The sequence below is a fragment of the Rhipicephalus microplus genome, chromosome 8 (assembly GCF_043290135.1).
Source record: "Rhipicephalus microplus isolate Deutch F79 chromosome 8, USDA_Rmic, whole genome shotgun sequence".
Classification (NCBI taxonomy): domain Eukaryota; kingdom Metazoa; phylum Arthropoda; class Arachnida; order Ixodida; family Ixodidae; genus Rhipicephalus; species Rhipicephalus microplus.
In genome coordinates, this window is record NC_134707.1 from 101,498,482 (window position 1) to 101,570,570 (window position 72,089).

Sequence of the window (72,089 nt, forward strand, 5' to 3'; positions counted from 1 at the left end):
ATCGAGGCACGTGAGACATGAGCGCTATCTTCTAGTTATCTTCGAAAACGAAAGATGGCATGCGTCCTGGTCTCTGAGGCGATAAGGTGTAGAACGCCAAGCGACGGTTAGGTGCCACGCCCGCGTCGCCTTAGAAAAGCGTTGGAAACACTTGCCTTTTTGTGCATAGCGTTGCATTGTCAGCGCAGCGTGATAAACGCTACAGTCCTTAGAATTATTTCAGTACGCCTTCTCTATCATGAAAGGACACACCAAAAAATAGTGACGTGTTGTTAATGTGCCTCAGATATGCGTAATATTTCTTTTTTAACTTACGATTGCACAGATATGAACGCTGAAACTTGAGCAATATTAGTGGGTTCCACAGATGGAGGGAAATTTTGGCTGTTTAGAGAAATGTTTTAGTGGACAAACAGATAAGTGGACAGACAGACAGACCAAAAGTTTTATGTTGACGTACCCCGCGAAAGACTAAAGTCCTTAAAATACATGATTTATTTGTGCGGCCGTAGAGGGGCTCGTCATGATTTCAAAAGTCGCCAGTATATCAGAAACGTGTATTTATAGTATGTGTGAGCGTGTATGGGGGCGGAATTAATACAGTCGTGCAGAGAAATATCCTGGGAGTTTCGTCAACAATTGCGGGGAAAAATCCCCAAAATAAGGAATTTGCATGTCTTTGAATGGGAACTCAGGTGTAGTACGGAACATCACTGCTGCTAGCCAAAGCTCACTCTCCTTCACTCTGCGCTAGGCATTCCTTCCAACTGCGTTTACCCAAGCACCGACATGTGCATCGCCTCGCTCTATCGCGCTTCCCAACGCCGGCCCTGGTGGCGTCTCTAGCCTGTTCCTTAATTGAAGAAAACTGACTGCTCGTGCTGCACAGTCATTCACTGGCAACAAAATGGGCACTGGATCTTGACATCCATGGCACTGCCGGTTAAAATCTTCTCCTGTGTGTTGTTGAACAATTAAAATTCACAGCTTGCACAATAAAGAAAAGCAGACTGCGAGTTCTTGTGTTCAATAGGAGTTTTCCGTCGCCTATTGCTCATTAGCAGCGATCGCCACGTTCTCGTTGAAACCACTGGTCCATCACTGCGTGATTTGAGCCTCTAAAAGTTGCTATACTGCACAACGCCGCCGCCAGTCTAGCGTTAGCACCCACTGCTTCGCATCTACACATGGTTCATTTTACCGGAATATGGTGTAACAAGGTTTTTCTTTTGGCTTATCTGTCCCGGACTCGTCATTAAAAAGAACACTGTTGTTTCGGCTCTTCAGCAGTGGTGTGCTCAACTGTACACAGCTTTAGAGACACGTCACTCGGCTTGTGTTTTTTTTAAACCGGCTTGAGAACTGAAGGGCATAGTTGCTCAGGCTCGAAATTAAACTACTGGCAGTCTTTTGAATTTATTTGAATTTATTGTGCTGCGTATTTTAGCAGGTCGTCACTTTGCTGAAGACGCAATCGTGTTCGATGACTGCCGGCAGTATACGTTGCACCAACCAACGTCAACGCTTTTTTTTGTTTTGTTCGTAACAAAAACGACAAGAAACAAACGGTGCTTTATAGTCTGCGAATATTACTTGATTTTCTACACAAGAATGTAAGCTTACTTATTGCAAAATACTTCAATATTTTCTTCCACGCCGAATGACATTTATAGAAACTCACGATTAACAACGAACTTCATTTATGAAATGTAATATTGAGTTCCTTGGCAACTTGCCACGATAACCTGACGCATTAGCAGACAGTGGATATTTCGCTGCTTAAGGGGTTGACAGTTATAACAAGTGATACAAATTCACCATACACAATCGCGAAAGTGTAAAAAAAAGGCAACGTTCATCGTCTTCACCCTGAACCACAGGTAGCTTGCGTCTCTGGGAGAGCTCGATGACCTCAAATGGCTTAGTACTTCTTGTACGCTTTCAGCCCTGATTTTATTTTCAGCAGATATTGTTGTTTATCGTTGATTCAGAGTTACCACAACCACAAGAACATGAAAATAATTTTTGAGCATCTCATCAGCATGCAAGAAAAATGGCTCCATTTTCTAAATATAGGACACCAGGGCTCACTGGTTTTAGGGTGAATTATGGGGAATTTCGATACATCTACTTTTTAATCCTGTTATTGCAAGTTATTGTTGTGAAACTAACATACAGAAACCACGTATTAGTTACAGCGCCTAAACTGTCCAATAGCAAGTCTTTGCGCTCGCGATACACAGCTCCTCTTTGCATTTGAATGGCCACCGTCTACCTATTGAACACTTTGAAAGATCCAGCATAAAGAAAAAAAATGCCCGATCCTGCTTTGTAGCGCCAGAATTATTTCCGTCCGAATTTGTTAAGGCAAGCTGATGGAACTACACTTCATCATCATCTCCTTTTAGGTTCATCAAGCACCATTATTATATTTTATAACGCAAATGACAAATAATTACGTACTATATCGCTGACAGACAGTCAATACATATTATTTAAGTAGGGCCGGCAGCTTTCTCGACTGGAATAACAAGAAACCAGGAGCTTTTACAAGAGCTAGACATCTGGATTAGCCTGATTGCATTCAGAGGTCTGACAGCTACCGAGCATTCGTGTCCTATAGTAAGGACATGGAGATTGTGCACTGCTGTTGGCAGTACGTAAGTGTTAGGGAATACCCAATTTCTAAATAACAAGTTATACGTCTTAGAAACAACATGAAAAATACTATAGCTACTGACCTAATACTTGACCAGTAAGGTGTCATTTTTATTTGGTTGTGGCGAGTGTCATAGTTATCGAATTCTTTCATTTTGTTTTCGACTTTGCAGCGCTGCAAAAAAGACGACGACAAAAGTTACTACCCACGGTTGCGCAGGTGTATTGACAATTGTTCGGACATCATGCTGAACTGGTACATTCATTTGGCCCATTTGGCAGCAGAATTCTTTCCTACCTTTTTTACAGGACACCAGTGCCCAGACAGTCAAGTGGTAAGTTCAAAAACAACTCCGATCGCTTCTGGTGAGATCATTGAAAAAGTGTATATTACTTTCGACTTCTGTTTTAATTCGCTCTCTCTCATTCATATCCGTGCTTTTAAAGTACACTAAAAAAGTTCAAGCCCATCCCACGTGAAAGCCTCTCTAAAAATTCTCTGGCACGGGCGTCAACTCATGTCCGATTTGTTGCAAATTTCGCAATTGCAAAACCACGATACTTATGTTTTAACGGCGGAATTTTTCAGTATGTTTCTCGTTTTGCAACATTGTAGATTGCCATGAATGGCATTAGTCTGCAAAGCAAATTTCACCACGTTGAAAGAGGCAAGATTAGACGAAAAATTCAATACGATGCGAGGAAGTTACCTGGAATGCCTTTTTGTATGTTTAGTGAGATACTGCAGCTGATTTTGCGAGAATAAAAAAACATAGGGAATGACGTCTTTGCAGTTGTTTCGTGAATGCTTCTGCTAGCTGCATCTAACTGGTGAACTGAGTACTGTGTCGATAAACAAGCTGCCACAGATACTTAAGTATTTGCTGCCTTTTTGTGTCTTATATGCACATGAATTTTTATTTATATGCTCAGTAGTTCACAATGCTGAGGAAATTTTATTTGTACCAGTCAAGTTGAATTTCGATAAATGTGCGCATCCCTTTGCTTTACTATACTAGATGTTTCTTTCTACGCTTTACCCTCACCACCCGGATTCCCACCTGTAACAATCATACATCATGCCTCCTTACCTTCAATTTCATTCCTCATCCCCTTGCTTACGCTGCACCGCACACGGCTATGCTACCATTTTCCTTCCCCCTCGTTTCGCTGCTCCCACTCGGATATCACTCCGCATCTTAGTTTCTTTTTTCCCTAGATATACTACTCTCCCTAAGCATATGTTACGCCATACCCTCTCCCATCCTTCTTTTTCTGCTACCCGCCTTTGCTTCGCTTTCCCATGCTCGATTATGAACTACACGTGACTGCATGTTGGATCTAAATGTAGAGTATGCACAACATTGAATCGTGCTGGATCGAAACGCAAGGAAGACGCCCTGGAAGAAAGGGCTGGCATTTTGTGTTAACTTTCGTCTGTGCTCTTAATAATGAAGCTAAATAACAACGGGTAAACCAAAGTGAGGTGCTTGGACACGAGGAGCGACCAGGATACAAATAGAAAGTACATAAGATCTCCACAGAGGGCTTTCAAGCTTCACTTTGATGTCACAAAAATCTCTTGTTCATCGAAGATCAACTTGCATTAGAAGAGTCACACTATGTTTCCGTCCACAATTCCTTCTTCCTATTTACATTGAAACTAGCTTTGTTAAGATGTTTATCGGCGGCCACTCGGTGACAATGCACGACAGCGACATTCAAGGCGAGTATTGACTCTCTGCACGAGCGGCTCTTCTTCCAAGAGGGTGGCCCAACAGTAGGCGCTCTAGGGGATGATCGGCTGTAGAGTTTCAGGCTTCGCTACAAATACCCCGGGTATGAAGAAGGAGCCGCTCCGCGACGTCACAGCTGGTAACTATGAGCGGGTCACGGTAAACCTCGACACGCTCCACACATTCACAATTTTGCGTCTTCGATGGCGCATATCCGAAGGTGGTTCGATGCGTACCATCGGGTAGAGAAGTGCGTTCGACGATATCGTAGGGGCCGTCGTGTTTTGGCAGCAGCTTTGAAGAGAGGTCAGTTGTAGTAGCAGGAGTCGAGAGCCAGAGGAGCGCTTCAGGAAAAAACGTGAGCGCAGAAGTACTGGTATCAGTGGGAATGCTCTTCAGCCGCTCTTGATCTTATCATCTGTAGTAAGGGTCCTTGCAAGCTCTCGCCACTCTTCACAAAGCCTGGCTGTGTCAGAAGTAGGCGCATATACGAATAGACGCGGCCTGTATTGGAGCGTAGTGTCGATGGTGGGTGGCGGGTGCCTTTCATATAAAGATTAGGAAAGTAAGAAACCACAAATGCCCGGGGGGTAGCATTATAGGCGTAGGTGACGAACAGCATATAGGCGTCCCAATTAGTGTGACCGGCAGCGTCGTATATAGAGAGCCTATCACCGAGCGTATGATTCACACGTTCGGTGAGATCATTCGTGTGCGAGTGAGTGGTAAGCAGCAGCTTTGCAGTGAACAACATTGTACTCTTTCAGAATGGCTTCCAGGACTTCGGACAGGAAGACACGACCTCTATCATTGGTAGCTCCTGGGTTTATTCGAGATGCAGTATGAATTGTTTGAGGACAAAGGAGGTCTAATCGCACGCAGTTGCTGTGGGGAGGGCGGTGGTTTCGGCGCATCGCGTACGCCGATGATTCAGTGGTTATCAGCCGACGTTAGTAGAAGGGGCCTATACAAATCAATACGAAGGGCAAAGCAGAGGTTGAAGACCTGCCAGCGACTGCTTCGTTGATGTTTTGCGGCGCTGACAATCTCTGAAGTAGCGAACAAATGTCGGCACGTAGCGGTAAATCCCTCACTAAAAGTAGTGTTCGTGAATACAGTGGTATGTCTTCAATACCACAGAAAGCACACATTGTGCACCACAATAGAACATTTCGCATAACTCAGAGCGCAGAGAGAGGGGTATGACTAGTAGCCACTGGCAGCTGTCACCGTTTTATTTGCGTTGGTAGAGGACATTGTCGTCAGTGGCGAAATGGTTTTATTGGCAGCGAAACTGCTAGTAGGCGGTCTTGCCGATGAATCAGGAAGCAACTTTATCACTATGTCAATTCATTGATCCTTGTGCTCTTTGGTAGCGATGGTACGAATGTCCATGGAAGAAACGGCAAGGGGAGACGCTGGTGTGTGGGTATTGTCGCTAGGCAAGGGAGAGCGTGACATGGCGTCGGCGTCAGCATGCTGGCGCCCGTCACGGTACACCTCACGGCTGTCGTAGTCTTGAAGGGGAATGTGCACAATCGGCAAGAACGCCTGGAGGGTCCTTCAATGACGACAACCAGCAGAGTACGTGATGGTCGCCCTATTGAGAAAACGTCCACCATAGGAATGGTAATTTCCACCATCCACCCCTTTGGTGGTTTATGGCGGCGGAAATGGTGGCACATGGTGTATGGTGGCTATGGTGGAGCGGATGGCAGATGGCGCGCTCCAGCCGGCAATGCTGGAGCACGAAGCAGCCGCTAAAAAAATAATAAAAATAATTGTATATAAATGAATGTAGCAAGGACCCGTAATAAAACGCGCGCCAGCGTGGAATCGAACGTGGCACCTCCGAATTTTGTGCTAAGTACACCAATCACTACGCCACATTGACAGATGGGGGAACGGGTGTTGAAGAAGTAGTCTACCCCCAAAGTCACTGTTTAACTTCAGTTTTGTTTGTCGTTTACTTAGGTGGGACGGGATCTGCACCTGCTACTAAGATTTGCACATTTGATAAACACGAACAACTGCTCCCTGTAACGATTGACACTGCGATAACGGCAACAGCGCTATGTTTTTGTTACAATATACAACCGCAAGGAAAAAAACAGCTCAATGGACTTAGGAGCAGGTAGAGCTTATCGGCAGTTACTTCCAAGTTTATTATCCGTTTCTCGCTTCTTTCAAAGGACGATATCAGTTCAGGCTTTATGACGCTTCTATGCTCATTTGATAGATAAGCCCACACAATTGATTTTGATGTGTTTCACGCAACGCACACCGCAGTCACGCCAGCGCACTGCTGTTGCTCTACATAACAGCTACATAACGGCTTGTCCAAAACGAATGCAGTGCGCCAGAAACATTACGCTATCATATTGGTTCAGTGAGCATACTAATTTACGTGTATATGTTCTCGCATAAGAGCCAGCAAAGCGCCGGCGAGTGCGACGGCGGCTGTCTCTGAGGCGAGGAGTACCTTTGGTGGAAGTGCTGCAAGCGTGTCGCATCAATGTTTGTCGCTTCTTGCGCGGACATCGTACACAGTAAAAAAAGCTTTATTTAGGGTAAATGATGCCACAGATGTGCTGTATTGACATTTTTACTTGTCTAAATTGTGTATTCTGAAACCCAGAAGCGCCAATAACACTTGTACGGGCTCGGTCGGTATGACTAACTTTTAGTGGAAATCATGGTGGTATAACACAAGGGTGAAAGTCAAATTCGCTGGGGCTCATCTCAACGAATGCCGAAAGTGAAAGTTTATATGCACATTCGCACGCACTTTGTTAACCTAAAACTACGGCTGAAACAATAGAGTGTGCAAAAATGGCCAGACCTGCGTTTCTAGCGGGGCGACATCAAGTGACCGCTGTGTTCTGCTCTAACAATGAAAGGGGCAATTGCTAGCTGGAGCCCATTTATTTGTCGACAACTGCTCGCCGATGTAAAATATTTATTGTCATGTTCACAGTGACAACTCTAGTCTTCGAAACATCACAACAAAGAAACACATCGCGGATGTCAAACTGATGTAAGTACGTGCGCGAATTGTAAATATATTCCCGGCCGCATATTCTATGTTCCACAAAAATTGAAGCGTTGTTGATACCACAGGAATAAAAAAAACGTACTAGAAAGCATAATGAGCAGCGTTGGTTGCTTTTGACTGTAAACGTATATCTCTGCGCATTAAGGAACGAAACACTACAAATAAGTGATTTCACGTGTATACTCTCATGTGCTTTTCACGATGCCATCGTCATCCACCCTGCTCACCAAGCCTTTCATCGAACAAGTTATGCCTCGTCACCATGAGCCGGCATTTTCCACCGTCACCACCATTGCCTCGCCACCACCACCACCATCTGCCATCATTTTTTCCACTCTCGCCGCCATCAGCCATTATTGATTGATTGATTGATTGATCGATTGATTGATATGTAGGGTTTCAGGCCCCAAAACCACCATACGATTATGAGAGACGTCGTAGTGGAGGGCTCCGGAAATGTCGACCACCTGTGGTTTTTTAGCGTGCACCCAAATCTGAGCCCACGGGCCTACAGCATTTCTGCCTCCATCAGAATTGCAGCCGCCGCAGCCGGGATATGAATTCGCGACCTGCGGGTCAGCAGCTGAGTACCTTAGCCACTACAGCACCGCGGCGAGGCGCCATCAGCCATTATGCCCACTACAGTTTCCGCCATATTAACTAATATTTCCACCATATCCCCTATTCTTTCCACCATATCCACCAACGGTTCCAGCATCCACCAACCCAGGATTTTCAATAGGGTGTTGATCACATGAAATGAGTGACCATACGAATGAGGTCGCAACTTCGTAAGGACCACATGACTGCCAGGCACTCTCTCTCCGTGACAGTGTAACTGGTCTCGGCTTTTGCGAACGTGCCGCTTGGATACGCCACGACATATTCTAGGAACCCTTGTTTGTGACGACCTACCCAACTATTCTCATCTGCTGTGTTGCTAATTGGCACTTCTTTAGATTCAGTGAAATACAGGCATCTCTCAAACGCATCGAAACATGCCACAGGCGTTAAAGATGCATGGAGAGGTCAAAAGCGAAAACGAGGACGTCGTCGAGGTAGCCCAGGTACGTGTGCTAGTTTAGGTTGCGCAAAATGGTATCGATCATGCGGTCAGAGTTGGCGGGAGCATTGCACAGCCCGAACGAAATTACGTTGAATTCATACAAGCTGTCACGTGTGAAAAAGGAGGAATTCAGTCGAGCGTCTTCAGTCAAGCTTACTTGCCAGTACGCTGACCATAAATCGAGAGATGAAAGGAATTCTGCTCTTTGCAGGCCGTCTAGCGCATGTTCTTTTAGCTGCAGTTTATACACGTTATGGTAAAACATTGTCCTGGTAACTGTGTGTCAGCCGATTGTCTATTTGTTATTTATGTGCTGACCAATCTTTTGTTTGTTATCGGTATGCGAAGCCGATTTGAAGTGCGCTGGAGACATCATGATGACGATCATGAACTGAAGAAGTGCGGCAATATGCGCGTGTTCAGGTTTTACAAATAAAGACGCCTAACTGTAATTATACACCCTACAGCATAGCCGTCCACCGGCACCAGCTGCATTCGCCAAAGTTAGGGCTATAAATACTCCTGGAACTACTTAGGAACAGTACTTCTTGCGTGGACTTGTGGATGTGGGCTGGTATCCTTTATGACATTCTTTGCGTAATCTTGAGGACGACGACGAAGTGTATTCCTGCCGAACGCTGCCTATTTAGTTTGGTGTTTTTTTGTGTGCATTTACGATTTATCCGACGATCATCGCTCTCCTGCGGGCAGCGATGGATCCAGACCCCACCGTACGCTATCCGGACTTGGCGTCACCTTTGACGTCAACCTCAAGGAAGCGCAACAGCCGGGAGGACGACAGCACCAGTGACAGCACTGAACTGTACACGGCGAGTAGTCAAGACAGCGACGACAATTTCATCCCTGCAGTGAAGCGTAAAGCTAAAAGGAGAATTGTCGGCGCGTCTTCGCCAGCTAGCGTCTCTGCCGTGAAGGCGGCATGCAGTTCTGAACGCTATACCATACTTTTTGTTCCTGTCGACTCTTCGATCGACCTGAAGAACATGAACAGGCAAGCGATAACAGCGCGTCTAGAAGCTATCGTGCCTAATGAGATAAAGGATATTAGACTCAACCCACGGAAAGATATCTTGGCCATAGACGTTGAGCACCCGGCTGCGCTACACACCCTGCGAACTGCCACAGAGCTTGGAGGCATCTATCTTAGAACTTACATTCCGCAGGATAGTGAGACGAGGACGGGCGTCATTTATGACGTTAATGTTTCCATACCGAACGCAGACCTTCCTGTTCTGAAAAAGCCAGCTACTGAGGCAACGGACATATTGCAAGTTTGCCGGCTTGGCAAATCCCGTTGCATCAAGGTGACCTTCAGAGGTGATTGCATCCCATCACATGTAAAGGTTGGTCATTTTCGTCACGTTGTCCGACCATACATCCGAAGACCACTACAGTGCCACAACTGTCTAAAACTGGGCCATGTTAGTGCTGTGTGCAACAACAAGCAAGCATGCCCACGTTGTGCCGGACCCCACAAGGCAGAGGCTTGTCAAGGAACTCTCCTAAAATGCAGCAACTAGAACGGGAACCATGAGACCTCGTCCAAAGAGTGCTTAGTACTGAAGAAAGAGAGGAGCATTCTGAGACAAATGGTTAAAGATGGATCCTCACGAAAGGAAGCGGTAACGTTTGTTCAACGACGGCGTTCCCGTCGACGGTGGGGCTCGAAGAAAAGAAAAAGCAGTCCTGTGCCAAAGGTGCCTTTACTTACGCCGCCACCGCCACCACCACCGACGCCACGACCACAGAGACCTCCCCCGCTCCCGCCACCAGGTGGGGTACGTCCACAGGTGCCGGAAGACACTGTGGCGCAACAGAGAACATCCGGCTCTGACTGGCCCGCTTTACCGCGGGTACACTTGTCTACAGAACCACAATATTGACAGTCAACAACGGATATGCCCCCAGCAGGCAGTCTGTCCGCCCAAGAGGTACAAGTTTTTTCTCTATTGAGGTTGTTCATTAGTGTTATTCGCACTCTATTGGATAGTCTACAGATCCCTGCCACTAAATGCGCGCTGCAAATCTTGGACACACTAGAACCAGTTCTTGCCGGACTTCAGTAACAAGATGGCACACTTCGGCCACATCGGCCTTTCCGAGAAAAAGTCAAGCGTGCTTCCATAATTCAGTGGAACGCAAGAGGTCTACAGTCAAGAATGCCTGAGTTCAGACAATTCATTTTCGAAAATAAGTTGCCCATCATCATGATTTGTGAACCGCATTTCTCAAAAATACCTCGACTGGCGGGCTATGAATCGTTTGTTTCTTCATCGTGCATTGAGCGAGGTCAAGTTGTTGTGTACAACCGTAAAGAACTCACTTACGTTCTCCAAAGAGTAGAGAATGCACGAAATCTATCTCTGACCTGAGAGAATCCAGACGCATTCAGGAAAAAATCCAGCGTCGAATGCACAAACTTCATGAACAACGGGGGAAGAATTTTTGTGACTCGCTAGAACCTCGAAAGCGCTTGTCTCCCGTCTGGAGGACTCTTCGAGGTATTCACTCGCATCCACAGCAGCTTCATCCCTTCGCCGCTCTGGCGCTACATCAACGTCACACACAGCTTGATGTTTCTGGTGAATTTTGTGCAAAGACTGCCGGCGACATCTCTATACCGATCGATCTATTGCCACAGGATGTTCAAGTCACACGAGATTAGCAAATGGAGGTTGCATTCACCATGGAAGAACTTCATGCGGAATTGAACTCATGCAGACGCTCATCGTCCCCAGGTCCGGATGGAGTGACCTATACTGCCCTACGTCACCTAGGCCCGAAGGCACATCGCTTTCTCCTGGACATTTTCATTAAGCCTTGGCATGATGGAATGGTGCCTGATGAGTGGAAGTGTAGTCACCTGGTGCCTTCGCTGAAGCCCGGAAAGTCTCCATTCGATTTCGCATCATACCGGCCTATAGCACTAGCAAGCTGCATTGGCAAGGTCATGGAGAGGATGCTGCTTACACGCATGGAACGGTACCTTGAACATTATCACATCTTTCCTGATGCTATGGCTGGTTTTCGACGAGGTCGGTCCTCAGTTGATAGCATTATTGACTTAGTGACCTCTGTTCTGCATCAGAAAGCTCAGAAGCGGCTGTCGGTAGCTCTGTTCTTAGACGTGAAGGGTGCCTATGACAACGTGACCCACGAGGCTGTTCTCAATGTTCTGGAAGCAGCTGAACTTGGAGGTCGTATCTTTCGATGGGTAAGAAGCTACCTCACAAAGAGATCCATGTTCGTTCTAACTGAATATGGGTCTACGACTAAGTATTTCACAAGTCGTGGGGTGATACAAGGTGCTGTTTTGAGTCCGACTCTTTTCAACCTGGTTATCGTGGTGCTCACCTAAATGCTGCCACAGACGACTTATATATCGCTCTACGCTGACGATATCTGCATTTGGGCGTCCGGCGTGACATGGCCTCAAGTGCGCAAAAGAATACAGAAAGCGGCAACAATGACATAGACATACCTTCGCCAGCAAGGTTTGCCTATCGCCGCAGAAAAATGCGCAGCAATGGCGTTTACACGCAAACCAATGTCTTTCTACTCATTGTGGATCGATGGCAGATTAATCTCATATAAGAGCACTCATAGATTCTTAGGTGTCATCGTAGATTGTGACCTAACCTGGAGCCCGCATGTCACATACCTCAAGAAAAAGCTCATTTGTATTGAGAATGTATTCAAGTTTGTCGCCGGAAAATCATGGGGCCCATCCGTGCACTCCATGTTGCAGCTTTCCACAGCCTTTTTTCTCGGAACTCTCCGGTACAGCCTTCCTGTCCTGTCCAACACGCTCAAGACTAACATCCGTGCACTGCAAAGCGTACAAGCCCAAGCACTTCGGACATGCCTTGGCCTTCCAAGATGCTCATCGACAGCGTCAACTATTGTTATTGGACAAGAACAACCGGTCACAGCGCATATCATTGTCGAGACGCTGAGAGCGCACATTCTTCATTTATCACGGCTACCGTCGCATCATTTAGCGTGTTTGACAGCTTGGAGGCCCCATTTTTTGTACTGCGGTATTGTGACAAAACTTGAAGACATACTACCGCCTGGCTTCAAACTTGCGATGCATCCAGCAGCTGCGCTATGGAGTCTTCATCAACCTGACGTGCGCTTATCAGTTCCTAGAATCTTTAGGAAGGCACGCATGTCAACGCTAGCCCTGAATAAATTGACTTTGCGTCTGTTGGACGAAAGGCACTTCGACCGCATACATGTTTACACCGAGGGCTCCACTAGTTCCAACAGCTCTACAGGAGCAGTGGTTGTTCCATCTGAAAATGTGTTGCTTCAGTACAAGTCTTCTCATACCACGACGTCGACAGCAGCAGAGTTCACAGCACTTCAAGGTGCAGTAAAGTACATTCTTCGGCAGCAACCTAACCAATGGGCCATCTTTTGTGACTCTATGTCAGCCTTACAGGTACTACGGTTTGTTATGCAGCACGGGTTACACGAACAATCAGTGTATCAGATAAGACAAGACTACCACGAAGCGCTCAAGGAAGGTCACGATATTGAATTTCAGTGGTTGCCGGGTCATTGCGGAATCGACGGCAATGACCGCGCGGATGAAGCTGCTCGATCGGCTCATGACCAAGACCAGCACACGCCCATACCACTTTTAAGAAGAGACGCTGCAAGGCTACTACAATCACTTGCTCGCCGCATATCTCTCCTACAATGGAATACGCAGGGTTTCTCCAACACGCACCTGTATTCGATCGACCCAAACTTGCAACTTCGTTTGCCATCCGGGCTCCCACGATGCGCTGAAACTTTACTGTGTCGCATGAGGTTGGGTGTGGCATTTACGAATTCGCACTTTCGTCTCCTTGGAATGGCGAGCACTTCGGCATGCAACATCTGCGCCTGCGAGGAAACGCTTGAGCACATTCTATGTCATTGCCCAGCATACCAGACCGAACGACGTATTATGGAAGCCAAGCTCTGTCAGCTGAATTCACGGCCGCTTACAGACGAGAAGATCCTGGGACCTTGGCCGACGGCTTCCCATACGCGCAAAGCTACGAAGGCCCTCTTGTACTTTTTAAGGACCACCAGACTTCACGACCGCTTGTGGAAGAACTGTGCGAGACCGTGCTGTGTAGTCTCGAGCTGACTATTCATGCTTCTCTTTCTTACTCCTCTTCTTTTCTATCTCTTTCCGTTCTATTATTCTCCTTTTCCCCCACCCAAAGTGTAGGGTAGTCAACCAAGCCAAGCCTGGTTAACCACCCTGCCTTTCTTCTCTATCTCTCTCTCTCTCTCTTTTTGCGTACTTACTCAGTGATATATCAAAATGTTGACGCTTGGTCGAATGTGAGCGTAATAAGACAGGTGATTATTTAGGCGAAATGTGTGCGTCTAGTACATTTTTTTTGTTGCTAGGAGCCGTCAATACTTACGTTAATAACCATTACTAACTGCGTTAGTAACGGTGGAGATAGTTATGATTACTAGCCCCCCCGTTACCAACTTCACCTACGAACCGGTTAGTAACGTATGTCACAAGTACTTGTTAAACTGAACTTTGTAGGTACCACAACCTTTTTTTAGAATGTAGGCTGGGCAACGTTCCCGTATGGACTCGGGAACCGCTACGCGTGCAAACTTCCTGAGAACGAAAAAACACCGGTCGACCTCGACACTTCCGGTCCATGGGTGCGGCGTGAGTGCGCGAACTTGATATTAAATTCCCTCCCACATAAGCCCGCGAACGCGTATACATGTGTGTGTGTGTTTATAGTGTGTATTTCCGTATCCGCCTTTGTGTACATAAATGTCTCTTTTTGTCCTCGAGTGTTCTCTCGCCTGATCTCGCTAACCTGCACCCACAGTCACCCCCACACGTTCTTACGAGTGATTTGTCGAGGCGTCGGTAGTTCACACCGAACCACACAGAACCGTCTTTCGCAACGAGAATAGCATGAGGCGCCCGGGGGCTTATAGAGGGTCGAATGAGATTCTTTCAAAACATGTCGCTGACTTGATAGATATGTATATAGGTTTTAACGTCTAAAACCACCATATGATATGGTTATGAGAGACGCCGTAGTGCCGGACTCCGAAAATTTCGACCACCTGGGGTTCATTAACGTGCACCCTAATCTGAGCACATAGGCCTACAACATTTCCGCCTCCATCGGAAATGCAGCCGCTGCACTCGGGATTCGATTCCGCGACCTGCGGGCAGCAGCAAAGTACCTTAGCCGCTAGACCACCATGGTGGGGCTCGCCGACTTGGTCGTTGATCACACGGTGTTCTCTTGGAGATACGTGATGTGGACGTTGCCGCAGTGGTGTTTGGGTGCCTCGGTCGATGCGATGCGTAACGGCAGATGTGGGGCTCAAGGAGGTTAAACGACACCGAAAGAAGAGCCAAATTCTTCTTACCAATGCAGAAGCTGGGAATGCTGGACCGGCGTAAAGTTGCCGAGAATGGTAAAACAAAATACATCATTGTATGATGAAGCACATTTAGAAGGAGCCATGAGCAAACTGGAACTTGAGCAGTGCGTGTCATAGAGTTCATCCATGAGTTTTGCATCATCAAAGGGTTCCATGCTGCCGAGCCATTCTCCCCACATCAAAGTAACACTTTACGGGGATGAGGTAATAAAGTAGGTAATTAAGTACAGAAGGGCTGCCGTGAGTGAATCGCGTGGTCGGTAAAAGAACAAGCAAATATTTCCTCCTGAAAACAAAGTCAGATAGCGAGATGAGTGCAGCGGTGTCGGGAAGACTGGTGCAGTAGACCGACATTATCGTCGATGAGTTTGCAGGTACATTGGTGTCGCGTTTGGCGAGTACCTTGCTTGCAGCATACAGAATGCCGGCCAGCGTAAAATAGGAGATTGATGAGAGCTCTATTTCATCTGGTGCGCAACGAATGACGACATCGTGGCGGTAGAGCAAAGCCACCCTAAGAATACGTCGTCAGTGATGCGGGAATTATGATGAATTTGACGACTTATATTGCGTCTTGAATGATGAACTGGCCTGTGCGCACTGTTGTGGGGCGAATGAGTTGGTGGTACGGAAGGTGATATGAGCATAATCGACAAAGTTCTGCGTCCATGGCAGATACGCCGGCTCCAGTATCAACAAGTGCCAAAGCGTGAACATACACAAAAACGTCTAAAATGCTCGGTGGGCTTCTCTGAGGGCTTTCACAGTTAAACAGCATCGCAGCACTTGCCTCGCAGTCTGCGAAGACTTTTCTGGTCGCCTGCGAGCGAATGGGCCGCATCGTGGACAATAATGGACGCCGCGGAGATGGTGAACGGCGTTTATATGGTGGAGTAACTGAAGAGGATGACCTACTCTTTTTTTCAGGCTTTGCTCCAGCACTAATAACATCGCCAATAGTTCCCGTGGCACGTATGTTAGTTCTGATTGTTATTGTGTCCAGGAAAGAAAAAATAAGCATTTATTTTCCACTTCCTTTGTTCACAACAAGGGTCTCCTTTTTGCAGAAAATGCCTACAGGCAGTACACAAGAGGTCATTGCGGAGCTGCCTGGTCGTCATAAAATCACATGCGAAGTAGCGCCAACACAGAGAACAAAAGTGTTGCACATTCAGCCTCATAGCTATTAGCAGCGCTGACCAACGCTGTGATAATAAATGCACATATATGGCCCATAGGGTGGAAGGCGTGATTACAGCCACTGTTGCTCAGCCAGTAGAGCATCGAACATGCTGCTCGAGGGTATAAGGCTCGATCCCTGCAGCTGAAAATTGTCTTGTTGCGCACATTTCATTTATTGCAATAACTACTAATAACCCTCTGATAGATTCGTAGGGATCAACGTCTCTTAATACTCTTTAATGATTAGTCTGCAAGGCGTTGGTATGGTTCTGTCAAAATGTTGGAAGTGTAAGCGCTTATGCTGTTAGAGCTCTGACTAACACCAAATATTTAGGAAGGTGGCGTACTACGCCGCTAACGCCAGTAGACATTGCAATCATCACCCACATCGAGACACTTGCTCAGAACACTCAGTAAGGTGAGAGCACAAGCGTCAAGAATATCTCTAAAGACAGTTTTAATGAGTTGCCAACTGAGTCGCCAACTCCAACTACGTTTTCAAATTACCAATTCATTTTAAATCGTACTGTTTTGGTCCTGCTGTTGTGCCTGAGAGTACCAGCCAAATGTTTCTTAAGCAACGTATTCCTCTGTGTAGCTACTGCTTCGTTGGTTCTCTTGGTAATCCTGATGACAATGAAAGCTGTTTATGAACTAAAAAACGCTTGGCAGCACTTTATGCTGACATGTGAGCAGAAACTCATAATATATTAATAAGCTTCGCGTGGTTTTTTTAGCAGGAAACAGAAACAGGCAGTATTCAGCGTAATAGAAATGTTTAATTAGGGTAAGATTAGAGGCAACCAACAGAACAAAGGGAACAATTTTACAGACTTTTCCAAGATGACAAAGTTGACTAGTTAAATTCGAATAACAAATTCGTTTGCAGTCGTGAAAATGTAACAGGTTGTGTGTTCACATGTCTGAATACGACTCTTGAAAATTTACAGGAGCCTTTTTAGGCAATCTTGGCCGAGTTAGCAGACAATATAGATTATCTAAACCTACATGACCCAAGTGTCAATGCACTCGGTCTGACGTAGACGTCAAGCACGTCTTCACTAAAGATTCTCGATGTTTATAGTGCATGAGTGGATGAGAGTTCACGCAATGTGTTCTCGTCTTTAATGGCTATATCACAGTTTGACGTAAATGCAACCATTTTGATGCTTGGTGGAACATCTTCATCTTAAAGTCTAGTCCTAATGTTTATTATTATACCCTTGTGGTGTCCAAGAGCTCTACAAAGAGTATGGTAATATTTTGCGCATAAAGAACACAGAAAGGCACAGAACAACATGATCACCTGATATGTGCCTACACAAAGCATCGTTATTTAAAAAAAAAGAACAAGTTATGGACTTGTCAGTATTCAACCTACTACGTAATGCTAAGCGAACGATAGAAGTCGATTTCATAGCCTGAGAAGTAAAATCACGAAGCCGCTTCACTTAGCACTATAACAAGCTTCCCCCGGGGTACATTCACCCGTACAATATTTAGCGTTTCTGTGACCTTGATCCATCAAAACACTTACTCAGCGGCACTATATTTAAAATAGTGAGTCAAATTAAAATCCTAATGCGATGGTGCGCAACAAAAACTGCAACAATAGGATTGGAATATAATACACAGTGAAAAAATACTGTGCATGCGGAAGCTGAAATATTCTATTAACAATGCGCCACACGTCTGAAGAACGTGAATAATTGGCAGCTGAGTTATTAACTAAATGCTGATGATGAAACTAAGCTAGTTTCTGAGGGCCATGTTGTCAACATTGAAGTCACCGCCTAGTACAAAGGATGAACGGATAAAATGGACATTCGCACGGATGGATGGATGGACAAATGCATAAACGGAAACGCGGATGGATGCATGGCAGCATTAACAGATGGACAGATGCATAGAAGGACGAACGGAGGGATTCAGGGTTGTGCTAAATCACCAAGAGACGCACGGGTAGAAGGAACGACAGATACACGTATAGATGAGCAGACGGATGCACGCATGGACAGATGTAAATTTAAAAGACAGTTGAATGGGCAGATGGACGGACAGTGTATGGTCTATTTTTTAAAATATATGCGTTCTATGAACTTCCTATGTATGGTGAAAGGGAAGGCCGATGAAGACCTACGACGATGGCGACAACAACTGTGATGCGAGTATAAGAAGCTTTTCTGCGAAAATAGCAATGAACATTACTGTGTAGTGGCTAAACCAAATCACGACCCTTGTCACGTTGGGCCATAAGCCTCCGCTTCGCTGAGCCTACCGCAACGCTTCCTGTTGGCTTGCGTTAATGCGCCAACGCAGTAATTCATTTCAACAGTCTTATACGGCGACATTCAACAAACACTCTCAAATCATGACTGCTAGACTGCCACTATCCCTCCAAAAGTAGGTATATAACAGGTGAATATTGCCGGTACCTACCTACGAAGCAGAGCCCCGGAGGCTTCCAATGAGGGTTCAGCTTGAATTGAGGATGACGCAGAAAGTGATGGAAAGAAAAATTATAGGTGTAACCTTAAAGGGGTCAAGACGTGGTCACCCAACAATGGACGGTTTTTAGCGAAAAACGAAGGGAGAGGGTGCAATTTGGTTGTACACGTGTAAAAACTGGACTGTAAGAGAGTATATCAGACCAAAATGAGAAGTATAAGTAATCGGCTGTAAACTGTGCCCACCGCTGGTGACCGCCATTTGTTATGACGTGCGTGACCTCACAAGCCGAATGAGCAGTGTCGCCTGCTTTCGAACAGCACCTTTCACTCGTGGTCAGTGTTGCGAGTGTTGCTTGCTGCGTGGTTCGCACGTGTCAGTAGGTTGCAAGCGTTGCCGTGTGCTACCGGTACCCTCACCAGATGCGGCAGCGACTTCGCATACGTTGCGCATTCCATCTTCGACTCCATCCCCACGAGCTCAAGCGAGAACGAAAGCGCCGAAGACGGCGTGAGCCAAGATTCCAACGACGTCACCATGGTGTAAGACGTTGCAGGCGGCTTTCCGCAATGATAAGTAGCTTCAATTCAAGCACGTCAGGTTGAAAAGCAAGCTTGGGATATAGGACCGTCGATGCTGCATTCGTGAGCATTCTCTCATATGTTTTTTTATTCTCCTAGCACAGATGTGATTTTTATTTAGCAACACATTTATGTTCAATTTTACACTGAACGTTGTGTTATTTTTGAGGGTTTTGGGTTTACAGGGGGCAAGCGCTTCGTCAGGCTTTTATGTATTTTCGCCCGTCCCCTATGCAGAAAGGCAATTCATACATCTCCTTCTTTTATTGTACCGCTTTTCTTTTTGCATAAAATAAAATTTTACTTCAACTTCAAGTATTTAGCGCCCTGGAATTCGCAAAGATGCAGAGTTTCGTTGGCTAGCATACGCAAAACTTAAGGTGCTGAACATAATAAATATGTGGTTGTAGAAATGCTGCACGTCGGAACCGTTGTTTTTCCGTCGATAGTTGCGTGCGGCATACGTTAACGCTGAATCGAATGGCATGTCAGTGCAGTCACAGGGTCACTCACGGTATACACTTTGGCTGATATTTGCTTGAAATCTGTCAATTGCATTCGGTTCCGGTAAAAAATAGCAAGTGTGACGCCCAACCTTGGTTTGCCTGCCAGGAGTTTCAATATTTATGTGTAGTGGCAAATGGCATATGCATTGCACAATCACAGGACCCTTTTTGAGCTCAAAAATTGCTTGCTGCAAGTACCAGCGCTACATGGGTGCCACGGTGGCATTGTTTATGACCCCTGAATCATCCCTGTAATTTAGATCCGTTGGCAAGTTGAACAACGGAGAAAACGTTTCATTGCAAGCGGAGCTGACCACGGCGCACGACTGTCCTCCGGAATGCCGACCGTGCTGCAGCTCGCACAGCAAGCGGTTATTGACGTCAAGGCTTGCCATCGCGCCAGTGTTGCCCAACTATCAGGCTACGTGCTTGTTTATAAAAACATTAGATTAGAAACAACGGCTCAACCAAATTCGCTCAAAGTTTGCCTGAATGTTTGTGAACGTACAAGAATCGACCCACAGAACACAGGTTAAGATTGAAATTTGGTTGTCATGACCTCTTCAAGAGACAAGAAGAGAGCAGAGTGAATCAAGGAACACACAGGAGTTCAGGCTGTCACATTTGAAATAAAGGAGAAAAAATGAACATGGGCTGGGCCTGTAGCACTTAGACAGGTTAACCACTGGTCAATAAAAGTGCGAATGCAAAACTGAAGTATAGTACGTTAAAATGAATTTCACGATGTTTCTGTCGATAAAATTACGGGAGGCGTAATCTTTGTCCCTACTTTGAACCACATGAGCTAAAGCATTGCCTCCGAGATGCGGCGCACAGCAATTCATCTGTAGAGCAGACGACGACGACGATGACGGTGGCGGCGGCGGCGCTGGCGTTGGCGGTGGCGGTGGCGCTGCTGCTGGTGGTGGTGGTGGTATGTAAGTATCATCATTGCCAACTATGTGTCTACTGATGAGGACAAAGTGTGAGTATCACTAGGCGCGTTTGTAAGTTTCCATGCATGTTTTTGCGGATGGTAGCTGATTGCGTAAGGCACATGGAAACCCCCATCGCAGGCCATTGAGTTATGCATGGGCTTCCAAGTCATGCGCGGGAACGCATGACTTGGAGTTGTTTCCTCCGGGTTTAAGTGTTTAGCTCGTTATGGCTTGTCATCCATTCGTAGATATAGCATGGCATGAACATGCTCACAATTGAACAATAAAGACCTTCAAAAGTATAATTGCTCTGAAATGTGTTAACATAACTGGACCAGGTCAGACATAATATAAATGAGAGAAATAACCATAGCTTATTTCAAATGACTTGAAGTACCTAAAAACACTTTAAAACACACAGCTGAGACTTGCACCACTCAGAGAGGGCACCACCACCTCACCAAAGGCGTGATTGTACTTCATCCGGGGCATTGATTGCTACATGCCACGGGTAAAATACCTGACGCAACTGCCGTCAAACGGCACGAATATTGCCTGGCGTGAAATGAAAGAAGTCGAAAAAGCGGGGCCTAAAGTGGCAGATCAAGTTTGTGAATTTCCTCAACAAGGTTGTAGTCGTGCGGAGCGAGCGTTACGTGCATACCTCTTTATCTGTCATTCAGAAATTGACGTCATTGATGACAAACTTGGCAGTTGGACCGCTACACACTGAAATATATGGGTTTTTATAATAAGTGGTTCTTCAGGTTGGACAGAAATAGAGCTGTACTTATGCAGAATTTAGATTGATTGATATGTGCTGTTTAACGTTCCATAACCACCATATGATTATGGGAGACGCCATATTCGAGGGCTCAGGTAATTTCGGCCACCTGGGGTTCTTTGTTTTGCTCCTCACTATGAGCATACGGGCCTTCAGCATTTTCGCTTCTATTGAAAATACAGCCGCCGCAACCGGAATTTCATACCGGGACTCACGGGTGAGTAGTCGAGTACCTTAGCTACTAAACCTCCGCGGCAACGCCGCAGTCTTTGAAACTACATGAACAGCCACATCAGAATTCTCGCTTTGTCGCCTGCATCTGTTTGTGTGCATTTCACTGACGTAGTTTCTGCGACGAAACTGTCAGATATATGTAGACCATGGCGTAAAACACTTTCAGGTTCAAATTTGGTATGTCACACAAATCTTCTTTCGGCAGTTGCTTAAGAAGTACGTAAGCATTGTACTTAAAGGAGGTAATCACAGTCTTTGGAGTGCCGTTTTGGGACCGCAACAGCACGAGATACATTGCAGCTGGTCCCCAGCACTCCGGCACGTAACATGTATACTGTAACCAAAAGCTTGCTGGAAGGCACGTATCACACAAGAAATTCGCACACTTTAGATATTCTTTCTACAGGCAGTCCACCCTGTTGGGTTTACATCATTTCGTGCAGAGGGCTCTCTTTGCACTTCATCAAGCTTATTAAAACAAATTGGTCACATAAATTGGCATCGTGATGCACTTATTTTGTAGAGCAGGTACACACTCACGCAGGTCACAATTTTTAATGTTGTATGCCTTGGGGTTCACCGATACATCTGAAGCAATGTGTCTGCAAAAGTTTCTTTTTCACAGTCAATAGAATACTCAGACCAACAACAGACCAATACACACCAATAATGGAGAAAAATTGCTTTCCGTCACCATGTCTTCCCATATAACCTTTACTAAGTGCCTATGGAACTTACATGAAGGTTCTAACTGTGTGACTATGTTGCTCTTTTGATAAAATCAAACAGAAGCTCATTGCTTAGACGCTCAGAAGCTCTTTCAATCATATCAATCAGCGGAGTGTGAGGTCGATTGATTTGTGCACGCGTTCACGCCCCGCACGGCCTTCTGAAACGCTGTGATGTTTTCGATCAACAAGTCACACTGGTGGAACCAGGCTTCCGTTAAGCGCCACTTTGTGGGTCATATGATACATATTGCGTTCTTCATTAAACCAGCATAGATTAGGTCAGATTACATGGCCTTAAGTGACTTGCAGCAGTTTTTCTGTAGTGATGATAGCGAATAGAAAGCATCTTCAAGCCGCTTAAGTAATATCGTCGCTAAGACATGGCTGTGTACTCTCCTGAAGAACTTGTACGATTTAACTAGAACCATTCTCTTAAAGAAATAAAAAATCACGTCATATCCACGGAGTGAATGATGATATGTGGGGCAAAGCGTCAGTCAACCCATGCACGCTTCCGTCCGTCCACGCGACCATTCGTGCATCCATCCATGGGTTCGTGCGTCGATCCACGCGTCCATTCGTTTGTCCATGCGTCCATCCGTGGTTCCGTCCATCCTTCTGTCTGTTGGCGCGTTCATCCATTCGTACGTCCGCACGTCTATCCGCCTGTTTGTCCGTCTGATATTCTGTCTGTCCGTACGTCCGTCTGTGCGTCCATCTAGAGAACACAAGTACGGTCATCTCTAATCTCGCAACCCCTGTGGCTCATACCTGCTCTAGAGTGGGTATGTGCCACCATTTGCTTGTACTACTTCATACAAGCAAGGGATGGACAGACCCGCGCCTTAATTATCTTCGCCCATAAAATGAGCCAATATTTGTTTTTTGAGCGCTCATGTGAAAGCTCATGTGAACGCTATGGTCTGTGCTCATGATATTGCAGTTTTACAAAGAGCGAGAGCATGTGCAAAGTAATATTTGTCCCCTCAAAATTCCGCTAAAATAGCTGCTAAAATCAACCATGAAGCATATCAAACTGTGACTTTCGTGCACATAAAGGGCAAAGTACGAATGAACTGGCCCTCGAAACGTGTTTCCAAATTCGCAGAAATTTCTTCGATAACTCCTGAAAAATTTGTATTTATTTTTTTACATCCTTCCTTTCATAGTGCCATTGAACTCTAACTTCCTGTCGAGAAGGTTATGATGAATAGAATATATGCAGGCTCGCTTACACCTTTCTGCACTCAAAGGTTCACGTCGAAATAGTTGTACGTGCATTATTTCTTGCATGCCACCGATGGCTTTCAACACCCTTTGGTTCTGGGTATTTTTTCTAGTTGCTGTAGCTATACCTTCACTTCTGGCAGTTGAACAAGAGGTAAGTTATGGATTTTATGTTCTTTAAGTACATTTTCGATGCTATTTCTCAATGGTTGAATAATATAATTGAAAATATACCTTTACATTTAGTATAGCAATATCAATAATTTGTGTAAGTAAAAAGACAACGTTATGACTACGATGTTTAATCCAAAATCAATATGGGAGCCGACAGTGGGACACATGTAGTAGGGTAATCAGGGCGAACAGTGTAAGTGCCTAGAACAGGCTGACCTACCTTTTTTTTAGAAGGCGCCTTGTCGTCCTTGGCGTGTTAGCCTTAAGGGAATCAGTAGTGACGTCACATCATGGTGGTCGCGTGTGGCCCTGTTGGTAATTGCCGCCTGAAATACAAAATCTACAAAGCGGAAAAGTGCAGCCCTCGCTTCGTTTCAAGTTACGCTGCAAGGTTACAAAGTGTTCTTTTCTGGATGGTAGGCGGGAAGTGGAAGCAAAAAAAGGTGAAAAAAAGGATTGGAATGCAGAGTAGGAGCTGTGTGCTACAAAACGGTGGCCGCTATAGAGACGAACTCATTGTAAGCGTAACAAGTTCGCAGTGCCAAGACTATCTTGGCGTGTACCATCGACCCGAACTGCTTCCTTATGAAAACTACGAGGCGTAAACCTTCTACCAACTGTAACCAACCAACTTGAATGTGAAGTAATGACATTAGCGACGGCAATACGATGTGTATTTGTTAGCGTACGGTTGCGAAATATAAAACTTGAAACATCCACGAACCTTTCCACTCTCAATGTGGAGCGTACAATCTCTAATTTATTATCGTCATTGCTTTCGAAATATAGGTTTTTAACTACAAACACTGTTATTTTAAAGTTGGTAGGATGCGTATCACGAGATTGTGCAAAGGAATAGGAACAAAGAGCAGGGGAGATGTTATGGGCCTGTATACCGCATCAAAGTGAAGTGTACATTTTTACTAGTGGTCATTGGGCGGCACTCTGCAACACTCTATGTTAGTAGCCTTTTTTTGTGACACAGTTGTTTTATCGGGACTAGGACATACAGATCAGTTCGGTGGAAGAAATTGGCAAAATTAAGAGGTATGAATCCGCGGATGTAAGTGCTCGTCTGATTCCAGTAACTATAGCAAACTGCTAGACCAATACTTGTGCATGCAGCAATTATTTTTTATAGTACGTATCCACATGCTTACACACATAACATAGGCGATTGAGTCGTTACTATACTTTAAAAAGATATTGTTCACATGCCTATATTGTGGAAAATCAGGAGTCGTCGATGCCGTCTGTTTGCTACAAGCCCTGATGAAATCATGGAGTGAAAGGTACGCATTCAGACGAAGTAAAACGCATGAATACGACAAGACAAAAGGCATTCCAATTACAGAGCCCAGACAAATGCACGAAACTGCTTTATAAATGACTTTGTGTCAGCGTTATTTCAGAAGAGCAGTCGCAATAACACATTGGTGTGTGACAGAATCATACAATAGCACTAGGCGAAGCTATTCAACGATAAACGTACGAATGCTTCAACGATATCGACACCTTACTTAGACGCAACGGTCATTTCCTAATATCGTCAAAAGCAGTAGCGTCAGGACCTCTTTGGTTAAGGAAACCGAACACATCAAGATATGTCTGCCAGCGTTTTTGAACTTTGAGTGCTCCTAGGAACAAAAAAAACAAACAGTTCAGCCGAGCGTCTTTGTTTATGATCACGAACAATGACCTGCAGCCCTGTAACGTGCCCACAACTTGCAAGTAATAGCGAATGTAATCTCCCCATTAAGCTAAATTCTATAAACGCACAATTACACTCTAGCTCTACTGTAAAGGTATGTAAAAGTCATGGTTGCATTTCTGTGCATACTGGGGTAATTTTAGCTGATATGCAGGGGTGCTATCACGTTGCCTGGATCTCGTCATGCTGCAGCCCTGAGACGACAGCGCCATTCTAGCTTTGATTGAGAAGTGGGGTTTAACATCCCAAAACCACCATATGAATATCAGAGACGCCGTAGTGGAGGGCTCAGGAAATTTAGACCACCTGTGGCTCTATAACGTGTACCAAAATCTGAGCAGACGAGCCTACAACATTTACGCTTCCTTCGGAAATGCAGCCGCCGCAGCCGGCATTTGATCCCACGATCTGCGGATCAGCAGCCGAGTATCTTAGACACTAGACCACCGAGGCGGAGCGCCATTTCAGCTTTGTCCGCCCATGATCTTTATTGTCTTCGTCGCTTCAACTAAAAACGTCTTTCGCGCTCGCTACTAAGTCACTCTTTTGAACTGTAAAAATAACTACGCAATGCCCATATTTTCGCAAAGCTGACACAGTAATTCCCCTTCTTGAAACATTTTGGCGTGTATTTGACTTTTTCTCATCTTCTGCTGGGGCGAAAATGAACTTAGCAGCGCCACAATACCACAAAAAATGCATCTCAGGTCTATTCGCCTCTGAGAAGAATAGAATTAAGAGAAACGTGGACAAGATGCTCATTGGATCATAACTGAACAACCGTGTAGCCCATACACGTACCCATGTATTTGTTCTGTAAGACCAGTTGGAGATTCTGTATAAGCCGCTGGTATTTGTACAAGATCTCCAAAACCGTGTTATACGAGCTACCACGCATAGATGAGACTTTGAGTCAACTTCACGGAAATAAATAAATTTCTCAGTTCAAGCTGGCCATTGAAAAGAACTCTTTTGTGCTTCCGCACGTTTTCGACCAACTGAAGTTTATATCCTTCTGGCTATGCAACCCTCCGGCCACCTGCGTGGCCGGAGGGTTGCATAGCCAGAAGGATATAAACCAGCCAAACGATAGTGCCTTGCTATCGTTTGGCTGGGAGGCACATTTTGGCCATACTTGCACGTGAAGATTTCTTGGTCACTGCAGCTCCGGATAGACTAGACGATCGGCCTTTGTCGGAACAAAGGATTCTGGGTCATTGGCCGAGCCCATCCTCAGCCCAGAAGGCTTTGAAAGCTTTGCTGCGCTTTTCGCGTACAACTGGCCTCAGAGACAGACTTTAGTGTCTTGTACTCTTTGATGTTGCCTTTCCTCTGCCGCAATTTTTATTTTTTTGTAATTTCTCCCTGCCTTCGCAACATCTCTTTTTAACATCTTTCATTCCCCTCACCCCTTTCCCCAGCACAGGGTAGCCAGCCGGTAAAAAACTGGCTAACCTCCCTGTCTTTTCGCTTAAACTTTCTTCCTTCTTCTCTGGTCATAAACAGTAGATGGCGCATTCTTCCACCTCAGGTCCTGAAAGGATGCCATTAGGCGTCTTTTGTCGCTGTGCACTACGGCTTAAGAAATAGAAGTGCGTGGCGATCTCCTATCTGGCCGCTTAGAGCTTCGTGCTGATAGCTGGTCCCGTCATCAGTGAGCTCTCCCGAGGTTTTTCTTGAAGAGCCACCATGTGCGCTGTCAATCTCTGTATTGTGCAGTACTAGCAATTAACTGTGCGCAGATCCTTTTTTATATCACAATTTCTAGAAGATACAATCTACGAAGCTCAATCAGTCCACTCGTCCGTTAATAATGCTTTAGGACAGCCCAACGTACCATCACAGCGGCGACAGAAATTAACGCGGATGGCTCATGATAGCACCTTGCCACCTAGGCGTTAGTCTCATCGGCCAGTTCTTTGAGAGACACACTTCCGGTTATCACGATGTCCCTCGAATGTGCGACCATTGGAAACGTCGAGATTACTGGCCCAGTTCTTATCACTCTGTGTGCAGCTGAGTGATGTACGACCAGGTCAAACGCCGACAAACAATAGGTGATCCCACAAAAAACCTATGGAGTCACTTGACGAACGTTTGCACCTTTTTTTTCGGTTGCCTTCAGTTACTGACATCTTTCCCTTATCTATTTCTGGTAACAAGAGGGTAAATATTTTGACAATTTACACAACCTGTCATGCCATTGCACAGAAGCTACTAACCTGTGGTGCTGCAAATATTAGGTGTTTTCTTCCTCCCGTAAGAAGTTTTCGTCAACCGTGGTGCCCCCCCCCCCCCCTAACGCCGCACAGATTGTGGACGCTTTTGTTCACATATTTTGAAGACCCGCTTTGTTGATGCGTGATAAATATTTTGTTTAAGACAGTGTGCCAGCCATCATATAATGAAGTTACTTAACAATTCAATCATACTAGCTGGTATGCGCTCTATGTACGTCTCCTATGGCCATGAAAACAGAGACGTAGCATTATTCGTTTTTTATACTAGCTTGTAACTCCACGAGACACAACACCAATACTTTTTATCGCGTTATTTTTTTATTTTTTCCGCAACAAAAACTCACTTTTGCAGAACATTTTCACCGAAGACCTTGATTCATCGACTGAATAACGCTGTGAAGCTATCACTTTATAGACCACACAGCCCCAAAATTTGTCTGTCAGCGTCTTATAGCATCACAAGATTATGAGCAGCAGCGGTACGAGAAGCCCCAGGACAGCTTTTTATTTACCCTGCTTTCCGTTGAGCTGCTGTGGATACCGACGCGGCATGTTTGACTCTGAAAGACTGTTTTTTGAGGGTGTATTTCTACTGGGTATTACTAAGCCCTGGACAGTTGAAACGTGAGGGAAAGAACTCATTTCGCTGACTACAACTACTGTTCCAGCACCTCCCCGTCCCCTTAGTACTATCATTGGGGAACATCTTATCATAATATCGCACACTGCAAGAGACGTCAAAGACGACATTATTTCCGAGTGTGGGGCGCTCTGTTCAAAATCTCGTCTGACATAGTGTAGGACACAGTGTATATATGCTTTCACGCTTGTGTGCCTTCAAGTAAAACATGTTCATGATCCTTTCGGGGTAATACGCCTACCCATTCTGCTGCTCTTAGAGACGAAAACTGCTCAAAAATTACAATAGCAGTAGTGCATTTGTTCACCGTCAATGGTGTCCTTAACAGCAATCGTGCGAAATAAGTAGAAATAAGAAAATATATCATCGATCGGATGGACCTTGAACCCGAAATATCTGGTGGCAGTCGAGTGTTCTACCAAAGAGAGACCCGAACACTTGAAGCTGCTCTGCAAAAAGCACCAACAGAGGTGCCAAGCCGGGTGAGGAATCGGCACGGAAACGGGTGAGCCAGCGTGGCAGAAGTGTAAAAAAAGTGACCAACCATCAGGCAATGATAATTTCGTGACCACTACATGATTTTATGCTTGTCACCCACTACGCACTGCTAAACTGTTAATTCTCGCCGTGATCCGTCGGATACAGCATCAACAAAGTGCAGATGATGTCTCGCAGATGTATCGCGAGTACCTCGACTGTAGACATAAAAGACCACGCAAATCACGATGGGTGCTTGCCTACTTGGCATTAAGGCTGGTCATGGAATACTGGATAAAATCAATATCTGCTCTGAGGGCCACTCTTCACATGCCACTTGCACTGTGCAGCGCACTCCACGCAACTTGGGATTCGGGCGCGACAACTGTCATGACTTCACAACAACAGCCAATTTTGGCGCCGTAGTCGCCCGTCGCAACCAGCGTCCGTTACCGCTATTGCAATAAAAAAAACTAATGAAATCAGAAGAGATAGCCGAAATCACATGGCATTCGAACTAGCCCTTTACATTGAAGTTCGGTATTCTACCAAAGGCCCTCTTTCATGCTTGAAAATGCTTCGCAAAAGTATTGTATAATAACGTGATGTCAAGGAAATAATCGTGTGAACAGATGTATTACGTCGTGATAGATTTATATTCATATTGAAATAGGCCTCGCGCTACCTGTTGACTCGTTATTGATTCTAACTCCTTATACTTGGTCCAGCATTAAGTATTCATCAAAACGAGACACAGCTTAAACACTAATAATAATCGTTAGAGTTTAACGTAAAAACCCATGTTATGGACGGCTCCGGAAATTTCAACCATCTGGGGTTTTTCAACGTGCGCCTCAATCTAAGTATACTGGCCTGAAGCATTTTCGCCTCAATCGAAAATGGGGCCGCCGCGGCCGAGAGCCGATTTCGCGATCTGTAGGTCAGCAGCCCAGTGCCTTTTCCATTAGGCCACCGTGAAGAGCTTTAGAAGCCCTTCACAAAGGTGTAGCGGGCAGCACACTTCTTCGAAAAGCGGCGCCACGGTGGTCTAGTGGCTAATGTACTGCTGGCCTGAGTGTTGCAGGATCGAATCCCGGCTGTGGCTGTTGCATTTCTGGTGCAGGCGAAAATGCTGTAGGCCCGTGGGCTCAGGTTTGAGTGCATGGTAAAGAACCCCAAGAGGTCGAAATTTCCGGAGCCCTCTACTACGGCATCTCTCATAATACTACAGTGGTTTTGCGACAATATACATCACATATCATCGTGATCACTTTTCCAAAGAATAATAAAATAAGGCATAAGAGGTGCTTCCCGACATCATTAAAATCACACTGCATTATGGTGTAGTGGATACGTTTTATTTGTACTTGATTTAGTTGGCTTTAAGAGCCTCTACAACTATCCGTCGCGGAGCATAATTACCGGCTTTCTCCCACTGTTGACGTGAAGGTAGCCGGTTCGAACTTGGATTTAGTAGCCCCGCCACGCTGGTCTAGTGGCTAAGGTACTCGGCTGCTGACCCGCAGGTCGCGGGATTGAATCCCGGCTACGGCGGCTGCGTCTTTGATGGAGGCAGAAATGTTGTAGACCCGTGTGCTCAAATTTGGGTGCACGCTAAAAATCCTGGTGTTCGAAATTACTGGAGCCCTCCACTACGGCGTCTCTCATAATCATGTGGTGGTTTTGGGACGTTAAACCCCACATATCAATCATGAACTTGAATGTGGTGGTTACTTCACAAAGGAGGCAAAATGGAAGATGTTCTTGCGCTGTGTGATGTCATTGCTTGATAAAGAACCCCAGGTGGTTGAAATTTCCGAAGCCTTCTACTACGACATCTCTCATAGTCATAACGTGGCTTTGGGATAAAATGCCCTAAATATTTTATTAGCATGTACAGCGTGGTCTAGAAGAGGCCATTCTTCCCACTTTGGCTGTAGCTGTGCCTTGTGATCCGCGCTGGCATAGCTGTTTCTGATAAAACTTGGCTATTTCTGATAAGGCCTGGCTATTTCTGATAAATCGCATTTATGTGCAGTAAATAATCATGAAATACTTGCATTGTTCAACATCTTCCTGAAGTGTGGCAGCTTAGGCTAGTTGGTATGACATGACGATAGCTATAGCACGAGAACAGAACGACGACACAAATTATCTGTGTCATCGTTCTGTTTTCGCGCTATTACTATTGTCATCCTCATAAAAGCTAGCATAGGCAGCCAATAAATGTGAAAGAAATCACTGTCCATAAAACCTCAAAGAGAGCCCGTATAAATGTAAGCCATTTTCACAACCAGCGCTGAACACGCAAAAATGTCATGAACGTTCTTCACCGTCTCGTATATTATATTGGCGTAAGCACAATATACCCTTTTTATGCCTTTGGGTCACATGGTTACAAATGTGCTGCAATATAGAGGCAAACATCCGCCAAAAAACTTACGTTGGGCTGTGGTGAATTACTATGATTTCACGATTTCGCTAATCACAGCGCAACTGACTGATTTTTCTGTTGTTTTAGGATGCCGGTTCAGCACAATCTACTCCACGCAACGCAGTATGGTCATGGCCGATTGTGGTAAGACAATCGAATGGGTCATCCCACATTAGCGTGAAGGACACTGCAAAATTTTCGTCGGTGTTTATAATGTTACGGGCTCTGCGTAGGACTAGGTCGCTGTACTCGCAATGATTTTCACAGCTATGAGCGTGTTATTATTGAATATAATTGAGCCAACTATTGGACAAGTTAGTCGAGAACGCCTGCAGAGCATTTTAAAGCTGCTCGAGCCATGTATCAACTGGGTTACAACTGTCCTTGCACTCAACAGGACATTACAAATATAACACTTTTTAGGCCCTACTCTGATTTACCGACATGATAAGTTTAATTTCTGATGATGGCTTTAAAAATGTAAGAGCAAACAACGGACAATCCTGTCGCACAAAATGTGCGCTATGCTTGCGCCAATGCTCCATATAATTGTTATTACTCACTTTTCTGACGTCAAGTAGCTCTAGAGTGGTTCCAATAATCGAGTTTCTCATAAATCTACGCATTTGTATCGCTAGTTCTTAATTTCAAAACATTGAGATAGTAGAAAATTACGTTAGAAACTCTGGCGTCGCTGCTGTAGCAAGCGTTACGTCTTAGTATGCTTAATTTCACATTGCGTGAGAATATTTTCCCTGCTTGAGCGCAAAGCACCTAGCACAAACCTATTCCACAAGTGAAAGACCAGCCCGCTCAGGGAGCGCTGCATTTTTTTATTATGCTGCAGTGGAGTGCAGAAGACAAGAGGACGATATAAGCATCAATCATACGGCCTCGAATTCGCTACGCAGTAAACATCAATATATGTGTACACGTACACAACTTCTGCTCGAATCGATCTCTGCGTTTTCGAAATATCACATGCAGTTCCTTTCCCGCCAGGGCACAACATGACATTGCTAATCACGAAGTTTCACTAGACAATAAACAAAAGTACGCTCAACCAAAGAAGTTACTTTCAGCACTGCGTAACCTACAGAGTCCTTTGACCAATTGTAAGGACAAACAATGCTCATGATGTATTCAACATGTCATATCGCCAGCTCAGCATCCGCCTTGCGTCTGCGCGAATGCATAGGTGAGCAGAGTGCTCGGCGAAAAAAAAAGTGGGGTTGTAACCATCAATGCCAATTCACCCCACATTGAGTTCATGACGTCCTTTTTGTGCGCTATATGCCTTTTAAGGTCTAAACTGCAGTATATATTTGCTTTCGGGAAATTAAGAAACTGGGCCTTGAACAGCAGTGTTTGCGAAGACACTTGAACAGCAATGTGTAATCGGAACTGCATTGCATTTTTCTTAAAAATCGTTATCCAATTCTCAGGGTGTTATATTTTGCAGGCTTACTAAAAAGACAGCTGATCTAGTGTGGCGAATCTCTCCACATCGACATCAATAACGTTGCACGGCAAAAATGATGTGAAAATGGAGGCCTTAGAATTGCGCAGAAGTAGCAGTTCTTGCCTCTGGAATGCAGTGACTAGTTTCCTTTCTCAGAAGGTGGTCGATGACGCTTAGGCAATGGCCATCGCAAATGAGTGAATGAGAAACGAGCACTTTATCAGCAGTGATCCGAGTCGGAGTGCCTGTGTTCAGATGCAGATGTAATGGCATGTTGCGGCGCTTAGGTAGGAGTTCCAAAGGAGGCGTACGCAGGTGTGGGACAGCGGCGGCAGACGCGTGCAATATGGCTAGCGATGCCACACGTAAGCCAGATAGGGCAGATGTCATGGGGGCACCACGCATCAAATGGACGAAAAAGCGAAGTGGGGGCCTGTAAACTGGAAGCGAGGCGGGATGATGTGTTGCAGATAAGGAGCCTATAAATGCGGCTGTGGCCGCGTGACCACAGCTGAGAGCAGAATTTGGCACAGGTGGTGTGTAGCTGGTAGTCGAGAGATGAGATGGAAGTGCACGGGTAAGGGCCCGGAACTGCTGGGAGGGAATCGCGAATTTCGTCACGTATAGCCTGTGGCAGTTTCAAAGGCAGGCTTGCGGGGGGCGAGTTGCTATCGGGTGACTTCCTCTCGGATAATTTCGTAATCTGGTTGGATTGAGTTTCTCGGTGAACGTTGCCGTTTGCGACTGCGACGACCGAGATCTAACCTGGAGGTGAGACACTCTGCCGGGTGAGAGAACGCTGATGGCGCAATACATCAATGTTCTGGCTCAGGCTGACGAGGACTGCCACAGTGGTCGGGCTTTTCACCAGCAAAAACTTGAATTTGTTGTCTTCGATACCCCTGAGAATGTGTTCGACCTTCTCTTCTTCAAGCATAGATGGGTTAACACGCCTGCAGAGGTCGAGCACATCCTCAATGTTACTGGGAAGCGTCTCGCCAGGCTGCTGTGTTCGGTGGCGTAGACACCGCTCAGTGTGAAGCTTGCGGACAACTGGTTGGCCGAGCGCTTCGGTCACGAGGGTCATGAAGGTTAATCATTCGGCGATAGCGGTTTCACGGTTCGTGCACCGAAGCTTAGCGACGTCAGCCAAATAGCAAATAACGTAGACGAGCTTTGAGTCGTGTTACCACTTGCTGGTGGTAGCGCCGGGGCAGGGAAACGGGGCAGCCGGTGGTGCTGGTTTTGCTGGGGCGAGCTAGGTAGTGGCCAACTCTGTCATGTCATGCGGTCGTCTCTCAGCCAACCTGCGATAGTAGAACTCTAAGTCTGCGTGGTGATTTCAGCGTCCTCCGCCAAATGCGATGAACCAGAGAAGTCACAACAGAGTCAAAACGCAAAAGGGCCGTACGGCAAGGCTGGGAAAGGTGACACAGGTTCTCACACAATCAGAGCACGAGGCTTTTAGTCCTCATCCGAAGGCACATACGAGTTGGTATATATGCTCAACTACAACAAAAATGACAGAGCGTAACTTATGTTGGCTCCAAGCAATGGCTCATTTCAGCATCCATGCAGGTGTTCGAGTTGCCACGGGTGCTGCTATGTTAATATTTATTTGCGGTTAGCGGTAATTCTTTATATAAAGATTACACAAATGGGACCTAATTGTTATGAAGCATAGACATATCACGTGCAAACGTTAATCAGCACATGATAAACAGGAGGAAATGTCTTAATCCTGCGTTATAAAATAATTATGTTTGCATATATGTCTCACGGAGCTAGCACGTACCTTGTTTACGGCCCGTGGCTTCGTGAGTGCCGAACGGCAGTGGTAGCCGTCTCACCGAAACGTATGGTAACGACAGATAAAGCAGAACGCTTGGAGCCTATCGGAGGTCATTATTGCCTGTGATACTTCTCCGGCAACGGACAATGAGAACGGGGCAGTTGTTATCTACCATTGTGTTGCCAGAGATCAAGGCTTGAGCGGCTGCGGGACAGTTAATAAAGACGATAGCCTTTCTTGGCGACATTCGACGCAAACATTTTGGTCTGTCTGTCTGTCTGTCTGTACATTTGCCTGTTTATTTACTCTTTACGGTACCCTAAAGGTACGACATTTGCGGTGCGACATGCAGATACGGGGCCAATGTTCTAAGTTGCCCTTTTTTGGCGGTGCCCGTAAACTGCTTGATAACTCTCGATGACAGCACCCAATCACGACTGCGGTTTCACCAGGGCTGGTTGCAACAAGCAGAAGATTCATTTCCGCAAACATTTTTGAGATATCCAATCTTCCATTGTGATTTCCCTCGCGGTTGCGCCCGGGGTATTCATTGAACTCGATATGCCCACGTTGCACGCGTACCTCAAGAAATGCTTGAATGGCTGCCTCGCATAGCGTCATTCATCATCACCAAGACTAATGATTGTTATATTTTAACGTTTTCAAACAACAATATGATTATGAGAGACGCCATTGAAAAGGGCCCCGAAAATTTCCACCCCCTTGTGTTCTTTGACGTATACCTAAATCTAAGTACACGGACCTCGAGCATTTTTGGCCGCAACGACTGGTATACAATCCAGCGACCTGCGGGTCAGAAGCCAAGTGCCTTAGCCACATGACTGCTATAGCAAATAGTTAGGCATCACTGTTTCATTCATAGCAGTAGCGATGCTCAGTAACTTTGTTTGCAGTTGATGTAACGCGCAATGTCAGAAAAGACTGAAGTGATGTAAACTGTCAAAGGCAAAGAGCATTTCAACCGTGGTCTAAATTCTGACATAAAACTCACTCGCAACATCGCGATGCACGACAGGCGATGCGCGTCATTTATCTTGTGAAAGAAGCTTTTTGCACGCCTGCAAACCAGCGTTGAATGTGGGGGTACGAAACTAAGAAAGAGTGCATAGCAGCTTCCAGGTTACTTAAGTCACAGGAGTCTTGCGCCGCGAGCCCATTGCGAGCAATCTGGCAGTGTGATCGAAATTGCCGCTTGAATTTGCTATAAATGAATAAAATAGGTGAATTAATTGCGTTTTCAAGACAAAATAACAATACAAAATAACGTTAATAGTTCATTGCTTTCTTCGGAGCTTTAGTTATTATGAACAGACTAATAGTCCCACCAAATCCCCTCTAACGAATTGTTACTGTGCGAACTGCAAAATACTATATTCGCCTATATAAGCCCTAAATGAGCTGGTACACACAAAAACAGCTCGTGTCGACTCACATATGTAATTCCTGGTCCATGTATATGACAAAGTCTACAAACAATGATGTCACGAAGTCTCAGAATGTCCTTAGAATTGGCGAGATATTCTCGCACAAAGCCACAATACATTCTCACAATTTGAGAATACGAGAAATGAAAGCAATGAACAGTTAAGCTATGGAATGTATACAAAACAATGCCTTTTCCGTTTTCGGTGCAGTGACTACGACCCACACAAAAGGAAACAGAGTGGCCAAAAAAGCGCTTTTTGTTTCGATAGCGTTAAAACCTACAATCTCTTAGCTACAAATTAAGGTACGACATCGCACGTGTACGCGTAGCGCTGTAGGTTAAAATTCCACATGTAGAAATGGCGCATTTTTATTAGTATAATTGCTTTTAGTTTGCTTTATGATCTTCATGGGAGAGTGATTTAGCGAGGAACACCGTCACCTAGCCTATCATTAGCTTGATTGCCTGTTCGTTACACTGGTTGTGTTTGTCCGAGAAATTACGCTTTTTTACAGTGTAAGTACAATGTAAAAATGCAATTGCAATTACAATGCAATTACAATTACAATGTGGACATACACGTTCTGGTGATAGTTACCACCTAACAAGGCTATATTGTTGAGGATATCGTTTCACGAAAATTCATATGAGAGCATTGTAGGCAATCCTTGTGAACAAAACTGAGCGTTGTCGTAGAGCGGAAATTCAAGATAGGTGCAAGTAAATTCGAAAAATAGTCATTGGTGAGTTCAATAATGAATCCAGTACTCCTGTGTGGCTAGTGGCTGTTCCAGCGCAGCACCATGACCATTCTAGAAGTTGTTGCTTAGTGCCAGTAGTTACTCATAGATGCAGTGTTGCAAGGCAGAACCATTAAAATATACCAGGCGTCATAAAGCGGTGAGTTAGGAAGCGAGTGGTTGCTATGAAGAATTAATACTTACATAGCACACAAGCATAAATGAATAGTATTACCAAAAGCCACCTCATTTCTTGCATTTATTATTCATGTACGTTCGCATTCTTTCAATCTCTATGCATTTTTACCTAAATGACACTAAATGGAAAACTATTTTCGTGTATTAGGATTTAAGGTTTGACAATCTAGAAAACACTACCCTTACCATAAGAAGATGCTTGGCAAGCGACTAAATACGCGAAAAGGAAATGTGGGTGGAGACGGCACCTTGAGATTCCCAAACCAAACACCTTGACGTGGAAGATTTTGACCACGTCTACTGCATCCTACGCAGCAAAATTAAATACATTGTCATTTGTGCTTTCCACAGTCCTAACATACGCTGTTTCAGAAAGTTTCATTCTGAGAATGTCGTTGAATGTCGCAAAAATATGAAAATTTGAAAACAATAGCGTCATGGTTGTAGATTTCAGTTCAAATATAAAAAAAACATTATCCCAGTGTTTTCTAAAATAATTACTTTTTAAAAGCATATACCAAGTAATTGCATTATTTTAGTGTTCCTTTGACATTTTTTATTGGCATTTTTTCTCTCATATTTATTCTATCCTTGTGTTGTATCTTGAAGTATGAATGTTTATTGAACGCCGTTTTGTTCGCAATTTCGTACTTATGAACACGTATTTTTTAACAGAGGTCAACTATCATTTTTGTTCTGTCAGACTTGCTTGTGCATATTCTACCCCTGATGTGTTTATATACTTAGTTAAATACAAAGCTATTACGATTTTTATTCAACCGCATGTTTCACGTCGCAGGGTCAAGCGTTGTCCTGTACACACAAAAGAGAACCCTCATCAACACGCAAAAAAAGAATCCTACTTCACCGCTGAGCTTACAGTAGGCGTTTCACAGCAGTTACAACGGGCCGGTATACAGGTGCACTTTTTTTCCGTCAGAAGTGTGAGCAGCGTTTCCGGGCAGCAAGGCCACTCGCTGTCTTGGTGGTGCGAAGTTACGCCAATGGGTGCTGTTCAAGCTCCCACTGACAGGTGACCTGTCACCGTGAATACAACCTCCACATTCCACTTCTCTAACCTTGCCGCCAGCCCCACAGACAGATTTTCGAACAGCACAGCGCAGCTGCGGCGTACCATCGCACCACTTTTTATCATGGTCAGCGCCGTAACAGCACCGAGCTGTGTGCTATTTCCTGCAATCCTGCCGGCCCTGAGCGCCAGCAACGTCATGTTAGATGCAGCGATCTCACAAGGCTTTGAGGTGTGCTCTCCCATGCAGCGCAGAAATCTCAGGTGCATCCTCATGCAGCTCTCAGACCAGCTGGGATGCTTCGCGTTGGTGACCTGTGCATTTTCACCTACCTTCTCAACATTGCTGGTCGTCTGTGAATTACCGGAATTCTACAGTTTCCAGAACAATACCGAGCGCTCGATGACAACTGTGGATGCGTTAGCAGTGCAAGAGGCCTGGACGGAGCATGAGAAACGGCTCGTGGTGCTAGACCACCTTCGGGCAGGTGCTGCGGTGAGGCACCGGAATGAAGGCGTGCAGCAGCAGTGCTGGGCGGAGCAGACCTTCAAGCTCATCCCTGTTTTTGGAAGGGCACCCCCCGATATCTTTGCCACCACCTAGTACAACGTGACCGCTACCGATAATGCCCCGCAAGAAGGGTCTCACTTCAAGGCTGCAGTTGTGCATTGCAGCTCAACATATGAGGTTTCGGACTCGTCGGTACTCGACTCAAGTACGGCACCATCACTGTCAATTACCGAATCCCGAGTGAGTTTTCATATTTGTATGGACCTCTAACCATCATAACCAGACCGGCCCCCGGGTAGCAGAGAGACCCTCTCGCACCAGTCGCTGCCACAACTTCGGACGCCACAGCAGTCATTGCCCGAGGGTGCTAGCTCCATCGAGGTGCCGCAGGCGGAGATAGCCGGCATCGGTAATACAATCTACATTACACGCAATTTTCCGTGTGATAACGCGCATAACATAACCACCCGGCAGCTGCGCCGACAACCCCGAAGCCGTTTTTGCCAGCATAGAAATTACCACCGAATATTAGGACAGAGACCAGCTCGGCCGAAGCAATCAGGTTCCATCAAAGAACTGTGATGACGTCGAGGTAGTATCGAAGAATCATTGCGTTCACGCATATAGGCGCAGTATGACCACAAAGGAAGAAAAAGCAATGACAGCAAGGCAAGTGAAGCCACGTCGAATCACAATCATGTCCCACAGTCGGTCCGCGCTCACAGGCATTTTGTCTGTGCAAGTATTTTCTGGCGCAACATCAGTTTCTACCAGGTTTGGGATGACCACTGTGGCACCCAGTATCGTCTACCAGGGTAAATTATGATCAAAGTACAAGTCATGTTGCAGCGTCGTAAAAACTAACCACCGAGAAAAGTTTCCGCACATACGCATTGTCAGGCAACTTCGACTACCGTAAGACTGCCTATTCCGTCCATTATACGAAAATGAAACCATTTTGCCTGCAAAACCGCAGCGTGGCCGAGGTCGTAGATGACCACAGCACAATCATTGTCGTCCCCCAGAGTCATCATCGGCCGAGGTATAAGCCAAGACCCAGGTTCTACAGAGACAATGCGACCGACCACGGTGATATTTCCAGACCAAGTCACGGCGTGGCCGGGCCCTCACTTCGAAACAGCCAGTGCTGTTCCCCAGAAACACTGTCAGAGACCCCCCTACGCAAGGTCATGTCCGACTGTGATTGCGAAGAACGACAGCGAGGTTTGTGAGTGCGATAAGCGAGAGCGAAGCAGAGGAAGAAGATATAGAGATTAGAACGGCCGGCCCAGGAAAAGGTTTTGTTGATGTGTAGTGGACAGGATGCTGATATCTTGTTAACCTCCCAGCCTCAGTTCCATTCACTCTCTCTCTCTATTTCTTTGTTCCTTACAGCACTGTTTCGGTATACATTCAGCATTGAATATAGGCTAGCAATTAAGAACGCACGCGAACAGAGACCGCTTATGCTATCGCGTTCTACATATGAAGGCTAAGGGCAAGCATACTCCAAGTTTTCCTTTTTTGGAATTACATGTTTTGGCGTTTTTTCGGTGGGCGGCATGAACAGCGTGACACACGGTACAACGAGAATGAGATTTTAAGCCATTTTTACTGAGCGCATGACAATGACAATCTGCAGCTGACGATGGTGTTCTCTGAGAATAACAAACTTGAAATTTTAGACCTTGAGCTTTAGTTCAGCATGCACCTAGCTTGTTAAAAGAAGAATAGCGAACGCCTACATGATGGCATCATCGTCAAAATCAGGTCATCACCAGGTTGACGGATGTTTTGGCAACAATGTTAACAGACTTAAGAAAGCATGCTTTCCTGAGCAGTAGCTGCCACGCATAGCACAGTCACTTCTAAATAAATTGAGGCAAGGGAAGAATACACAGCACAAATTTCAGGACGAGCCAAAGCCGAAAGTTTCTGCCATTCTTTATGTGCACGAAGTTTCGCACTGCCTTAAAAGAATTGTTGTAAAAACTGTGGTAAAGGTTGTTTTCACGGCCAAAAACAAGCAAGGCTCTCTATGTAAAACAGTGAAGTGTGAACGATCTTCAAGTGTTCGCTGTGAGAAAAAGCGCGCAAAAATGTTCGTAGAAGGAATTCTAGGCACCTCTTTTTTTATGACGTTGTTGATACTACATCGGTTAGAGGGGGAGCTGTCCGAACGATCGCTTTAGGAAACATGCGAATCTGATGCGCAAATCAGTGGACGATCACCTGGAAAGAAACTATGCCAATTGTGGGAACATTTTGATGTTTGATGAATGCGAAGCAATGGTCAGATACAGGGACAAGAGGGCACGTGAAAGCCATGGAGGGTTTCTGATTCGCAAAGCAGGAACGGAACTCTGTGTGTATGTGGCGCGTCTTTTATTCTGTTGGAAAATGACTCTTTTCAGGTAAATGCTACTTTAACAAGTATTTAAAGTGTTCTGGCGCATCCGCCATTATTTTTTTTCTGTTTGTCAGCTCCTCGCCCTATTGACTGTGTATATTCATGCCATGTGTGCCATGAAATTGTGCGCGCTGTCCCATCTGCCTTTTTTCTGAAACTCTGTCTGCGCACTAAGAAAGTGTATTTTCTTTTTCAAAAATGCGATAGCAACCAACCAAATAGTCACGCTACTTGTTTCCGAAGGCGGATAAGCACGTCACTAAATGCAAACGCCTGCGTAAGTTAGATACTGCACTATAGATGACAAGATACAGTACTTTGATTTCAAGTTCAGTGTTCACCCATTATAACTATATGAGTTGCTGCACTAAGTAAGTTACTTTCTCCAGTTTATGCACTCCAAGGTAATCTATTTGAACTTATCAACGATGGAGTATCCTGGCATAAAATGCATTAAAGAATATCGGGAGACGTGGAATCGTAGCGCTCGACTTCTGACTAAGGTGATGGTGACAGTGTTCACTTCTGAAGAGTGGTGAGTTGCCGTAACTGAACTGACGCTGTTATACTGATATGTAATTAAATTATTTCACTGGGAATTCACAAAACGTGAATGTAATAGAAACTATTATTGCACATCTACATTACGGTGGGTTCATAAATTGGGCACTGCCATGTTTGAGCGAACGGATAATTAATTAGCCTTGCTGCTTGAAAGTAAAACAGCAGGAATCTGACAAGAAACTAAGAATGTGGGAAAGAAGCGTAAATATTGGGGTCCGTTTTCTTTGTTAGACACAATCATAACCATAACGAACGAAAAAAGGCTTGCCGCTAAATCTTTAATAGGAAAACGGAGAAGACACAGGACAGTGGACACAACCACTCCACAAACACAACACCACTGTGTCATGCTTCTCAGAAAATAATACTGTACAAAAAAGCATGCATATATTTTTTCTAAAAAAAGGAACAAAGAAGCACTTACGCACCAGAAGTCGTCCTTGTTAGTTACACGAGCTCCAGTTTTCTATATACTGTCGTATCACAGCCCCCTCTCCCCACAAAACTCTGTTTAGACAAAGAAATTAACCAGCGATCCCACTAGAGTGCAGAAAAGGCCAAGGCAGCACATTTGCATTGGTCGAATCTCACCCGAAAGTTGGAAAACAGTAGCAGAAATAGTGGTTCTACGGTCACTTTTGCGGTAAAGCTAACCCTAAATACGCATTCGTACAATATTGAATCGAATGGCCAATATTTGCGAAGATCGCTGCAGCCATTATTGTTGGTCCAAAATATCACCAATAATGTCAAAAATGGGTTTAGCTAGCATTATTTGGCTTACGCATCGCCAACGTTGTATTAATATTACCAGCTCTAATATGTGTCACTAGATTTTTTTTGTTGGCTGCGCCATCCATACTGTTTTGAACTTTTAGCTCTGGTTATTGCCAACATTTGCAATGGCTTTGCGAATATGTTTCCCAGGTTTTCTGCTCTATGTGCAGTTTGACACAAAATTTTTGCGCGCGTAAATGATGCATGTTTCTCACACTTTTGCATATGGGCAAGATGCAGGAATAATTCCTAAAACTTGTTGATAACAAACAGAAGTTTATGCTGAATTCATAAAGAGAACAAACGGTAAATCTACAACAGGTTTTTAAAGAATTGCACCAGTTGGGCTTGATTCTCCAGCTCTCTTGCTTGTGAATGACAGCTGCATAGTACCTACAAGAAATATAACAAATAACAATCTTGCATTATATATCGCGTTTAATGCACCGCTCATAATGATCGGTACAATGAAAGCTTAAAATTGATCGAGTATAAAGGGAAGCATCTGTGTCTACACTTGTGAAGAGGCATACAATACAGCTGTATTTTTATCTGCCTTGAACTAGCAAAATCAACACGACACATTTATTTAATAAATGGTGACTGCAACAAACAGATTCAACGATTGCGATATATTCACAGCAAGGTATTCAAAATTTGCGCGTTAGAAAGCCAGAGTGTTCTTGCCCGAAAACAGTAGTGTAGGGCAAATGAAAAATACAAGCTTAGCTGGCGCGCAGAAACGCAATAAAGGAACGCAAAAAAGTCACAGCTTTGCCGCGAAGATGAAGCAATGAATGCAATAGCAACAAATTGAATTGTCACGCAAAAAGTGGCAAGCAGATTGAAGCGGGCGTCTTGCACACGCACAAATGACGCACAAAATGCACGGACAGGTTAAGATGAACGCGAATAGGTGTCTGAAATATTACTTCACTTTGTCCAAAAAGCGCGCCCTTTTCGTGGTAAACGGAAACATAGGAGGGAATTCAGCGACATTTGTCTGTCCACTAATTACAACATAATCGTTGCGGTGGAAGCCCAAGGCGTAAAACTCTCCCTACTGTCCGATAGGCGCATGAACGCAGGAGTGTCTTGGCCCCCTCCCCCTCTCCCATTCAAGATGAACGCATCAGAGCACGACACCGCGTCGTGACTATCTGGCTACGCGCATTTATTGCACCGTCTCGCTGGCAATGGTGAAAACACGATATGTCCACCGTGGTCACCCCTGCCAGCGGTAAGTGGTAGAAATGAACAGCTTGCCGTTTCAACGTTCAAATAGATACTCCTTCGTGGCTCAGTTGCTAACACCACCCACTGACAAGCAAGAGGTCGGACGTTTAGTTTCGTGCGCTGGAGTCTTTTTCCGGATTGTTTTTCTTTCTTGCATTTTATATATATATATATATATATATATATATATATATATATATATATATATATATATATATATATATATATATATATATATATATTGTACCGAAGCGTAGTGGCGCCAGCTCTGTGCCAGCGTGAAAGAAGGCGTTGACGTCCGTGTGTGGGTCGTGCTTGCCGGGTTCCTGCCTGTACCAGCTTGTTGCGACTAACGTTTCTCGAATATTATCCTGTGTTTTTACGCAACCTTGGCTTGGTCGTTGCATTATATATATATATATATATATATATATATATATATATATATATATATATATATATATATATATTTATATATATATATATATATATATATATATGAAAGTAGATGCGCTTTCACATAACAACTGTTTATTGTGCCGACGTTTAGACAGGAACCCCGTCTTTTTCAAGGCATAATACTATTTACACATGTTCCGTGTCTTATATCCTGTCGAGACAGGAGGGAAGGGGTCAAAAGAGAGAGAGAGAAAAAAAAGAAAAAAGAAACAGCAAAACGGGAGGACAAACATTAAATAAAATATAGAAAATCTAGGAGAAGAAGCAAGACCGACACGGCGTAATTAGAAAGGAGCAGCATTTCAACAGAGTAAAGCAGAGGTAGATAAGCAATGTCATCATTGTCAACAATACCTCCCCCGCACCCACTCTTCCCCAAGCGGGCAGGGAGCCGCCGTTCTTGTATTTCACCTTTCAGTGTAGTCCGCTGGCGGCTCGTTCCTCTTTGAAGTGTATGACAAGTTAATGGGGAGGGCTTAAGCGCTTTGAGTGCGTGCTGGTGGCGTCGGGAGGAGCGAAAAAGCCGGTGAATGAGGCACCACCATCGATATTCATTATATGCATTGGCTCCTTGTCAGTGAAGGAACAGAATGTGCGTTAAAAATTAAAGAAGGAAGAAAAAAAGAACAGGGGGGGGGGGAGACTGTACGACATCCGAGACAGTCACCACAGAGTTGCGGCTCACTGGGAAGACATGCGCGCATGTGTGAAAAAGTTAACGAAACCACCTAGCTGTCAGCTCCTTGTCAGTGAAGGAACAAAATGTGCGTTGAAACTTAAAGAAGAGAAAGAAAAAAAAGAAAAAGAAAAAAGGGGGGGACCGTACGACATCCGGGACCACTTATCTGTGGGTTCCGGCTGTGCTTGATGAGGCAAATCATTTTTCTGTTGTCAGATGCATAGGCCAAAAGCTTTGTTAGCGGGTAATATTATTGTCGTAAGGAAACCGGAGTGATTAGAGAGAAGCGTTTTCTTCTTTTAGCGGTCGTAACGCAGACAGAGTGCCTGGGTGTTCATTTATTCGGTATTTTATCGTGTTAAATTTGTAGATAAAATAGGATTGCCGTTGTTCCCGTTCTCTGATTGTTCGAAAGTTGTTTTCTAGTAGTGTAACCCTGATGTCATTGATGTCATCAAAGCTGTGGTCTTTTAATGTGCAGTGTTTTGAAAGTGGAAGGCCTGGCAGAGATCGTACATGTGCCCGATGGTTGTTGAATCTAATTCTAAACGGAGTGTCTGTCTGGCCCACGTATTGCTTGTTACATACCCCATATTCCAGGAGGTATATGACGTTGTCTGAGTTACAGTCTAGTGCACCTCTTATCCTGTATTTAAAATCCGAGTGGGTGCTTTTCGCCACTGTCGTTGTCTGCATGTGTGTGCAGACAACGACAGTGGCGACAGTGTGTGTGCATGTGTGTCGTTGTCTGCATGTGTCTGCTTTTTCCGCAAGGGTGACACCCAATTTGAGGTTTCACACCTATCTTTGAATTTATGAAATGATCCTTCATATTTTTCGGCCTTCTGTATACAACACAAGGAGGAGAAGTGAAAATTTTGGATAGTCGCACGCTCTGTTCCAATATGTTAAAGTGTTTTCTTAGGACCTTGTTTATGTTCGGTGGGTTGCTCGTGAAAGTTGATAGCAAGTTTTATATATATATATATATATATATATATATATATATATATATATATATATATATATATATATATATATACGGTGAATGATGGTGACGCGACGCCGGCGGAAAAATCCCCTGAGGAGTGTACTTATAACTGCTATCCAAATAATAACATGCGCGAATGCTGACAACTTCGCTAAGGGCGAGGTCTTAACTACGACTTCAACGCACACAACAAGGGTGTAATCCAACTAGCCATTCTAAAAAAAATATGCAGAACACTTCTCAGAGCAAAAAAAAACACATGAATTTTCTTGACACTAGCTAGTCATAATTTCACGATTATTTGTCTTTCCGAAACATGGCTCTCTTCACCTGATTGATATGTGGAGTTTAACGCACCGAAACCACCATATGATTATATCTCTTCACCTGATGACGTACTGTTTGTACCGACAGGTTATGAGGCAGAGTTTTCTCACCACAATGGCAGCCGACATGGCCGTTTTTGCTTTTTCGTCCACAATACCATGACGTACACTCGTCGCTATGACCTCACCCTTTCTAATAATAACTGTCAATCAGTATGGCAAGAATCTGAAGGTTCTTGTCTTCACGGTAAAAATATTGTCATGGGGTGCATTTATCGTAAGCTTTCTTCACCTTACTTTCACCTCTGCTCTGCCCTTGGTGAAATACTCGGTCGAATTATTGATGAGCACAAGAACAAAATCATCATGGAAGACTATAACGTAAACATTGCAGATATTGCTGACACTTCATGCTTGTGTTAGGTGAAATGCTTTCAAGGTAATGGACTTGAGGGCCAGATCAGTTCTTCAACACGTAGTGTACCAGGTGGGCCTAACACGCTCGTTGACCCCATTTTAACGAACGTCACTGCAAATCAGATTGCCGGTGTCATAGATTTCTTGTTTACTGACCATACTCCTGTGTTTTTTGTGTTGGATACTTGCGTAAAAAACTGGATACAGTCAGGAAATATGTATTTCCGATTGACAAATTTTGTAATAGCATTTCTCAGACCGATTCGACTGATGTCTTAAGCGCCAGTTCTGCTACTACTGCTTACCATAAACTCTGTGATAAAATCAGTGACGCAATAAAAATTGTACCACCGCATCATCTTACTTGAAAGAATACTCGGTTCTTAGACAGCCATGGATGACTAATGGGCTTCTGCGCAGCACTGAGAAAAAAAAACAACTTGCATAAAAAGGTAGAGTGCAGCCCTTTAACTTAGCACTTCTTCAGTGGCTAGTACTCGAACACACGTTCTGTGTGGCTAAGATACACAAAGCACACCTACTACCAGAGCCCCAGTCTTGAAAATGGAAATGGCATCCACAAGAACTGAAAGATAATTAACAAATTTCTCAACCAACATGCTTCGGAGCCGGAGATCTCTAAGGGTTTGCGTGGTATACGAGTAATCACAAATGCCTCTGAAATTGCCAATGCTTTTATTTGCACTTTTCCAGGGCAAATGTGTCTACTTCCTACCCTGCTTCCTCTCTTCCTCAATGCCCGCATTCCTTCTATCTAAGGCCTGTTTACCCGCACGAAGTTGGCCAAGTAATAAAGCAATTAAAATGTTCAGTCGCTGGTCTAGATAACATCCACTCGTCAAGAATAAAAATTATTGTCTCCGAGATCTCCAGTCCTCTAGGTCATGTAATTATTGAATGTTTAAGGCTGGTGATTTCTCTCATAAAATAGAGACAGACAGAGTGGTTCCCGTGTTCAAAAAGGTGACCGGAACTTGATCAATAACTACCGCCCGGTCACTATTCTTTCTTTCTTTAACAAAGTTACAGAGAAATCGCTTAATAACCACCTTATACAAACAAAGCCAGTCTTTTGACACTCTATCAGTTTGGTTTTAGACGCGTCTTCAGAACTCGCCTTAACAAATTTCACTGACTACCTCAAATATTCTATTGATATTGGCCTGTTTGCTGCGGACGTATTTGTGCATCTTTCTAAAGAGTTTGAAAGTATTAACCATGAAATTCTTCCGACAGTTTTAGACACTAATGATATTTGGTGGAGGGGGGGTTCTCACCAGAAAAGGATTGGCCACCCTGGTGCAGTATCTGGCCACTACCTCCTACATGCAAACGTAAATCAACTCTCGGCTCTCAGTCCCCAGCAGCTGTGGAGCAACTGACCACGGCGGCGGTCAGATGTGCAACAAAGCAGAGGGTGCTAAGAGGGTGCTGCCATTGAAACCTGAATTTGGCAACGTTTGACGCTAGAACTTTATCTAGTGAAGCAAGTCTAGCTGTACTATTCGAAGAGCTAGAGGCTGTTAAATGGGATATAATCGGCCTCAGTGAAGTTAGGAGGACAGATTAGGCCTATACGGTGCTAAAGAATGGGCACGTTCTTTGTTATCGGGGCTTGGCTGACAGAAGAGTACAGGGAGTGGGGTTCCTAATTCACAGAAACATAGCTGGCGACATAGAGGAATACTATAGAAATAATGAAAGGGTGGTAGGTATTGTAATTAAACTCAATAAGAGATACAAGATGAGGATGATACAGGCTTACGCGCCTATATCCAGCCATGATGACGCTCCAGTTCAAAGCTTCTTTGAAGACGTGGAATCGGCAATGAGTAAGGTAAAAATACGGAATACTATACTGAGAACAGACTGCAATTCAAAGGTACGGAAAAAGCAGGCTGGAGACCAGGCAGTATGAGATCGTGGCATCGGTACTACAAATGCCAGAGGAAAGCTACTAGTAGAATTTGCAGAACCCAATAATTTACAAATTTTCAATACCTTCTACCGAAAACGAGGAAACTGCAAGTGGACATGGAGGAGCCTTAATGACGAAATTAAGAACGAAATAGACTTTATAATAAGTGCACTACCAGGCATTGCGCAGGATGTGGAAGTGGATAGCAAGGTACGATGCAGTGACCACAGATTGGTACAGTCCCGAATTCGCCTAGTTTTGCAGAAGGAATGACAGAAACTGATACGCAAGAAGCCAATGAATGAGCTAGCACGGAGAGGGAAAGTACAGGAATTCCGAGTCTTGATTCAGAACACGTACTCGGCTCTTAGCGAGGAAACCAACCTTAGCGTAGATACAATGAACGATAATCTGACGAGTATCATTACGGAGTGTGCAGTGGAAGTTGGAGGCAGGGTAGTTAGACAAGACACTGGCAAGCTTTCCCAGGAAACGAAGAATCTCATTATGAAGCGTCAAAGCATGAAAGTCTCAAGTACAACATACCAAATAAAACTGTCAGAGCTTTCAAAGTTCATTAATGGGCTTAAGGTATTTTATGCAAGAAGGTATAACATAGAGAGAATTGAACATGCTCTGAAAAACGGAGGAAGTATCAAAGCAGTGAGGAGGAAACTTGGGATAGGGAAAAATCGGATCTATGCACTAAGGTACAAAGAAGGCAAAATAAATAACAATATAGATAGTATAGTTAAAATAGTGGAGTAGTTTTACAGAGATCTGTACAGTAGCCGGGACAACCACGACTTTAATATTATAAAAACTAACAGTAACCTAGATGACACCCAACCAGTGATAATAGAAGAAGTCATAAAAGCCTTGGAGAGCATGCAAAGAGGCAAAGCTGCTTGTGAGGATTGAGTAACATCAGATCTGCTGAAAGATTGAGGACAGATTTTGTTAGAAAAACTAGCCACCCTGTTTACGAGGTGTCTCCTGACGGGAAGAGTACAACAGTCTTGGAAGAATGCTAACATCATCTCAATACATAAGAAAGGCGATGACAAGGACTTGAAGAATTACAGGCCGATCAGTTTGCTCTCCATGGTATATAGGCTACATACAAAAATAATTGCTAACAGAGTTAAGAAAACATTAGAATTCAATCAACCAAAAGAACAAGCGGAATTTCGAACAGGCTACTCAACTATTGACCACATTCAAACTATCAATCAGGTTATAGAGAAATGCTCAGAATATAACCAACCACTATACATAGCCTTCATGGATTACGAGAAGGCGTTTGATTCAGTAAAAATATCAGCTGTCGCGCAGATACTGCGGAATCAGGGCGTCGATGAAGCATACATAAACATCCTGGAAAAAATCTATAGGGATCAACTGCTACCATAGTGCTTCATAAAAAAAGCTACAGAATACAAATAAAGAACGGTGTAAGGCAAGGGGATACAATCTCCCCAATGCACAAGAGTGGAAGCTTGGGCTAGTTGGTGCGTATTCATATTAGCAAGGTGTTTCAGCGCGCGAACAAAGGAAAAAGGACAGGGTAGACAGAAATGCAATTTACCACGTGCTCACAGGTGGTCTTCAGAGGCATAGAATGGGAACAGTTAGGGTTAAGAGTTCATGGAGAGTACATTAGTAACCTGCGCTTCGCTGATGACATTTCATTGCTGAGTAATTCAGGGGACGAATTGCAACTCATGATTACGGAGTCATACAAGGAGAGCAGAAATGTGGGCCTTAAAATAATCTGCAGAAAACAAAAGTAAATTGCAACAACCTCTGAAGAGAGCAGCGCTTTGAGATAGGTAATAGTCCATTTGAAGTTGTAGAAGACTATGTCTACTAAGGGCAAGTAATAACCGTGGAGCCGAGCCACGATATTGAAGTAACTAGGAGAATAAGAATGCGGTGGACACATTTGGCAAGCACTCTCAGATTATGACACGTAGATTGCCGTTATCCCTCAAGAGGAAGGCATATAACAGCTGTATCCTGCCGGTACTAAGCTACAAAGCAGAAACATGGAGACTTACAAAGAGGGTTCAGCTTAAATTGAGGTTTAGACAGCGAGCAATGTAAAGAAACATGGTAGGTGTAACCTTAAGAGACACGAAGAGAGCAGAGTGGATTAGGGAACGAATGAGGGTTAAGGATATAATAGTTGAAATTATTAAGAAGAAATGGACATAGGCCGGGCATGTAGCGCGTAGACAGGACAATCACTGGTCATCAAGGGTAACCAACTGACTGCCAGAGAAGGCAAGAGGGTTAGGCGGAGACAGAAAGTTAGGTGGGCAGATGAGATGAAGAAGTTTGCGAGTATAAATTGGCAGCAGCAAGCACAGGACCGAGTTAACTGGCGGAACATTGGAGAGGCCTTTATCCTGCAGTGGACGTAGCAAAGCTGATGATGATAGTGATGATGATGATGATGATGATATTTTTGGTTTCAGGCCTTCATCGCATTTCTTGAATAGGTCTTAGCGCGTCATAGTTAGTGATTTCTGTTCTAACTCTAGCACGATTAATCAGGGTGTCCCCGAAGGCTCAATTCTTGGAGGTTTGCTGTTTTTGTTGTACATTATTGATTTACCCAAATGTCTTAATATATTTAAATGTAGTATATATATTGATGATACCACCATCTTTTCCCCAAAGAGAAATTTAGTAAACTTACAAAAGGAATTAAATAGGAACTCCGCTGATGTCGTACAATGGTGCCGTAACCATCAGCTACTAATTATAGCACTTAAAACTACATCCATGCTATTTTATTCCTTTCGTAAGACAATACCATTCATGCCATTTTTAACATATGACTCGCATGTTATACATCCCTGCGATACGACGACTTTCCTCGGTGCTTCGATTGGCTCTCAATTAAAGTTTATTAAACACATCCCAGAAATTTACTCCAAAATTTATTTTGGCGTTTGTGTTTTAATTGAAACTCGCCCGTTTTTTTCCACTGCGCAATCTTCGTTCATCATACTTCACCTTCGCTTAGAGTCATTTAACATATTGTTGTTCTTCCTGGCAAAACACTTACATGATTCATCTCTCCAAGTTTGCTCACTTGCAGAAAAAAGCAATAAAAATTATCACCTTCAGTCACTGAAGGGAGTCTGCCACGCCCGTGCACCGTAATCTAGGCTTTATCTCCATCAATCATTCCATCTCATTGAAACTGGGTACCCTCATTTTTCGTGCACGTCATCTTGACATTCAACTAGAAAGCATCTCACTCCGTTTTCTAACACAAGTTTGACTAGATTCTCCTCTGATCTTAGCTTACTGTTGCTGGTAGTACACTCGAACTATGGCAAACAGAAAGCGCTTTTTTTAGGTGTTTTTCTATAAAACTCGCTTCCCTTGATCAATATAATTTGTCATAATATGCCTACATTTTAAATAAAATGAGGGAAGATTCCTTTCACCTTTCATGCTAAATGTTTTCAGCGTTTTATTTTTTGCGTTTTTTTTTCATTTTTCAAGTGATGTAAATCTTTGCAGTATGTATATTATTTACACGTTTTTCGATATTGTATGTTCTAGGCCTTGCAACTTTAAAATTATTTGCGCTCTTGCTTTTCTGTTTTTGCTTAGAAATTCACGCTTCGTAATATGCTTCTCATCGTCACTTATCTGCCCTGTATTTCCCTAATCTATTTTCAATAAGAGGTCCCCCTGACGGTATTTACCTTGGGACTTCCTTCTGTAGCACTTACGAACGAAGTCATTTGTAATTGATGATGATATTTCAATAAACTTTCAACCGTCAACTACTATTATCTTCATGATTCTCGCTTGCCTAATTATAACTGTGGTGGCTAAGTTGCTTGCACAATAAAGTGTTTATTTATTCTGTTTCTTCTGACACAGGACGTCGAATAAAATGGTTTACAATGCAGCAGCAAAACGTCGGCCAGCACAAGCTTTCACGGCTGTTAACGAAAGTAAGCTATAACAATTTAAAACATTTCTGATGTAACACATTCAGTTGAGGTTGCTTGCCAGTTTTGTGCCTCACTAAATAACTAGAGTTCAGGTTCAGTGGAGTAATTCGGGCGTCTGTCTGGAAAGTGTACTAACATCAGTTTTTCCAAGGTGGGTTTATTGTTCACAATAAAATTGATAGATGTGCAGAGACCGCATTGAGCAAGGTTGCAGCTGCGAAAAGGGTGCTAATATATTTGAATGGTCAATGATTCATTATGCCGAGGTCACACCTAATCATATTGACACTAGCTTGACGTCATGCTATAGAACCACTACGGTGACACCAAGATGCTGTCTGCCTAGTTCTGATAAAATGGAGCAATACTTCTAAAACAGGCGTTAGGCATCCCCAAAGCAATTAAAATGACCACTTGAATATGAAGTGGTCATCAAAACATCACGTCACCTTGTTTGAGCACTTGGCGAGAAGCACGTTTTATGTTATGACGTCAGGATTCAGTAAGAATAGCAAGAACGGCTAAAATTATTGTAATTAGCATTTTAGTGTCTGCTCACTTTCAGAAATACATTCAGAAAAAAAAACTTTCTGAAAAAAAATACATGTTCTAGGCTTTGAGGGTTTGGCCCATTTTTCGGTGCGAAAAAAAACCGTGGTGATTAAAAATAATTCTGTCAGTAGCCACAGACGCAATGGCAAACACTTTATTGAATATAGTTTGCCCGTGTTCTTCAACAAAAAAAAACAAACAAACCTTATGAATGAGTGGGTTTAAAAGACAACTTAAAAGATTGTACTCAAGTTTTTATCAGCACTCATGATTGCTACCAGTCACATCGAACCGTGAACGGTAGAAGCGGGGCCTCGGATGTCAGCGCTGGCAATGATAATTAAAAAGGGCATAGGTGTTGCGTTAATAATAACATAGTATACTGCTACACCAAGCTTAGTACATGAGACACGAGCCACTGGTAGTTACATAATTTTTATGTGTAAACAATTATAAAACAGGATGAACCAGAGTTATTTTAGTGGAAACTGCACAAGACGGTAGGCGAGATGAGCAGTTGCAGGACAAACAGTGGCTCATATTCTTCAGGACAAAAAGGAATAAACATTAAAACTATGTTTAAGGGGCAAATTCACTGCTTTAATTGTAGCCCTGCTCTTTGTTAATTTTATTCATGATTTTTATGGTGTCCGTGGCTTTAGGTTCAAAAGATCTTGTGGTTTCATTGATTAGGCTTAATCCACACACTTCGACAGACACACACACGCACACAGTGCTAACTTCCAACTAATGATTTATTTGCGATCACACCTGCTATTTATACAATAACAGTAGATCGATAAAACGTAGAAGCCATCATGTAAAAATACAGCACAGTTCATGCGCGTGTAATTACTCAAAGCGACAATGTGCTCTCTCCAACGTCGCAGTGAAGATTCTAGATACATTTTTTTTATCTGACAAAGCTAAGGAAGTCACACTCACGCATGTTTCGTTACACCCATATGAATGATTAACCCCAAACAACTGGCCTGGCAGCGTGCCCTAAATAAGCTTGATGAGTATTTGGCCCCACTACATCTGAAGAGAAATGACTCAAGCGTCATGTTCATCTGGTGCACGGAAAAGTAGGCATGCTGCAAACGCGTCTAATACTAGGTGAGTTAGAGGTACCGTAAAACGCTATGCGTTTAGGCGTAAATGTGCACTCACGTTGAAAGTGCCCATGCGCTTGCTTCAGCGCATTTATTCGACAGCTTGTGCCTTGTACGGTCGAGTGGTCTGCATTCTTGAACCTGGTAATAATTCATCCCATTAGCCCCATTAACAACGATAGGAAGATTTAAGTACTTACAATACATGATGGTTGCCTAAATCTCAAGTGAAAAAATTGAACAATAAATGCTACAAGAAACCGAAAACCAATAATATTAACGGCAACTCAACATTTACCATAGCGTTACGGTACGTGCGGCAAATCCTTGGCTTTTTTTTTTTCAATTCAATGAGTCGTTGGGCTGACAAATTTCCAAAAAATGATGAAAACGGCTGACAACTTTCAAAAATTTGTGACACCTAGCACCCATTGCAGCGTAGCTTCAAGAAATGTTTTGAAAGATGTAGATCATACCCCTAAAAGCAAGTTCGATGGGAAATGAAGCAGTAAGGCTGAGTAGATGAACACACAAAACGTAAAAACGAGATTTCTGAAAAAGGGTTGGTGAGAGTCCTACCTAAAGTAATGATTCCTCTAGCCAAACGCAATAAAATTGAACGACGCAGAGTCACGGGACAGCTGTTGAAAGGTGCCATTAGCTCCAAGTAAAGCAGTAGGTACAGCTGCTAAAAGCATTAGCGATTGCTTTTGACAAAAATAATTGATATCAAAGACAAAGTACATTTATGAGGCTTTGAGTATTGTCACGAAAATCTCTCTACCGCCATCAAGAACTCAGAACATATTGTTTCGTCACTGAATATAGACTGGTGCTGGCAAGTTATATGTCGAAAGCAAAGATAGTGACACCAGGTAGCAATGAATATTGAGCAAAATTGCTGCTTGCGGATGCATGCCATCGACATACGTTACTGGTGCGCATCGAATAGGAACAACACATTTTATATACCACGCATATATTGCAATTTAACGTCTTTATTATGATTTTCTTCGTGCAAGGTAACGAACTACTACGTGCAAGACACCACATCTGGCGAAGAAGTCTCGAACAATCGTATTGTAGTCGGTGCTCATTTCTTCTATATTATATTTATTCTAGTTGACACTGTCATACTGAGCTGATTGATGTGAATTTTTACCACTACAGCCACAACGTACTACAAAAGTTCACTTTCGATAGATAAGCAACTTTGTGTGGAGAGACGTGTGGTATTGTACTCAGTCGACACAATGAAGAAAAAGAATGGGGCCAATGACATATAACCACCACTATTTTTTTTCCTAACTATTGGCCAGGCATCGCAACTTTGCATTGAAACATTGTGGAACAGGCCAACAACAGAAATTTAACTTTCTATTTGCATTTCTGTAATAGGTGGATCCACAAGTTATAGAGTTGCATTTAATTATACGTCAGAGTACTGCGCAATTATAAAGAAGCAAAATGAGACAGGTGGAGGTAAGTAATCACTTTCATTCGATATTTAATAAGAAGAATTCCTTAGCAAACTGCCAGTACTTCTATCTATCTATCTATCTATCTATCTATCTATCTATCTATCTATCTATCTATCTATCTATCTATCTATTTATCTATCTATTTATCTATCTATCTCTCTATTTATCTATCTATCTTTCTATCTATCTTTCCATCCTATCTATCTATCTATCTATCTATCTATCTATCTATCCGCCCTACGAATTTCAGCTCTCCTGGCCGTTTAAATAACGGTATCGATACCAATATTCGCATGGCATAACATGACTGTAAGAAGAACATATTTGACTAGTTATAACATAAAAATCGTGACATGTATGTCATGACTGTCAAGATTTACATTTCATGGTCCTGCAGCTGTTGCGGTGGGTTCGTTCACATGGCAATTTGCAAAACTGGCATGGTATAGCATGATTGCATGGCAAACACAAACCACAGACCTTGACGTCCCTAACGTCCTAACTCAACCTAGAACTCCACAAAAAGAAACTACCTGCCATCCAAGACATGGCTGAAGCATCTACTCAGCACCTCCACCACTCTGAAACGTGGATATTGGCGTAAGTAGTACTTGAACAGCGGGTCTTTTGATGCGGAAAGCGTACGGCAGCAACCGACGCAGAAATCACAACACTCGGGAAATCACAACGCTCGGGTACTTAGCATTAGGCTAAGTACATGCATTTAACGGTACTTATCATTTCAAACGGCACCAGTTGATTGAAACGGCCGATCCCATCCGCAGTACCCATCGATGTTGCTCAAGATTCAGCGTTCATACTTGCCCGATTGTCAATTAAAGAGCAATTATCACGCATATCTGAGGCACCATAACAACACGTATATATTCTGTATGTGCGTGTTTTACTAGAAAAGGTAAACCTAAGTTATTTTAAGGACCGTAGCGTTTATCACTCGGCGCTGGCCATGCAACGCTTGCACTCAAAGGGAAGTGTTTCAAACGCCTTTCTACGACGACATGGTGGTGGCACCTACTAATCGCCTTGCGTACTACACTATATCACCTCTGATACGGCTGCACACGCCCGTCTCAGGGCCAAGCGCTCCGTTTTCCAAGAAAACTGCCAGACGGCGCTCATGTCACACGTGTGACGTGACTTGATACGCTCGTTCGCCTCCACTGCACGCTCGAGGCACTCTCAGGCAGTGCCTTCAGAATACTATTCACCAATTTTCTTGCGCAGAACATCAAATCAACGTTTTTTTAATATCTCCAGACGCAAGAATTTCGTCTTTCGACGACATTTGCAGATTAATATGCAGATACGGGTGAATTTTTATGATGGCCGCTCTTTATAGGGCATTCAGGGGCAGAGACATGTTTGGTCATGAAAGTGTTCTGTATTTTTAGTGGCTCAATGGTGAATACAATTTCAGTAGAACATACTCGTTTATGAAACAATAGTCTTCGGATAGTGAATGTCACATGTGAGATTTCTGACAGGCTGCTACATGTGCAATTTACTGTCAGCTGAGGCACCTATTCTACTTTATTAATATACACACCAACAGGTCTGTTTTTAATATACACACCAAGATTTTAATATACACACCAACAGGTCTGTCTTCACGAACAGGGAAACTCCAAACTATTGATAAATGTGAGACCCTTAATAAACACCAACATCGTAATGTTGGACAATCATATTATAGCAATTGATGGCTCAATAGCGTAACACTGGCATGCTTCATGCAATAAAATGAAGTTTGTCGCGTGGTGCACCGAAACCCTTGTACGAGGACAAACCGGACATTTGAACATTTTTTTAACAACTTTGGTCAAGTGCAGATCGTAAGTATCTCTTAAGAATGACCCTGAAAGAGCGAGTGTCAAGAATTTTAGCTTACGAACGCAACGTTCCGAACATTTGGAGCCTGAGACGTGGACGTTGCGATACACCGAAAACTGATGGTTCCTCTTTTAGGGGCGAAGCTCCTTATAGCGGCACCCGTTTGTCCCTCGTAGTCGTAGTAGTATTCATTGTGTAACCAGTCTTACAATTACCTCCAATGCGGTGCCAGTGAGAGATTAATTCTGTGCGTTGTTGAACAATAAAAAATTAGCACCGCGCGCGTTAACTAAAAGACGAATTCTCCTGTCTCATCCCTTTTAGCAGCCATTGGCATGTACATTGAGCACTATCTGACAAGAAAGGGTTGCTACGTCATACTCGCTGGGCATAATCTCCTTAGTTTTAGAAAGGTTTAGCGAGCGTTGGGCCGCAGTGCCATGAATACAGTGAACTAGTATATACCATGAACTCGAGGTGGTTAAAGGGGGGAAGTAGACACGAAGCGCAAGCCGTAAGAAAGTGTGCGTGTGCCTCCTCTCGTTCAGTCCTTGGAATTTCCGCTGGATGGCGGTGCTTCCATATGAGGAATATATGATGAAAAGATGCGAGATGGTGGTACTTGGAGTGCTGAATAGGGGGACGAACGAACACACAGACAGATGCATGGACGGACGCACGGATGGCTGCACGGACGGATAGACGCATGAACGGATGCAGGAGCGGATGCATGGACAAAAGCAGGGACGGGCGCACAGATGAACGTGCGGACGCACAAACAAAAACACGCACGGACGGGCGGATGGACACACGGGTGGCCACACAGACGCATGCTTGGATGTACGGAAGCAAGAACGAGTGGATGAATGGATGCTTCGCCCCACTATCAATCACTCACTCCGTGGATATGCTGCCATTTTTTTTACAGTGATTCTTATAGCAACGTGGCACCTCATGGTTGGTCTGTATTTTACGCACATTTACTGAAACCGGAAGTTGCTAAACCATAGCGAGCGAAAAAAGAATTCGTGAACGAAAGGGCTTCAAAAAAAAAAAAAACTTCATGGAAAGCCGTCTCAAAAATTTTCGCATATCGTAGACGTATGTTGGCTAGTGGCCCTATGAAAAGACCGTTGTAAGAAGCTAGCTTTGCATGTGTTTCGTTGCGCTGATGGCAAATTTATTGTATCTTGTCATCATTTCGAAAGATACAATAATCTATCTTGCCATCTTGCCATCAGTTTATTGTATCTGATGCGTTTATTGTACAGAGTGGCTGTACGCGTAAGATTAAGCCGCCGAACGTGGACCTCACGTATATATCAATGCCGATTTGCAAAGAACTGCGAAGAACAGCGCCAGTGGTATCAAAATCAGGCTAGTGTGATGGATCCTGGTTGCTTCCTGTAGAGTGACACGTTACAACTACGAAGCGATAAAGGAAAGCCCTAGCATTTATTAATACAATTATTGTTTTGGAGGCATATATTTGAGCTAGAAAATAACAGCATGCACGTATTATTGAACAATAGTACGTGCACGCTTGTTCAAAAATTTCAATCTTTATTACCCGAGAGCTATAGGGACACGGCAAAATAATGGAACACAATATACAGCATTCGCACCACCTCCCAAGGCATTAAAAACGTCGAGAGGCACAGAAAAATACTTTTTGTCTTTTCTTTTTGAGAGCGAGACTAATCGTCAAGTACATTCCCACAGATTACTACGACGCCTGTGAACTATGGGTGAATGACAAGTACTTGAAAAGTGAACCTCAAGAACAAGAACTCTGCAAAACAAATTTTGAGACATATTGCAACCGTAACAACGCAACAGAATTCAATTATGAGGACTGTCAAGCCAGTGATGGTAAACTCACTCTTATTTTGTGAACAGCTTCCAGCGTCGTGAATTTACAATAACCGCAATAAGTAAATATTTTCATAAAGATTATCACAATAAACTTATTGTGCTTCCTGCCTTATGAACTATTATATTTACAGTGTCTATGGTGTATTTACCGACACATTTTTGCATGTTGCGTATAGCAAACCGTATAAGAACCATGAGTTGTCTCTCTTTGGAAATGACACCGCTACTTGACACTAAAAACATATGAGAATGTGTTAATGATTCACTGAATAGCTTGACTGACAATTTATTTAGGCATTATCAACCCGAACCGCGTTATTCAGGATGATCTGCTACTTTGGACATTTTTATGGTCCCAGAAGACAGCTATATCATTTAATAAGATCGCAGGCAAAATAGGCTTGAACTTTCGTTTAAAAACTACGCATCGTCTTTAAACAAGATGCCTATTTCTCAACAAGGTCTTTTTTCAAGTGTTCGTGTTTGAATGAACAGCTGCACACTATCACGAAGCAATTTTTTACAATACGAGATGACTGACGGTCACGGCAATTGTTTGAGTCACAGCTTGCTATGCATCATTAAACCTATTTCCCTGCAGTGGTTCAATATACCGCTTCCGCAGTGACATAAAAATACAAGAAAAAGGCAAAAATCACAAACAGAAATACCATCTGTTGAGTTGCTCATGAGAAAATGCCACCATGGTCGATACTGCTGCAGGGAAATAAGCAAGAGATGCTTCAAGGTGCAGCCTCCTGACCACTTCTCATTAAGGATGCCCGTTGCTCTCTTTTCACAATGTTTTCGCATCTGCAAACAGATTCTAATTCCGTATAGACTATCATGAGATTGAACAATAAATATACACTTTATTGAGGTTCCTACGTGCGCTTTTATACTCTGTAATAACGTTAACTCTTAGTAATTTATTAAAATAATTGGCTACAGATGAAAGCAATAGTAATTTTATACAATCATGGGTTTATCGCTGTTGCGTAACAGCAAAAACTGTGTTAATGAACAAAATGCCATAAAGTAGCTCAGGTCTAGTTAAATCATGACGCACTAGTTTTGCCTTCATCGAGAACTGCATCTTGGACAGGTGTCTCAATTTATGAGTGACACACAATGTACATGCGTACACTTGACATGGCACTGCCTGGGACCGTTGAGCGAAAGGAACCAGAAATCAATATAAAAGGTAAAAAGGTAAACGGCCATAGTAAATGCGTACGTGTAATTTGCAAGCTTATATTAGGCTAGGTTTCAAAATTGTTTGAAATCAGGCAGCAAAGCTGATTTTAAAAACAACTGCAGTAGAGAACGTCCAACTTCTGACTACTATGGTAAAAACAAAGCTATCAAAAAGAAGTTAGAAGCTTGTTATACAAAAAATACGTAAAGAAGATGTTTCGAGAAGTGGACATATCTTCTTTAAGGCTAGATGGAATTCTCTTAGCGCTAGCGTGTACGTGCTTCGTATCCTTTCCTCCATCTTAACAAAAGACGATAAGAGGGCAACTATGAATATGTGGGTAGGATTGTGGGGAGGAGTGCCGGGAGGAGTTGTGTGAGTGAAAAGGGAAGAAGTATTCCTTTAATAAATAGAGAGGAATAAATCGGAGGAAGGTGTGGGGCGGGGGGCTTCACAAAACCATGGTTGTGAGACGTTGACACACCATTTAACTACGATACATTAGAGGTTATGGAAGGACTCAAGTCTCAATTTTTTTGTCGATGTACTTTATCAAGTAATTTAAGAGTCCTTTTCTTTGACATTCATGCCTGCTGACTGAAGGTGACCTGAACTTATGAATAAAAAAATGAGAGTATATTTTTGGTCGCTTGTGGGCCGATATTTCCACTGAGCTATGTAATGTGTGAGATTGTTGAAGTTGTGACCCGCTACGTTAAAATGCTAAGCCGCTACCTTCACTATTTCCTTTTTCATATCCGCGTAGCGAGCACTTTATCGAACAATAATGGTCTGTCCCGTTTCGCTAGTGTACCATTTGTGACAATATGAGCATTACATTATGTAGAAAACATTTAAATGGTTCAGGTAAAACCAGATTCCATGTGTTGGACGTAGTCACTTGCAGTGTTTTCAATTATCACGTAATCTTGGAGGTTTTTGCGAGTCTTGCATCTTGGACAAAAGAAGGTGTAGCCTTGTGAATAGAATGTGCGTTTACATTTGCCTGCACTAATATTTAGGATTCCTATGGCGGGCGTCCCGCGCCTGTGCTACTCCAGGAGAGACTTTTCTAAGGCACTATTTGCTTGTCAGTATCAGATAATATTTACGAAGGACGAAATTTATGTTTAGGACCACCTTTGAGCAGTTGCTTACAAATTCTGTTTGCTGATTAGATTGTGCTACGGGGGCTGTATAACTCGTGTTGTTTTTCTATATAGTTTACACGCTTATTGGTATATCTTGTTAAGTGTGTAGCTGAGGCTGCAATGCCTTCTTTGTAGAAAAAATAATATTTTGTGAGCGCTAAAGTAGCAACTTATCATGGCCGTACTACAGGCCGTTATAACAGTCAGCCGCCACCCGATCCAAAAGGCACAGCCGGATACATCCTCTAATCCATCCGGGCAACGGAGCGGCTGGGGCGCTGAAATTGTACGGCACGCACCGAAGCTGTGCAAAGTTATCAAATTATTCGTGAAGGTAGAATACGTCTTCATAGTGATGCAAGTTTCAAGGGAATTCGGGAAAACTGCAACACAGTGAAGTTCAGGATCGAATTAGGACCTTAAGCAAGAAATTTGAAGGCACGCTGATTGCATTGTAAGATATTCTACCGCTATAAAAGCATGCTTACTTTTTTCTATGAAGCATCTAGTGAATATTTGTGTACGATCCCGACTTATCCAACGACTTTGGTGGTTTTTTACGCATCACGGAAGAAGTTGCAACTTTTGATGGCGCATATCGAACCATTCAGGCTATATATACACATTCGGTGCTTCAATATACGAAGATACATATCTTGAAATCGCCTCTCGCCTACTTAACCAACGGCCACTTTGAATGAATCTGTGCTAGTAATTCAGCAATTCTTGAAGATCGAACAGTACTTCCAATTACGTTTACCTCGCTGTTGTGTTTTCTTTTGCGTTATTTATCACTACGCTGCTCTAGCGCGTTCTAAGTTCGGTTGGCCATGCAATGTAGTTTTTCGGTTCTTTGCTCTTATGTGTAGATTACTCATGCTGTTTTGCTATGCCTTTTTTGATTATTTTTACTGTAAAGGCTGAAGCCTCAAATGCCTCCTCAAACATGAAAATTGACCAACTACGATCCACTCTGGAGGGGTCAACAATGTGACAGAAAAAGTTATCTTGTCGTGCTCAGCACGCACTGAAATCGAAATTTTCCTTTGCACGCTTTTACAGCTTGAGCAAGTTTTGTACAGCATTGTGGTACAACCACTCTTGGAAAATCCCCCTAGCAAACGTCTAGTGGTAGCGCTGAAGTCTCTGTTGCATGCAACAGATGTGTACTTTCATTTTTTCAAGCTGTGAGGGGCTGCATGTTGCTCCGCCTGTTCGGGTTATCAGCTCTAATCTCTTGATAAGCTTAGTGCCTGTATCAACAAAAACGGCGAGCATTTCATTCATCGGCATTCTGTATTACCCACTGGCATAGAACGAGGAAGACGTAGGCATATGCTCAAGTTCAATAAATGCGCCTTTATTCATTGCAGTTACGTCAAAAATGCTCGTGCATTGGGTCAATGCAGCCTGAACAGTGCACAGCTCGCTGACGGCTGCCGTCGACACTTGGCAGGTGCATAAGCTCTACATCTTTTTTCACTGTACAAATACGCCGTGACACTGTGCGAAATCCTCGCGACAGCGTCGGCTTGATTTTCGTAATGTCGCGCGGTGACTTTACAAAACCACGTTTCATTAGCCACTAGTTCAGCAAAAGATGTCACTCGCATAAAAACTTTTTTCTGACACGCACACATTCGGGGATCAAATGTGAAACCGCGAGCCTTTTGTCGTGGTATTGCGACACACTTCCACTCTTCCCGCTGATCACTCTCTGTAGGCAGCATGGACTTGGAGAGTTTTTCATCATTTATTATGTAACTGGATCGACAACCAGGTAGGCAGCTTGTATACGGTATCCTTTCCGTTATTCAGGCGCAGCACACTAGGCACAATGGTAACCATGCGGTGAAAAAACGGCAGGACTGCGCATAAGGCACAGCACAGTCAAAGCGAAAGATAAAAAAGCGGCCTTTCAGAGCCTTTTCAAAACACTTATTGGGTAACCACTGCAAGCACACTTGCTTGATACCCACTAGGGCATTATAATAATTTTTGGGTACTAGACCGGCATTCGATGCTGTTTTATGTCATTCTTCTGTGAAGCCTGGTATCCGCTAAACACTTGCAAGGAACTTTGTGCCAATTGTTCATGCAGTGGCTGACGATAATGCGCTATGGCTGGAGTGGGTGTGCGACAGAGTAATTAGGGCAGCAAAAACAAGCTTTTGTAATGGGTTGGAGCATTGGACGGCCCACTCGTTGCGCTATTTGCATTTTACCATGACTGGTTGTTAATTCGCCGTTATCAAACGCTTTATTTATCGTAATAACGCGATAACCTGTGCATATACGAACACACAGATAGGACGCATATCTAAGGCAACGCGCACAGCTAATGGTCCTATACCGAGAGCACAATATAGGTCTGCAACTCCTTGAGGAGCAATGGTTAAGTTTTCGGACTTGCACAGATGTGCACGAGCAACTGTAGGGAATCCAACACGCCCGGGCAGCGGTGGAAAGACTACGTCTTACTGCACATAATGTACTGGTGGCTTGAGCCTGGTGTGACACCAAGCAGCTGTTCTAAATAAAGTTTTTTCCGTCGGTCCATCCAGACTTTCATTCGGACTCTCACTACAGATGCCAACGCCCGGTAATCCCACCAGTGGAAGTGAAAAAAAAATTATCTGGCACTAACTCTAACATGGAGAGCATAGGTGAACGGTAACGGTGAATAAGGTAACGTTAGAGGAACGGTCATGGTGCTTCTAGGGTGACCTGATGTTCGCGGCTTTTACTACTGGCCGCCGCAGCGGCATTCAGATAGCGGCGCAGTGCTAGTGGTTGAGGTGCTTACATGTAGGTGCCTATTAAAAAACACCATTAGGTCGAAATTTTGGAAACACTCTAATGTTTCATTTCTAATAGACATATCGTGGTATTGGAACATTAAACCTCAGCACTCGAACTGCTACATGTGAGAGAGAACCTTGCGCCTGACATTTTATTCGCGCCCGTCCGGGACTGTAGTTGAGCTGGACGAGACGCTGTTCCCCGTTTCGCCATCTGCATCTTCACACACTTTAGAGGTTCCTGTCGTTTTGTTTGGTGTCAGCTTGTACTTGACTGGTGGCATTAATTTAGGTTAAATGAAAGAACGAAGTATTGAGGGTTTGTTTATGACACAATCTTAGCTCCTAGCTATCGCACTAAATCCTGGAAAAACGCCATGGGTTTTTACCAAACTTGTTGTATTCTGTTATCAATGCTTCACTGCATGAACTGTTACAGTTAGTTTTGCTTGTGTGAAAAGCTTTGAAGCACAGAGTCATGTGAAGGGCAATACGCATTTTTCGCACGCCTATCGGCTCTCGAATGATGATGGTTGTGTAGCAAAGAGTGGGTTGAGCCTGGCCTAAATTTCCGCTAACGATTGTGCGTGAGCACCTGCTGAAGAGTACGTACTCGTCGTGATATGTCACACAACCCAGTGTTTCCAGGAAGCCAGGAAAATTTACTGCATGTTCCTACTCATTGCCCTGGAAGATTCACAAAAATTACAGCTTGAAATGAGTCACCGGCACAGCCAGATCAAAGGCTCCATGTCGTCGATGTTACCACAAAAGAAACAAAACGGGGAAGCTTCACGTTCAGTCTTGAATAGTCGCGCTGGCGTGTATACGTAGTGAGTCTTCATCCGCCAAAAAAAGAAAGCGCCGCTTGTTCTCTAAAAAGTCCACGGATCACAAATGACTGATGCGGAAACTTGTGAATCCTCTGACGTAACTGCCTATTACATCCATGCTATGGTAAATTTTAGGAGCTCTTATTTTTTTAACATAACCTCGTGCTTCATGTACAAGAGCATTACCTATTTAATCGCCTCCAATGCCAACGTGGGATGGGATGCACTGCAACAAGACGTTCTTGCAGATCAGGTGTTCATTGAGAACCACACTGCCATGTGAGCTTTCTTCAGGTAGGTCTCGATACAGTCGCTATAATGCCGACTGTTAGTCGATCAGTCCTACTACAATTTGAACATAATATGATCGCAACGTTTGCAAAGACGTGGTGATTGCGGCGCTTTCTGCTATTGTGTGCGACAAAACACGATCCAGAAGCCCGGTCATACCATACTTTATGACGACAGCGGAAATGCCGCATGTGACATGAACTTTGAGAATGGTTGGTGCGATGAATGATCATCGCTGAGAGGAAAAACAGGCGCCTCAAGTACGCTCTTTCTTGAGCGAGGTTGAGCAGTATTGTGATACGAGATTAGCAAAAGATACTGAAACATATCTTATGGATGCCTGCTTAGATGCTCAGATATGAACAAATCCTTGTGGTGCGAAAAAATGGGGCACCGTAGCGAACACCGACAAAACAGTCTCCCTTTGCAAAACTTCTAAAAAGGATCCCCTCGATTACGCGAACAAATCGGTGTCTATTCCATTAAAACAAGCTAGAAGTTATGAATACCGGGGCGTAACCTTCCTCGACAATTTTCTTGGAACCTTTACATCGAAAACTCATGCTCCGCTGCATTCCCACACTCACGTATCTGCGACACAATCTTGGAAATTCCTCTTTAAACATTCAGTTACTCGCTTATCTAACCTATATTCGGTAAAGCTAGAATATGCCTGCGTCGTGTGGGATCCGTATACTAAACTCGATATAAACAAGCCTGAGAAAGTACAACAAAAGCAGTTCGTTTTATTTGAGATAAATAAAAGAGTTCAGACTCAGCGCCCCAACTTATGTTGGTTAATGATATTTCTTCTTTTCAACTAAGAGAACATAAGTGCCACCTGCAATTTTTACATAAACTAATTACCCACAAATTCACACTCAGCCCTTCCCTTTATGTAAGCCCCCTTTCCACAAGGAAAACATGGCACCATCGCTTTAATGCCCTAACACCAATGTATGCCAGAACAGGCACGTTCAAGTTTTCCTTTTTTCCATGGATTGTTCCAGAATGGAATTCGCTGCCGGCGTCTAAGAACCTCTGACGATATGGTTGACATGTACCTTTCTGCATATGTTATGAACATTCTGTTATACTTTTGTTGCATACTTTGAATATGTATATATATGAATGTAGGTGTATACTATTTTTGTATCTATATATATTTAGCAGTGTGTACAATTATGTTGGCTCGTCTTGCGAGGGTCTGAATGTGGTCAGCAGTATGTGCTAAAATAAAATTTAAGAAAATATTTCTTGTAATTTTCTTTGTTTTGATATAAATTTGTAAAATGCACTTGTATCTTAGTATTAAATTACTTTTAAGCTCTACGGAGTACATTGTGATACTGTGCTGCACACAGATAATCCTTAACTTTTGGTAGAAAGACAGCTGCCTACTTTGTAAGGGGGAATGGAAAGCTTTTGTGCTACGCGAAGCACATGCCACTGGTCGCCGTCATAGTAAGTCAAGTGCTTGAGGGTGTTAGGAATTTTGCTCTGTCGCGATGGTAGCGGTGGCGAAGAGCGGCGGGCCGTCCAGCGGACTTCGATGAAGCCTTAGCCCGAAGGTGAAACAGGGAGGCAATCCGTTTGGAAAACAGCAACAAAAGTAGCGTTTACTATCGCAAGTTGTCGTTTTACAGAGCCAGCCAGCACGACAACGTCGGCTGGGGCACAAAACTCCTAACATGGGGCCGGCTCGGCCTTAAATAGCGTCCTTGGTCCATTCTCTCGGACCAGTTCTCGGGCTCGGAGGGGGAGATGTAGCCATACCCGGAACTGCAAAGTGGCCCGGCGGAGGAAACGACGTTATCCCCGGACTGCACGGTTCTCCTGCACAGAAGGCGGCGCTGGGAGGGGGGGGAGACAGTTCGTCGAAACAGGGCTCGATCTCGTGAGACGTGCTGCCGAACGAGGAACCTGTCGGTGGCACAACAGCACCCCCGCCGCCAGACAATGCATCCGGAGTTTTGAGCCGTCAGCGCGGCTCGGAAGGAGGAATGCTGGTTGACCGTTGAGGCTGTAGCCACTCCGTGGTGATCTTCAGAGCCCTGCAGGGAATCACTGGGACGACGGAGTTGAACTCAAAGCCAAACCACTTTCGTGGAAGCAAGCACCCTCTGAACGTCTCTCATAGCGCCAGACCAAGGCAGCAAAGAGATCTATTGAGTCTCTACTATTGTACGTTTTAAAAAGCACGAGAAACGTATCCCTTAGAGACCTCAAAACGCTGGCCCTCACGAATGCTGTGATTACACTGCGCAGTCCCGATGCCAAGAAAGGCCACGCGAAACCATCCCCAATGCCATACGAGCGGGTCGGAACCTGCTGAAGCAGCCCAAAACCAATTCTGTGCATTTTTTTTTTAACAATTTACCAGAATGGTAGAGGCTGGGCTTCCTGGTAACATATCAGAGTACACTTCAAACAAAATTACATCTGTTAGTGAAATGCGACATTGTTAATACAGAAGAATGGTAAGTTGGGCTAGTTGGTACTGATCCATAAGGTATGTAACTGCGCAAAAAACTGACGGAAACAAGAAGGAGAGAAAAAGGACAGAGTTTTTCTCTCCTTCTTGTTTCCGTCAGTTTTTTGCGCAGTTACATACCTTATGGATTGTTAATACAGTTTAAATCAAAATGAAATAATAGACGCCAAAATTTTGCGAAACACGTCAAACCAGAAGCATGTGCCTCAACTTGTAAGAGGGAGCTGGGCTGCACTTCAATAAGCTCTGCTGAGACCATCTGCATTTGTGTGCAGCTTCCCTTTCTTATAGCGCACACTAAAGTTATGGTGCTGAAGCGTCAGGCTCCACCTAAGTAACCGACCGCTTTTAGACGACATGTTGTGCAACCAAGTCAAGGGGCAGTGATCAGTTTCTACTATGAAGCTCGACCCTGAGACGTAACATGCTAGCTTACCAATTGCCCAAACAAGGCAGGCGCACTCTTTTTCTGAAGTGCTGTAAGCTTCCTCTCTGACACTGAGCTTTCTGCTGAGATACAAAACTGGCCGCTCGTGCCCTTCGGCGTCTTTTTGGCACAAAACTGCTCCTAGGCCGCGGTCACTGGCATCACACTGAATAATAAAACTCTGAGAAAAGTCCGGTGCCGCTAGCACGGGTCGTTTTGCGAGAGCGCTCTTGAGGCTCTTGAAAGCATTCTCTTTTCTTGTGTCCCACGAAATGACGGTGGGCTCGGTTTTGCGGAGAGAGTCCGTCAGTGGACTAGCGAGGTTTGAGTAACCTTTGACGTAGTGTTGATAATACCCCGCCAGTCCCAAAAACGCCCTCAATTCCGACTTTGTGGTGGGACGACGATACTCTAAAACGGCCGCAACTTTCAGCTCGGACGGGCTACGCTGGCCACGACCCACGATGTGGCCGAGATAACTTACGCTTGCGCACCCTAAGTGGCATTTCTGCGCTCTCACGGTGAGGCCTGCATCACGTAGTCGAGCCAGAACGGTCCTCAAGTGAGTCACATGCTCGACCCACGTATCAGAGAATATTGCCACATCATCGAGATACGGCAGGGCGAAATCTCCTAAACCCCGCAACACCTGATCCATGAGGTTCGAGAAGCAGTAGGGAGCATTCTTTAAGCCGAAAGCAAGCATTAAAGGGCGAAATGTTCCCAATGGGGAAATGAATGCGGCATAACGAGAGGCTCGCTCCGTCAACGGGACCTGCCAGTATCCCCGTACCAGATCTAAGAGGGAGATATATGTGGATTTTGCCACGGTTTCTACTCTCTCCTCGATATTAGGTATCGGATACGTCTGATCTAAAGTGATCTTATTTAGCCGGCGGTAGTCCACGCATGGCCTAGGGTCTTTTCCCGGAACCTCGACTAGTATGAGTGGGGAGGTGTAATCGCTTTCACCTGGAATGATGACCCCCAAGTCACACATGCGGCGGATCTCGGCTTCCATGATCTCTCTTTGCCTCGGCGATACGCGGTAAGCCTTGCTAGAGATCGGTTCTTCACTTGATAACTGAATATCATGCTCTACCAAAGAGGTTTTCCCTGGTTTGTCGCAAAACACGTCTGCGTAGTCTCTAACTACTTTCGTTAGATCATCACGCTGACTCTCCGTGAGACTTTGCTCTTCGGCAATAAGCTGTACGAGCCTGTTAGCTGGCGCGTCGCTCTCACGTGGAAAACTTAAAAGGTCGGTCTCCACTTCGTTCGCCGCATTCAGTGTCATGTTAACCACGGCATGGCGCTGGATGTAAGGCTTCATTAAATTACTGTGGTAAACCTTACCTTTCTTTCGGCCCAGTTTTACCTCGTAGTTTGTGTCTGAAAGCTTGGACATTACTTTAGCTGGCCCTTCCCACTGCATGTCCATTTTGTTCTTTTTACACTGTCGTAGCAGCATTACCTGGTCGCCGATGTTGAACGTGCGCTTCCGGGACAACTTATCGTAGTAAGTCTTCGCTAAACTCTGAGCCGCATTCATGTTTTCCTCAACTAGCTCTCTGGTTTTAGATAGTCTTTCCAACAGATCTAAAACGTAGCTGACTACGCGTGGGTCTTCTTCATATCCTTCCCACGAGTCTCTCAATAGCCGAAATGGAGATCTTAAGTTTCTTCCATAGACAAGCTCGGCGGGACTGAATCCCGTTGTCTCGTGGGGAGCGGACCGTATGGCGAACAGTGCCGCGGGTATGCATGCCTCCCAATCTTTGTTATGTTCAAAGCAAAGAGCTCTCAGAACTCGCTTGAGTACAGCATGCATCCTCTCCACGGGGTTAGACTGTGGATGTCCTATAGAGCTGTGAATTATTTTTATTCCACAGCGTTCAAAAAACGCTGTTGTGAGAAAACTGGTAAATACGCTCCCATTGTCACTCTGAATCTCGGCTGGAAAGCCAACGCGGGCAAAAATGGACAAAAGTGCGTCCACAATCCAGGGAGAGGTGAGCTCTTTTAGCGGAACCGCTTCGGGAAATTTCGTTCCCACGCACAAAACAGTTAAAATGTAGCGACAACCGGAACGGGACTCTGGAAGGGGGCCAACAATATCAATTACGAGCCTCCGGAACGGCTCTGTGATAACAGGCACTAATCTCATCGGGGACTTCCGTTTGTCAGTAGATTTGCCTACTCTCTGACACGTGTCGCACGATCGTACGAAGTTTTCTACATCTTTCCAGCATCCAGGCCAATAGAAATCCTGTGCGAGCCTCGCCTTTGTTTTCTTGATGCCAAGGTGGCCCGCCCAGGCATTTCCGTGCGCCAGTTCTAAAAACTGTCGTCGGTACTTCTCTGGCACTAGAAGCTGGTTGAACGTTCTACCCTCAGCGTCCCGATACTTTCGATACATGAGCCCTGCCTTCGTGTAGAATGAGATGTTCTTTCGGGCTACTCCTTCTTTCCCGTTATGCTGCAGATTCTTAATGGTATCATCACTTGCCTGCGCAGTGACGAGTGTGTTTCTGTCTACTTTACTGAGCTCTTCCCAACAAGTGGATGTTGGACCAAGCAGGGACGACTGAACGCTCTCCTGAAGCGCTCTGCTTTCATCCACCTCCACAGGCTCGTCGCGTTCGGCAGCCATTACCGTATCCGGAGCCCTACTGTCTTCGATGTCCGGTGATACACTAGTCGCCTCTTGGCCCGAGTCTCCCTGGGGAGTTGCCTCACGCTCGTCCGCCTCCTCGTTCGAAACCGAGACCTCAAGTCTCCCCGCGAGAGCGCGGGACCGCGATCGCGTGAGTGCCATGCACGCGAGGGGAGATGAAAATGACTGGCCCTTTTCTTTAAGGAGCTGCTCTGATTTGTTGGAAAAAAGGTACGGAAAATCTTGGGGCAAATTAGGGCTCACGGCCGCCTCAGTGCGCAATTTTCCAAAACTTCCCTCTAGAACAACCGCAGCAATTGGCAAACAGGCACTTTGCTCTTCTGCAACCTGTCTGATCCAGGCGCATTCGCCAGTATAGTCGCCAGGGGAGATGCAAGATGGGTGTGCTACGTCCATCGTCGCAGCTGAATCACGGAGTGCCCGGCATTTCTTTCCGTTGACCACAATTTCGCGCATGTAAGGCTCGAGTAACTTCAAGTTCTCGTCCGACTCGCGAATGCCAGCGAAAACAAACTTTTGCTTACAGCTAGATGAGATATGACCCTCCTTTTTACAATTGTAGCATACAATTGGTCGTTTTGATTCAAAAGCTCGAGCGGTGTCGACGCGTTCCCTCACACTTGCTGTCGACTCAGGTGCCTCTCCTGGCTTTCTCCTTTCCCTCTCATTGTTAGTCGCTCCCTGACTGAATTCGTTACGCGGCGGAGCCATCTTTTGTGCTGCATTTTGAGCAGCAAGCCGCCTTGAGGAGTCCCTCTTCTCTTTTGTATCATCGCGATCCAACTGGAAATTCCTTCGCGTATAATACTCATCAGCTAGCTCAGCAGCTTTGTCAATGTCTGTTCCCTTCATTCTGTCCTGAAGCCAGAGTCTGGCATCTTCAGGCAACACACGATAGAATTGCTCGAGGGCCACACAATCAATCACCCTGTCGTGGTTACCGTAAGCATCCGCACTTCTAAGCCATTCTTTCAAATTAGACTTAAGCTGGTACACGAACTCTGTGCATGATTCACTGCCCCTTTTTGCTTGCCGAAATCGCTGCCGAAATGCCTCGGCAGACAAGCGGTACTTACGAAGGAGGGCCGCTTTGACCTTAGCGTA

At 44.3% G+C, this 72,089-nt stretch overlaps 2 protein-coding genes and 1 long non-coding RNA gene across 4 annotated transcripts in view; 1 reads left to right on the forward strand and 2 right to left on the reverse strand.

Annotated features, from left to right (window-relative positions):
* Positions 1-23,626: 23,626 nt before the first annotated feature.
* On the forward strand, positions 23,627-59,221 carry LOC142769292 (uncharacterized). 2 transcript variants are annotated; one of them, XM_075872417.1, is made up of 6 exons: positions 23,627-23,756; positions 31,366-31,422; positions 41,258-41,403; positions 52,166-52,239; positions 55,305-55,388; positions 58,961-59,221. In XM_075872417.1, exons 1-6 carry the CDS (start codon positions 23,667-23,669, stop codon positions 59,131-59,133), a joined length of 624 nt encoding a protein of 207 aa, XP_075728532.1. In that variant the 5' UTR covers positions 23,627-23,666; the 3' UTR covers positions 59,134-59,221. The 2 variants fall into 2 exon arrangements, with proteins under 2 accessions (XP_075728532.1, XP_075728533.1); XM_075872418.1 differs by lacking the exon at positions 31,366-31,422.
* LOC142769293 (uncharacterized) lies at positions 32,092-34,648 on the reverse strand. Its single transcript, XR_012885752.1, has 2 exons — positions 34,536-34,648; positions 32,092-34,047 (listed from the first exon to the last, which is right to left on the reverse strand). It is a non-coding gene; the product is annotated as an uncharacterized LOC142769293 (long non-coding RNA).
* Positions 59,222-67,368: 8,147 nt separating the features above from the next.
* LOC142768335 (uncharacterized) overlaps positions 67,369-72,089 on the reverse strand; it is a 4,991-nt gene continuing 270 nt past the window's right edge. Inside the window, exons 1-2 of the mRNA XM_075870304.1 lie at positions 68,318-72,089; positions 67,369-67,454 (exon numbers count right to left, since the gene is read on the reverse strand). The exon at positions 68,318-72,089 is cut by the window's right edge and continues 270 nt beyond it. Of these exons, the coding sequence (XP_075726419.1) occupies positions 67,369-67,454; positions 68,318-72,089 (3,858 nt within the window). The remainder of the gene's footprint in view (positions 67,455-68,317) is intronic.

Coding starts and splice junctions, on each gene's coding strand:
- LOC142769292 (XM_075872417.1), top strand. CDS start 23,667: ATGCCACCGATGGCTTTCAACACCCTTTGGTTCTGGGTATTTTTTCTA. Junction 31,423..41,257: donor TATGGTCATGGCCGATTGTG/GTAAGACAATCG, acceptor TACTTTCTCCAG/TTTATGCACTCCAAGGTAAT. Junction 55,389..58,960: donor GCAAAATGAGACAGGTGGAG/GTAAGTAATCAC, acceptor ACATTCCCACAG/ATTACTACGACGCCTGTGAA.